This window comes from Ranitomeya imitator, chromosome 2, assembly GCF_032444005.1.
Source record: "Ranitomeya imitator isolate aRanImi1 chromosome 2, aRanImi1.pri, whole genome shotgun sequence".
Taxonomy (NCBI): domain Eukaryota; kingdom Metazoa; phylum Chordata; class Amphibia; order Anura; family Dendrobatidae; genus Ranitomeya; species Ranitomeya imitator.
The window spans coordinates 647,806,577-647,878,665 of NC_091283.1; the positions used below are offsets into that span (position 1 = coordinate 647,806,577).

Genomic DNA, 72,089 nt, shown 5'->3' on the forward strand with positions numbered 1-72,089 from the left:
GGGAGGATATCCCCGCACCCAAGGAGCCACCTTCCAAATCCTTGGTATGGGGAGGATATCCCCGCACCCAAGGAGCCACCTTCCAAATCCTTGGTATGGGGAGGATATCCCCGCACCCAAGGAGCCACCTTCCAAATCCTTGGTATGGGGAGGATATCCCCGCACCCAAGGAGCCACCTTCCAAATCCTTGGTATGGGGAGGATATCCCCGCACCCAAGGAGCCACCTTCCAAATCCTTGGTATGGGGAGGATATCCCCTCACCCAAGGAGCCACCTTCCAAATCCTTGGTATGGGGAGGATATCCCCAGGCTTTACCCGCTGAAGAAATACCAACAGTACGATGTATTGAAAATCACTTTTCCGCCCCCTAATGGCTGTTGTTTGTATTACGTCTCCCAGCTGATGTTTCTGAATAAGGCAACGTGTTGTTGCCATCATGTGGTTATTATTGGAACTGCAAGGGGAAAAAGGGTTTGGAGCGCTCAACCTGATGGCTGGAACGCACAGCACATTGCTCAACGGAAGTACGGGCAGGAAGGGTCAAAAACCTGGAACGCAAAACCGGAAGTGGTAAGGAATACAAAGAAGGCTTCTTCCTGCCTGTGGAGGGGCGCCCGGTCTCTGTGTTCGCTGCCTGTAGCGCTCTGGTGTACAGGTGAGGGCTGAGTGCAGACACCTTACAGAACCTTATGCGTGTGGTTGTCAGGAGCTCTGCAGCCGCAAGGCGTGCTGGGATATGTAGTCCGCCTGAGCTGTTCACCGTCTACAGTACGTAGCGTTGGCTTTACAGAGATCCTGCCGCTGCTTATCAGCTGTGGTCATTGTGAAGGCCACGGACACGTGACTGGCCCGTGCATGGTGTTAGCGGGGCCTTCACTATAACTGCAGAGTACTGCCTGTTTAGAGATTGCCTTTAACCCTTTATGGACATGGCCCAGTTTGCTACATTAAGGGGGTTTCTGCTACCAGATAACACATTCTTAAAGGGATTGTCTGGGGGCTTAGGTATTTGACCTATCTACAGGATGTCATTAAATGCAGATTAGTTGGGGGCCAACAACCAGCACCGAAATGCAGCACCCCACCAATCGGCTTTTGTTTTTTTCTCTCTGATGCATACAACGTGAATGAGAGTCGCTGAGCGCACTGCCGGCTGTTATTGGCTACTGCAGCACAGCTTCTATGCCGAAGAACGGGCGCTGTGCCGCCCTACCTGGCGGTGGCCATCCAGATGATACAGCTGATCGGGTAAGACCCCCACCGATCTGCTATCACTGACCTATCCTCTAGAAAGGTCATCAAATACCTGTGCCCGGACCGCCCCTTTAACTGCTACAGTGAAAGAAAAATAAAACCCCTCCCAGACCTCCGCTGCAGCTTCTCCCGCAAGTCACAGGACACTTATATCATGTGACCGCTGCCACCAGTCGGCTGACCGGTACAGTTGTGAAAAATCCAAAAGTGGCAAAAACACCTTGACCCTCTGGAGATACTAATAAAACAAATATTTTGTTGCTGTTGCTGCATTTGAGCACCATGACACTTTTCCTTTCCCATAGATAGGGCTATGGGAGGGCCGCTGTTAGTGGGATGAGTCCGGTGATGTGGATGCCCTGGTCTACATTGTCTGAGCAGGCATCCGAGCTTCACGCCTTTGGAGGAACATCACAGAAAAGGACGTAGGGAGAGCGCAGCAGGCATTGGTGGCCGCTGATTGGTTACTGGGCACACGTGGTATAACAATGTCACGTGACACCTGGCGCTGGAATGGTGGCGAGTATACGGGGGTTTTATTTTATAAGACGCACTACTTTTTTTTTTAAAAAAGGGGTTGCCAGGCTGTGGACAACCTCTTTATGAGAAGCTATGAGCTTATTATTATAATTTTATAGTGTGCCTAATTCCAGGGCTTTGCAGTTTAGTTTTTTTCCATCAGTGAAAAAAACACTGGTAGTAAGACCTGACACTTAGACCAATGATGACCGATCCAAAACACTGAAGAACAAAGGTCTGTTTTTCCATATGAGAAATCATGGACGTCTCATTTAGGACTAAAGCCAAAATTCTTGCCTAAATTAGAGCCATTAGAAACTGATATATCGGACACATTCTTGTCTACTGAAATGCTACACTGCCAAGATCCATGTAGCAGAGAAAGGCTTGTCCTTTTGGTGTGTGACAGGTGCCAGCAGCTGTTTTGGAGCTTAAAAGGTCCCCCAACCAATGGCTGCTTCAGACGTCTGAGCACGGACTGCAATTCACCAGCTGGCCATGGCTCTCCTGATCCAAGTGTCAGTCGTATAGACGTATATAAAGTAGAGACGCTCGGAGAACTACAGCCGGTCTGTGCTCCGACTGATCTTGCACAGACGTCTGTAACAACCATTGGTTGAGTTATAGATCATATTAGCTATTGTGTACAACCCAATAACTGAGAACTGCAGCCATTGTGCTCCAGTGCAGGTGTTCATGTACAAGGACACTATTATCAGTTTGGTTCCCTGTAATAGGAGGTCACAAGAGGATAGAAGTCACTACAACCCCTGGCAAAAATTATGGAATCGCCAGCCTTGGAGGATGTTCATTCAGTTGTTTAATTTTGTAGAAAAAAAGCAGATCACAGACATGGCACAAAACTTAAGTAATTTCAAATGGCAACTTTCTGGCTTTAAGAAACACTAAAAGAAATCAAGAACAAAAAATGTGGTAGTCAGTAATGGTTACTTTTTTTAACCAAGCATAGGGGGAAAATGGAATCCCTCAATTCTGAGGAAAAAAATATGGAATCACCCTGTAAATTTTCAAAACCAAAACTAACACCTGCATCAAATTAGATCTGCTCGTTAGTCTGCATCTAAAAAGGAGTGATCACACCTTGGAGAGCTGTTGCACCAAGTGGACTGACATGAATCATGGCTCCAACATGAGAGATGTCAATTGAAACAAAGGTGAGGATTATCAAACTCTTAAAAGAGGGTAAATCATCACACAATGTTGCAAAAGATGTTGGTTGTCCACAGTCAGCTGTGTCTAAAATCAACCAAATACAAACAACATGGGAAGGTTGTTAAAGGCAAACATGCTGGTAGACCAAGACATCAAAGCGTCAAGACCGGAAACTTAAATGCAATATGTTTCCAAAACCAGATATGCACAACAAAACAAGTGAGGAACGAATGGGTGGTGTGGTGAAATATGTGTATATATATCTATATGTGTGTCGTGACATATGTCTAGGGTTATATGTGTTACTAGTGATAATGTAACATCTGTCCTGAAGGCAAGTCGCACCTAGGTGTTAATAGGTACTTCCTTGGGACTAGTAGAAATTGTGTCTCCATATCTCACCAGGAGGTCTAGCTAGGGCCAAGAATAAAGGTAACATTTGGCACCTCCGAGGTCTTGGAGGGGAGATGTTAATTGTGGCCTGAGGGTATCTATTCCTGAGAACCTTTTCACAAGTGTCTCAAGAGAAAAATAATATATTCATTAGTAGCGCGGCTGTGGCCAATCAGAAAGCCAGCAATTATGATATTAACCTGAGGGGCCGGTCTAGAACCCTGACCTCCAGACCAAAGTTATAAATTTAGGCTGCAGACAGAGAATTGTGTTCACATGATGGGGGCAGCCTGAGAAGCTGGTGTGATCTAATCTACATTCGTCCTACCCTCAGGGAGCAGAAGCAATTACCAGTTAGATAATTTCTGTAAGTTTCTCCTCTTTATTTTATACTGTTTTGCATAAGTTGAATGTCTTTTTATCATTTTTATACCTTTTTCTTATTGTAAGCATTGAACCTTTTGTTATTAAAGTATAAAACTTTAACGAGTTGAACCTTGAATGTTCTAAAAGAATCCATAGCCTAAGGTGTGTGAGCCTTATGAGTGATAGATATTATTAGTATTATTAGTTCCGGGACTCATCACCCGTGTATTCTATGAGCGGTGGCAGCGTGTATGAGCGGGTGTGTGGCCTGGGTGGGTGTGTGATTTATGCTCCCATTACAGCATAGGACAGAGGTTGAATGCTGGACTGAGAGTGGGGAGATAGATTAACCCTTGCAGGCACAACCCCAAGTCACATGTGAGAGCAGGCACATGACGAATAAGTGACACCACGGAGAAGGGATCCATGACAGGTGGAAACTGGAGTCAACGTCTGTGACCGAACTGTAAGAAACCGCCTTAAAGAAATGGGATTTACATAGAGAAAAGCTAAACAAAAGCCATTATTAACACCTAAACAGAAAAAAACAAGGTTACAAGGGGCTAAGAAAAATCAATCGTGGACTGTGGATGACTGGATGAAAGTCATATTCAGTGATGAATCGCGAATCTGCATTGGGCTAAGTGATGATGCTGGAACTTTTGTTTGGTGCCGTTCCGATGAGATTTATAAAGATGACTGCCTGAAGAGAACATGCAAATTTCCACGGTCATTGATGATATGGGGCTGCATGTCAGGTAAAGGCACTGGGGAGATGGCTGTCATTACATCTTCAATAAATGCACAAGTTTATGTTGATATTTTGGACACTTTTCCCATCAATTGAAAGGATGTTTGGGGATGATGAAATCATTTTTCAAGATGATAATGCATCCTGCCATAGAGCCAAAACTGTGGAAACATTCCTTGAAAAAAGACACATAAGGTCAATGTCATGGCCTGCAAATAGTCCGGATCGCAATCCAATTGAAAATCTTTGGTGGAAGTTGAATAAAATGGTCCATGACAAGGCTCCAACCTGCAAAGCTGATCTGGCAACAGCAATCAGAGAAAGTTGGAGCCAGACTGATGAAGAGTCCTGTTTAACACTCATTAAGTCCATGCCTCAGAGACTGCAAGCTGTTATAAAAGCCAGAGGTGGTGCAACAAAATACTAGTGATGTTTTGGAGTGGTTTTTTTGTTTGTTTTTCATGATTCCATAATTTTTCCCTCATAATTGAGTGACTCCATAATTTTTACCCTATGCTTGGTTAAAAAAAAAGTAACCATTACGGACTACCACATTTTTTGTTCTTGATTTCTTTTAGTATTTCTTAAAGCCAGAAAGTTGCCATTTGAAATAACTTTAGTTTTGTGAAATGTCTGTGATCTGCTTTTTTTTCTACAAAATTAAACAACTGAATGAACATCCTCCAATGCCGGTGATTCCATAATTTTTGCCAGGGGTTGTACTATGCTGTCCACATGTCATGTTCTGACATGCAGCTGGATTCCAGGGAGCTGCTCTGGATGTCTATGCTTTCTGTTCGTCACCTCTGCACATTGGAAGGCTCTTGACTTTGTAGCACATTGTTGTTTATAGCACGTGGCTCTAAAGATCAATTTTTGTAGGGCTAAATCAAAGTGCCAAAAATGTTATGAGATTGGTATTGAATCATTTACAAAATTTGCATTGAAGAAATTGCAAGGCCATAAGAAGGAAGCACTTCAGTCTATCATATGTCATCCTCTACTGGAACGATTAGGAGATCTCAAATCTGGCCTATGAGCTGAACTGGTGATGACCAGTATGATGGGGCTGAACATCAGGGCTGTAGAGTCGGAAAGCCAAACCTCCGACTCCTCAAATTCCATGACACAGACTCCTCCTCTACCAAAATGGGCTCCGACTCAACAGCCCTGCTGACCATGGGAAGCATGTGTACACCATATACAGTCAGTGAACAGACACGTGGCAGCTATGTTCCTTTCATGACTTAACAACAAGGCTAATATAACATGCTTACATGTAAGATCTGAGGGTGGGAAGTCTTTTTACTGGCCAACAATCAGTATTGCCACTTGATGAATGTGTCCCCATTTTTGGTGCGTATTGTTATACTGAAGTTGTCTCTATGGAAAGTTTTCAAGTTGTTGAGACTGTAAAAAATAAAAAAAGCACATTATATAACAATACAATGGGGTAGTTGTATGAATGCAATAGTGAGCGTGAGATCAATGTAGATCTAGACGAACAAGATGAGCCACCCGATCCTTTAATTGACCCCTTCACTCTGCAGCCAGTTTTTACTTTTTCTGCTTTCATTTTTTCCTCGCCTTCTTTCATGAGCCATGACTTTATTTTTCCTTTATCAAAGCTGTATGAGGGCTTGCTTTTCGTAGTATGGAATGACTACAGTCATTTTCTCATTCAATGTACTGCAACCAGAAATAAAATTCCAAGTGCAAAGAAATTGCAAATTGTCTTTTGAGTTTAATTTTTCCAGAATTAGTTGCTTGGTAAACATGAAGGAGCGGTGATTCAAACTTTTTGTTTTTTGAATATTTTCAACAACTTTTTTTTTCTTTTCATTTTACTTTGTTTGTAGTCCCTTCTTTTGATCACTTGCTCTGTGTATACTGGAAAACATCTCCTTAAATGTTGCTGACAGAACTAAAAAAAAAACAACTTGAATTGCCACATTTCCCCCTTATTAATAAAAGAAACATATTCTGTATGATCAGATCTATCAAAATATTAAACTACCGTATTTAACCCATTCAGTAAATCTGTAAAGTTGAAATTTCTGTAACTGCCTTTTTTAGTCATCACATCTTCACAAAATGCAATGAAAAGTGATCAAATCATTATATGTACCCTAGCCACAGAAAAAACAACCCCCCCATACTGTTCAATCAACTGAGAAATAAATAGTTACGTTCTTGAAAAGTAGCAACACAATGCAAATGTTTCATTACTTTTTTTTTTACAAATATGTCTTTTGTTTTCACTACTAAAATAATAAAAATAACAATACAAGTTTTATATCACCATAATTGTACTAACCCGGAGAACCATGCTGTCATGACATTTTAACCAGCTATATGTAAAAATATTAACTCCCTCCCGCCCAAAAAAAATGAAAATGAAGGAAATGTGGGGGAGGTGTGGGAAGGGATCTGATTTCCCCACACTTGGAATTTTGTTCCCACTTTCCATCACATTGTGTGGTAAAGTTAATGGTGTTATTCAAAAGTACAATTCATCCCACAAAAAACAAGCCCTGATATGGCCATATTGACAAAGTATTAAAAAACGTATGGCTCTAGGAAAAGGGGAGGAAAACACAAAAACGAGAATTGGTTTCAGCAGAATGGGGTAAATAAAGGCTAAGTGGCTTGTATCCTGTTTGGCTCGCTCTATTCTGATTTTTCTCTCTTGAAAGCAAGCACTGCTGGAAAATGCAGTCCATGCCTGGGGACCCAGAAGCCGTCTATCTGATGAGCTGGCAAAACTCTTACATTGTTTCTCTAATAATGAGTGCTTGCCCTTTACTTATGTAGAATGCCATCCTGTATCGTAAAAGGATGTTCCTTCTGCTGGAAGAAGAAGAATCCGGACATCACGATCCATGCCTTCCCAAGGAGCAAGGAGATGATCAAGGCATGGCTAATGCAGACAGGCCAAGACTTTGGAGACATTGATGCTTTTACTGATAAAGTATTTGAAGGGAAAAAGACAGATGCATTTCGCATATGCTCTCAGCATTTTACGTCAGAATCCTATACTAACGAGGGAATGAGGAAGAGCCTCAAGAAGGGCGCTCTCCCAACAATCTTTAACTGTACTGTACAGGCAAACACAACTGTGAAGAAGATACAGAAAAAAAAAGGTATTTGCTGCTTGTCTCTGGGCCAGCGACTTAGTGACTGGATTGGGGTGCAGTGGGGTGGGTAGAACGAAGAATATTTTTCTAGTCTGGCTTGAGGTATTTCTTCATGTTTCTCAACCTCTTAAATTATGTGCAGCTTACATCAGAGGTTGTCCTGCAAATGGGCAAATATTCAGTTTGATGCCCCCGTCTTATGCACTTCTCAAGGGTAAGGCCAGGTGGTCTTGATGCAGCCACAGCATGTTTTAATTGACTGTTGGGCTGTTTTCACACCTGGTGGCTTTGTTGCAATTTTTCTGCATGGTAGGACAGCAATATTTTTGCAATATCTTTGGGAAAAAAATGGCAAAACAATATAACAAACACAATTTGGCTGCAATGTGTTAAAGGGAATCTGTCACCCCAAAATTCGCATATAAGCTGCGGCCACTGGCATCAGGGGCTTATCTACAGCATTCTGTAATGCTATAGATTAGCCCCCAATGTACTCTGAAAGATGAGAAAAACAGGTTATATTATACTCACCCAGGGGTGGTCCCGGTTCGGGTCCGATGGGTTTTGCGGTGCGGGTCCGCTGCCTCCCATCTTCATGTAATAACATTCTCTTCTTTTCTTCCTGCTGTGGCTCCTGTGCAGGCTTACTGATTTGCCCTGTTGAGGGCAGAGCAAAGTACTGCAGTGCGCAGGTGCCGGGAAAGGTCAGAGAGGCCCAGCACCTGTGCACTGCAGTACTTTTCTCTGCCCTCAACAGGGCAAATCAGTAAGCCTGCGCAGGAGCCGCAGCAGGAAGAAAAGAAGAGAATGTCATCGCATGAAGAAGGGAAGCCCCGGACCGGACCGCGAAGCCCATGGGACCCGAACCAGGACCGCCCCTGTGTGAGTATAATCTAGCCTCTTTTTCTCATCTTTCATGATACATCGGGGGCTTATCTACAGCATTACAGAATGCTGTAGATAAGCCCCTGATGCCGGTGGCCACAGCTTATATGCAAATTTTTGGGTGACAGATTCCCTTTAAGGATGAATATAGCCTTATACAGAGGCTTGATTTTGCAGGAAAACTACAGCAAAACCACACAGCCATTACAATCAATTGTTAGTAACATAGTTGTTCTCCTGTGTTAAAGGGAACCTGTCACCTGAATTTGGCAGGCCCTTTTTTTGGACCGATGGGCGGTGTTTTTGGGTCTTTTATTCACCCCTTCCTTTCCCGCTGGCCGCAATATTGTCTTGAAGTTGATTCGCTTTCCTCCGTAGAACATGCGTGCGCAAGGCAATCTTGCCTTGCACACACGCGGTATGCTTTGCCCAACTGCGGGCAAAGCCGAAAAGCATTAGTGCGCATGCGTCGGCGCACTATGTTCCGGAACACAGCGAATTACTTCCGGGACATAGTGCGCCGGCGCATGCACACTAATGCTTTTTGGCTTACTGCGCGTGCGCAAGGCAGGATTGCCTTGTGCACGTGTGTTCTACGGAGGAAAGCGAATCAACTTCAAGACAATATTGCAGCCAGCGTGCGGCCAGCGGGAAAGGAAGGGGTGAATAAAAGACCCGAAAACACCGCCCATCGGACCGAAAAAAGGGCCCGACAAATTCAGGTGACAGGTTCCCTTTAAGAAGTTGCTAGCCCACTCAGTAGTCAACTGGGTTACGGCTCCTCCATAGACATGATTCCACCTCTCCCTCTGATGTTTCCTTCATTCATGTAGTGTACCAGTCCCCTACCAAACATGGCCACCCTTGCCTGACACATATGAGTGGGTGTCTGCTGCAGAAATCAGTTGAGTTCTTGTCCCATACAGAGCTTCTGTGCCTTTTTTTTTTTCCTGCCACGGATAATGATGCAATTGGCCGCTGGTGATCTGTCTGATGATGGAGCACGAGAATCTCACACACAAGAAACCATCAGGAAGTATTGTAGGCTTTGACAAAGCTTTAAAGTAGAGATGAGCAGATCAAGCAAAATTTAATTTTGTGTACATTTTCATGGGAAATTCATTTATCATAGAAGCTAATTAGAAAATATCCATATTTTGGCAAATGCAGATTTTTTTTAGTCAAGTTAGAGTAAAATTGATTTTCATCTACAGTTGTGGCCAAAAGTATTGACACCCCTGCAATTCTGTCAGATAATACTCAGTTTCTTCCTGAAAATGATTGCTAACACAAATTCTTTGGTATTATTATCTTCATTTAATTTGTCTTAAATGAAAAAACACAAAAAGAATTGTCCTAAAGCCAAATTGGATATAATTCCACACCAAACATAAAAAAGGGGGTGGACAAAAGTATTGGCACTGTTCGAAAAATCATGTGATGCTTCTATAATTTGTGTAATTAACAGCACCTGTAACTTACCTGTGGCACCTAACAGGTGTTGGCAATAACTAAATCACACTTGCAGCCAGTTGACATGGATTAAAGTTGACTCAACCTCTGTCCTGTGTCCTTGTGTGTACCACATTGAGCATGGAGAAAATAAAGAAGACCAAAGAACTGTCTGAGGACTTGAGAAACCAAATTGTGAGGAAGCATGAGCAATCTCAAGGCTACAAGTCCATCTCCAAAGACCTGAATGTTCCTGTGTCTGCTGGGGCAACCAAGTATTAGGCTGAGGGTGCCAATACTTTTGTCTGGCCCATTTTTTGGAGTTTTGTGTGAAATGATCAATGTTTTGCTTTTTGCTTCATTCTCTTTTGTGTTTTATCATTAAAGACAAATTAAATGAAGATAATAATACCAAAGAATTTGTCATTGCAATCATTTTCAGGAAGAAACAGTATTATCTGATAGAATTGCAGAGGTGTCAATACTTTTGGCCACAACTGTATCTGTACTTAAACTTTTCAAGACGTCCTGGAGGTTTCCATTTTTTTCAGGAACCTGCAAAATCTTGGATATTTGGCATTTAAGATTGTACATAAATACACACGCATATGCACAATACACACTTATACTAATACATTTACCGATCATGTGTGCAGTTTTATGCACGTATACACATTACACCTTCACATATACACAAATAGTAGTGTACAGGCACGTGAAGGGTACTGCCGATCTTGGGAGAAATTGAGTAATCACCGGTTAAATTTTTTTTCTTATTATCTTTTGTAGGAAAAAAGTTTTCAGCTAAATCTATATAATATTTTAACAAACACTATTCTTCATTTGTACAGCCAAGTGATAAAGAAATCTGTGAAACATTTGTGGGGTAGAATGTCCACTATCTACATAGATGAACTCCATCAGACTGTAGTTTTCAAAATGCGGTCACTTCTGGGAGGTTTCTTGTATATTGGTACCTCAGGGGCTCTGCAAATTGTGATACTGTGAACGAATACCAGTCCAGCAAAATTTGCCCTCAAAGCCAGATGCCACTGCTTCATTTATGAGCCATGCCGTACTCCCAATCAGTAAGACAAGCTATAACCGAGGAGGGCAGCTAATTTTGCCAAGGGGGCACATGACAGATCGTGACTGTTGTGGAGGGTCAAACCAATAGACATAAATTAATTCTACTCAATCTGCTTTACCTTTGCTGGTCATGAAAAATAGGGGGACCTCGCATCATTTTTGTATTTATTAACTAAATAGAAGTACAGTAAACTTCACACGCAGTCCACCAATTATATATCTCACAGCTGTCCATCTATATTTTGCACATCTAACACTTAAACCTCTGTCATTTCTATTCCAGAAGGTGTCACATGGATGGTGTGCATGGATCTCACATTTTGTCATCCGTGTTCACTTGTGCGAGATGTATTGACATCTTGGCTGCCGGAAAAAAATGGACATGTCCACGTGTGGGTCACATGAACAGACAGATATGTACGCAGTCCCATAGATTATAATGGTCGTGAGTGCCTCCAATCGGTGTGAAAACTCACCACACCTAGTGGAAAACCTGACTTGTGAAGGGGGCCTAAGAGGCAGAATTATAATGTCAGGTAACAGCTAATGGCACAATATCCATAAATCACAATACGTGATGTCACAGCTGACCCTGCCCCCCTCTCCCTTCACAATGACCATTGTACATGTTTATTGCACATGTAAATAGAAAAGATAGGGTCAGGGTCCATGATATTGATGTGTTGTTCCTAGAAACAATAGGAAATTAGTCTAAAAATCATTTACATAAATATATACATTTAACACAAAAACCTGATTTAAATAGGTTATTTTCTTATAATAGCTGCTTTCTAATCCCTTACTGACATATAACACAATGATACATCATATGCTATTCTAAATGCCCTCTGACGTCTGTGATGGCAGCGGGCCAATGGGACGCTGTGACAGCCAGGGGTCTGCTGAAAATTGCCCTGGCTCCTAGAGGCGCAAAATGTAAAAAGAAAAAACCTACTGGCAACAAAAGGGTTACCATATTGAGTGTGACCTAACTACACCATTCATTTTGTAGAACGTCCTTCTCGCCCCAAGAGTACAAAGAAGATCCGAAGCCGAATGACCCAGAGGCTACTAAATATCACCCTGGAGATCATTTACCTGCTGACTGGAGAGGTGAGGGAAACTGGGAATGACATCACATTGTACTTTTATCGCTAATAATAATAAATCAGGAGGTCTTGCTTTCTCTGTATTTGGTTGGGTTCTTTTGAAATCCACTAGTAACCTCACCCACAATTGTATAGAATTAACTTTTCTAATTTTAACCCCCTTCATGACCGTGGGATTTTTCGTTTTTCCGTGTTCGTTTTTCACTCCCCTCCTTCCCAGAGCCATAACTTTTTTATTTTTCCGTCAATTTGGCCATGTGAGGGCTTATTTTTTGCGGGACGAGTTGTACTTTTGAACAACATCATTGGTTTTAGCATGTCGTGTACTAGAAAACGGGAAAAAAATTCCAAGTGCGGTGAAATTGCCAAAAAAGTGCAGTCCCACACTTGTTTTTTGTTTTGGCTTTTTTGCTAGGTTCACTAAATGCTAAAACTGACTTGACATTATGATTCTCCAGGTCATTACGAGTTCGTAGACACCTAACATGACTAGGTTATTTTTTATCTAAGTGGTGAAAAAAAGTTCCAAACTTTGCTAAAAAAAAAAAATTGCGCCATTTTCCGATACTCGTAGCGTCTCCATTTTTCGTGATCTGGGGTCGGTTGAGGGCTTATTTTTTGCGTGCCGAGATGACGTTGTTAATGATTGCATTTCGGTGCAGATATGTTTTTTGGTCGCCCGTTATTGCATTTTAATGCAATGTCACGGCGACCAAAATAAACGTAATTCTGGTGTTTCGAATTTTTTTCCCGCTACGCTGTTTAGCGATCAGGTTAATGCTTTTTTTTAGGTGATAGATCGGGCGATTCTGAGCGCGGCGATACCAAATATGTGTAGATTTGATATTTTTTTTATTGATTTATTTTGATTGGAGCGAAAGGGGGGTGATTTAAACTTTTATATTTTTTTTATTTTTTTAACATTTTTTTCAACTTTTTTTTTAACTTTTGCCATGCTTCAATAGCCTCCATGGGAGGCTAGAAGCAGGCACAACTCGATCGCCTCTGCTACATAGCAGTGATCTGCTGATCGCTGCTATGTAGCAGAAATGCAGGTGTGCAGGGTGGCGCTCACAGCCACCGGCGATCAGTAACCATAGAGGTCTCAAGGACCTCTATGGTTACAATGGAGACGCATCGCCGACCCCCGATCATGTGACGGGGGTCGGCGATGACGTCATTTCCGGCTGCCCGGCCGGAAGCGGTAGTTAAATGCCGCTGTCTGCATTTGACAGCGGCATTTAACTAGTTAATGGGTGCGGGCAGATCGCGATTCTGCCCGCGCCTATTATGGGCACATGTCAGCTGTTAATAAATAATAAATAATAATCTTTATTTTTATATAGCGCATTTTATATTCCGCAGCGCTTTACAGTTTGGCACACATTATCATCACTGTCCCTGATGGGGCTCACAATCTAGAATCCCTATCAGTATGTCTTTGGAATGTGGGAGGAAACCAGAGTGCCCGGAGGAAACCCACGCAAACACGGAGAGAACATACAAACTCTTTGCAGATGTTGTCCTGGGTGGGATTAGAACCCAGGACCCCAGCGCTGCAAGGCTGCTGTGCTAACCACTGCGCCACCGTGCTGTTCAAAACAGCTGAGATGTCCCGGCTTTGGTGTGGGCTCACCGCAGAGCCCTGCATCAAAGCAGGGGATCTGACCTTGGACGTACTATCCCGTCCAAGGTCAGAAAGGGGTTAAGGTTTACTGTTATTTTCTGAATACATTTACAATGTAAGGTGGGCTGGCCCAGTGTGAAAAATGTTGGACTTAGTTGGTGATAATGTTTTCATTCTTCCTACCAAGGATTACAAAGTGGTGAAGTCTCGTAAACGGACAAAAATGATGGAATTGGGAGAATTAGATAGGCCCCAAACCCCAACAGCAATGACACCACCTCCTCCCTGCCAGAGCAATGATGAAACCAATGATCGACAGATTCTAGAACTCGCCTACAAGATCATCCAGCTGCTGAATGGAGAGGTAACACAACAGGGAATGCTGGGGCATTATACCTTGGCATCATTGGCAATGTCTGAACGATGGCTGGTTCATAGGTTCTGGTAACATTGTACCATCCTTGTTTTTCTAGGAGGGAGACTATTTAGAAGGACACCATGACTTTTATGCGGACATGTTGAGTAATGAGCAGTCATTTAGATCACACGGTAAGAATTATTGCATATAACCTCTGACGTGTGAGAAGCCTTGCCCATTATATATTATTAGTAGCATTGGGCGGATCGATCTGCAGGTCTCTGGCCCAGGTCAGTGCTCTGTGACCGCTGGACGGACGCTCAGCAAATCTCTTACATTCCAGAATCCCCAATGTGGCTTTTTGATTAGCCTGGCTGGTGTGACATCATCTGTCCATCACGCCGCAATGATGATGCCACACCACCCTGGCTAATCATAAGCTGCAATGGGAATCCCACAAGGTAAGATATTCTTGAGCCTTCTGTTCAGCAGCCAGAGATTACTCGCCTCTCTGATGGACAAGATTCCCCTGAAAAATTCCATCCATAGCTACACTGTGTGCAGAATTATTAGGCAAGTTGTATTTTAGACGATTATTTTTATTATTGATCAACAACTATGTTCTCAATCAACCCAAAAGACTCAAATATCAAAGCTTAATATTTTAGGAAGTTGGAGTGTTTTTTTTTTTTTAGATTTGGCTATCTTAGGAGGATATCTGTTTGTGCAGGTAAATATTACTGTGTAGAATTATTAGGCAACTTAATAAAAACCAAATACAATCCCATCTCACTTGGTTTTTTTTCGCCAGGTAAACCAATATCACTGCACAAAATTTAGAAATACACATTTCTGACATGCAAAAACCCCAAAAAATTGGTGACCAATACAGTATAGCGACCTTTCTTTATGATTAAATAAATAAGGCAGCACACTGCAGCGCTAGAACATGCAAACTTGAAATGCGAAATTTGAATTGCATTACTGCACTAGAAATATGAAAAATGAGAGCGTTTAGCGCATAAAAATGGCCAATTTTATGTGTACCTGGTAGCCCCTTTACGGCATCTCTCTTATACCAGGTCCTACACTTGCCTTTCCTCGCTGAGAATAAACGTCTCCATCTGAATGGGTACATGTGAAACCTCTTCCTAGACTAAAATTCTCTCTCTCTGTGGAGGGGTATTGGACCTGCTGTAATTAAAACACCTGTGGCTAGGAGGCGGAGTGCACGATCAGAAGGCTAAAGAATACATTTCAAAAACCTGACCGGCACATCCAAACATAGACTAAGTGTGAACAGGTGCTGAACCTAGAGTCGCCAACTCGTATATAGTTAAATAAATAAGGCAGCACACTGCAGCGCTAGAACATGCAAACTTGAAATGCGAAATTTGAACTGCATTACTGCACTAGAAATATGAAAAATGAGAGCGTTTAGCGCATAAAAATGGCCAATTTTATGTGTACCTGGTAGCCCCTTTACGGCATCTCTCTTATACCAGGTCCTACACTTGCCTTTCCTCGCTGAGAATAAACGTCTCCATCTGAATGGGTACATGTGAAACCTCTTCCTAGACTAAAATTCTCTCTTTGATAACACTCAACAGCCTTCCATCCATAGATTCTGTTAGTTGCTTGATCTGTTTACGATCAACATTGCTTGCAGCAGCCACCACAGCCTCCCAGACACTGTTCCGAGAGGTGTACTGTTTTCCCTCCCTGTAGATCTCACATTTTATGAGGGACCACAGGTTCTCTATGGCAGGGGTCCCCAACTCCAGTCCTCAAGGCCCACCAACATGTCATGTTTTCAGGATTTCCTTAGTCTTGCCCAGGTAATAATTGCATCACCTGTGCAATGCAAAGGAAATCCTGAAAACATGACCTGTTGGTGGGCCTTGAGGACTGGAGTTGGGGACCCCTGCTCTATGGGGTTCAGATCAGGTGAACAAGGGGGCCATGTCATTATTTTTTCTTCTTTGAGACCTTTACTTGCCAGCCACGCTGTGGAGTAGTTGGAGGCATGTGATGGAGCCTTGTCCTGCATGAAAATCATGTTTTTCTTGAAGAATACCGACTTCTTCCTGTACCACTGCTTGAAGGAGTAGTCTTCCAGAAACTGGCAGTAGGTCTGGGAGTTGAGCTTCACTCCATCCTCAACCCGAAAAGGTCCCACAAGTTCATCTTTGATTATACTAGCCCATACCAGTACCCCACCTCCACCTTGTTGGCGCCTGAGTCGGAGTGGAGCTCTCTGCCCTTTACTTACCAGCCTCTGTCCCATCCATCTGGCCCATTAAGAGTCACTCTCATTTCATCAGTCCATAAAACCTTTGAAAAGTCAGTCTTAAGATATTTCTTGGCCCAGTCTTGACGTTTTATCTTATGTTTCTTGTTCAAAGGTGGTTGTTTTCAGCCTTCCTTACCTTGGCCATGTCCCTGAGTATCACACACCTTGTGCTTTTTGTTACTCCAGTAACGTTGCAGCTCTAAAATATGGCAAAACTGGTGGCAACTGGCATCTTGACTCTTGATTTTCCTCAATTCATGGGCAGTTATTTTGCGCCTTTTTTGCCCAACATGCTTCTTGCGACCCTGTTGGCTATTTGCCATGAAACGCTTGATTGTTCGGTGATCACGCTTCAAAAGTTTGGCAATTTCAAGACTGCTGCATCCCTCTGCAAGACATCTCACAATTTTGGACTTTTCAGAGCCCGTCAAATCTCTCTTCTGACCCATTTTGCCAAAGGAAAGGAAGTTACCTAATAATTAAGCACATCTTATATAGGGTTTTGATGTCATTAGACAATATCCCTCCTCATTACAGAGATGCACATCACCTGATTTACTTAATTGGTAGTTGGCGCTCAAGCCTGTACAGCTTGGAGTAGGACAACATGTATAAAAAGTATCATGTGATCAAAATACAACTTGCCTAATAATTCTGCACACAGTGTACATGCCTTTTAATTCATATTTATAGGTGTGTAGTGTATGTCACTTGTTGAATACATGGTTCCATGCAATATTTATCATAAAGTGGCCGACAGACTAATTGAAGGTTTCCATTTGCTTTAATTTTATGAATCATTGCACCACATTTAAAAATAAGTTTGAATCTTGGCCTTTACAAGAGGACATACTTGTGACTTTTTACTGTGTTTTTTATGTCCTGTCTTAAAGTGTGTCCTCCTTTATGCCATGGTGCGCACCCAGACTGATATTACAATTGTGAACACCTCGGTAGACTACAGTCAGATTTTCCATATTATAGTTTATTCCCCATCCTTTGACATTATTTTCCCAAGGAAATATATTTTTAGAAAGTATAAATCAACATAATTTCCTTGATGTAGCTGATAAATCATTTCTTTTGGACTGTATTGTGTGCCCTAGATAAGCTTAAGCCCTCCGTGAACCTAAGCTAGCCATGAAAACCTACCTATATCTGTTCAGGTGTATGTGGGAGTGACGGCTGTTGGCTTAATGCTCATGTGATGGCTATTGCGCATGAATGGCTAACTTTATATCTGTGCTACAGCTGCTTACATTATGCTTTGTTATTGGGGGATGGTGGCCCAAAGCAGTGGATGTGTTTCATGTACACACCACCGCATGTAAAGGCATTCAAAAATAAATCACAATAGCAATATTGATTTTCACATTCCCATTGAAGGTTAAAGAGAATTGAACTTTTGCAATTTACTTAAAAGTAATACTCTACGGTCAAGTATGCCAAGTATACTTTTTATGTGAACACAGGACCCTGCATCAAAGCCTTTTTATGTGGCAGATTCAGAGCCTTTACATATGCTTCTGCTTCTAACACTCGTGTAGCCCAAGTTCTTGACTCAATAGCAGGTTTCCTTCATTGTTATCATAACTTTAGAAAAAGACATGGACTGCAATATTATACACAGATATAATATTAAAATTTTGATCAAAATGTATAAAGCCCACTGCAACCTCATGGCGAGCCTCAGTCCCTAACAAGACAGGCGTAGCAAAGCCATCATCACCATGACACTGCATAAAGAGGGGGAGCAACCCAGGTGCACAGTGGATGTCTCCTTGCACAAGTCCACCGATTTTGCTCTTGGCTTTTTCTTTTTGAGACCACATAAAAGGTTGTATGTTTGTTTTGTTTTTTCTTAGGGTACCGTTACACTATACGATTTACCAATGATCACGACCAGCGATACGACCTGGCCGTGATCGTTGGTAAGTCGTTGTGTGGTCGCTGGAGAGCTGTCACACAGACAGCTCTCCAGCGACCAACGATGCCGAGTCCCCGGGTAACCAGGGTAAACATCGGGTTACTAAGCGCAGGGCCGCGCTTAGTAACCCAATGTTTACCCTGGTTACCAGCGTAAAAAAAAACAAACACTACATACTTACATTCCGGTGTCTGTCCCTTGCCGTCTGCTTCCCGCACTGACTGACTGCCGGCCGTAAAGTGAAAGCACAGCACAGCGGTGACGTCACCGTTGTGCTCTGCTTTCACTTTACGGCCGTCAGTCAGTGCGGCAAGCAGACGGCAAGGGACCTGACGGACACCGTAATGTAAGTATGTACTGTTTGGTTTTTTTTTACATTTACTATGGTAACCAGGATAAACATCGGGTTTCTAAGCGCGGCCCTGCGCTTAGTAACCCGATGTTTACCCTGGTTACAAGCGAACGCATCGCTGGATCGGTGTCACACACACCGATCCAGCGATGACAGCGGGAGATCCAGCGACGAAAGAAAGTTCCAAACGATCTGCTACGACGTACGATTCTCAGCAGGATCCCTGATCGCTGCTGCGTGTCAGACACAGCGATATCGTATGGATATCGCTGGAACGTCACGGATCGTACCGTCGTAGCGACAAAAGTGCCACTGTGAGACGGTACCCTTAGATCTGTTCACTTGGTGTTGGTGCTGAATGGTGCCTATTGTTGCTGTAGTATCTGTGGGGTTGTCTTTGCCTGTCGACATGGGTGCTGTGGGGAACCTGGATTACTACCTGTCTTGGTGCAGTGTCATGGTGGCAGTGGTCGCCATGCGACGGTACTCCTGTCAGGTTGGGGACCCACCGAGCATTTTCCTGTAACAAGGCAGTGAACTTTATTCATTCTAATCAATATGTTAACTTAAGGTACCTTCACACTAAACGATATCGCTAGCGATCCGTGACGTTGCAGCGTCCTGGCTAGCGATATCGTTCAGTTTGACAAGCAGCAGCGATCAGGATCCTGCTGTGAGATCGCTGGTCGGAGCTAGAAGGCCAGAACTTTATTTGGTCGCTGGCTCTCCCGCTGACATCGCTGAATCGGCGTGTGTGACGCCGATTCAGCGATGTCTTCGCTGGTAATCAAGGTAAACATCGGGTTACTAAGCGCAGGGCCGCGCTTAGTAACCCGATGTTTACCCTGGTTACCATCCTAAAAGTAAAAAAAACAAACGCTTCATACTTACCTTCCGCTGTCTGTCCTCGGCGCTGTGCTTTCCTGCACTCACTGTGAGCACAGCGGCCGGAAAGCAGAGCGGTGACGTCACCGCTCTGCTTTCCGGCCGCTGTGCTCACAGCCAGTACAGAGAAGCAGAGCGCCGGGGACAGACAGCGGAAAGTAAGTATGAAGCATTTGTTTTTTTTACTTTTAGGATGGTAACCAGGGTAAACATCGGGTTACTAAGCGCGGCCCTGCGTTTAGTAACCCGATGTTTACCCTGGTTACCGGCATCGTTGGTCGCTGGAGAGCTGTCTGTGTGACAGCTTTCCAGCGACCAAACAGCGACGCTGCAGCGATCCGGATCGTTGTCTGGATCGCTGCAGCGTCGTTTAGTGTGAAGGTACCTTAAGGACCTCATGTTTGCTCTTGCAAAATTTGTTTAGCCACAGTGGATCAATGTATAATTTTTGGATGTACAGTCCTCGTCTTTGTCTACAGTTATATTATTTTCATTACTTTATGCCTTCTTGAGTTAAGGTACCTTCACACATAACGATATTGTTAACGATATCGTTGCTATTTGTGACGTAGCAACGATATCGTTAATGAAATCGTTATGTGTGACAGCGACCAACGATCAGGCCCCTGCTGGGAGATCGTTGGTCGCTGAATAAAGTCCAGAACTTTATTTCGTCGCTGGACTCCCTGGAGACATCGCTGGATCGGCGTGTGTGACACCGATCCAGCGATGTCTTCACTGGTAACCAGGGTAAACATCGGGTAACTAAGCGCAGGGCCGCGCTTAGTAACCCGATGTTTACCCTGGTTACCATCCTAAAAGTAAAAAAAAACAAACAGTACATACTTACCTACAGCTGTCTGTCCTCCAGCGCTGCGCTCTGCTCTCCTCCTGTACTGGCTGTGAGCCGGAAAGCAGAGCGGTGACGTCACCGCTCTGCTTTCCGGCTCCCAGACAGTACAGGAGGAGAGCAGAGAAGCAGAGCGCAGCGCTGGAGGACAGACGGCTGTAGGTAAGTATGTACTGTTTGTTTTTTTTTTACTTTTAGCATGGTAACCAGGGTAAACATCGGGTTACTAAGCGCGGTCCTGCGCTTAGTAACCCGATGTTTACCCTGGTTACCGGCATCGTTGGTCGCTGGAGAGCGGTCTGTGTGACAGCTCTCCAGCGACCAAACAGCGACGCTGCAGCGATCCGGATCGTTGTCGGTATCGCTGCAGCGTCGCTAAATGTGAAGGGGCCTTTAGGTTACCCAAGTATGTAAAAAACAGTCTGATTTTCAGCTTCAAGAAATATCACTCTGGTTAATGGACTTACATGTTCTTGCAGTTGTCCTCCTTTGAATTGATTGGCGTGAAGCTTCAATATCAAGCACACCCCATAAATGAGAGTCAACATGAGGGCAATTCAGGGTCTCCATCAAGAGACCGGCTAAGTATGGAGTCTCGCAGTCTTTGCTCCATGGGAAAAAGGGATACAATTTTGCTCTTTTACAGAGCGAAAGAAACCATGACCATGATGCCAAGGCTCATTTAAAGGTTTGGGCATTGACTTATTGGGTAGCGATCTCTCTTAGATAGTACTTCTTAGTTAGTGTCTTCCTTCTGTGAGAGAGCTAGTTTACATATATAGACAAGAGTGGCACTTTTTCTATAAGAAGAAAAATCGGCTCTTTTCTCTGATCTTAACTACCGTACTAAATAACTGTTGCAGTAACTTCTAAAAAAAAAAAAAAACTTGTTTCAATCATTTGATGGTTATGATTACAGTATTTTCCTTTCTGCAGATATAAAAGAGCATGGCCTTGTTATATATACGTCTGACAGCAAAGAAGAATCCATGCTATATGAAGAAGGAACTCTCATGAACACCTCAATTTATACTTCTGATGGCCATCATTCATATATATCAACACATGATAAGGATGAATTCATCTCACAAGAAGAAGAGGAGGAAGAAGAACTTACAAACACTGATATTACATGTACTCTAGTTAAGGAGGAACCACCATCATGTGATGAGGAAACGCCCATAAACAAGGATGACTGTGAATTTACTGATCATAGGCAACAAGATTCATCCGCTCCTGTTCAGGAAGAAGCCTTGCGTGACAAAAGCAACAAATCGAATAACGGTGCTTTTGCACCTATTTGTCATAGACAAGCAGTAGATGAATCTTATGTTGAGAAGCGACCATCAAATCCGCTACTACCAAAACCAAATAAATCAATCTCATGTAAATATGGACATCATAAGGCTCTTTCAAAGGAAAAAGTTCATGACCCAGATGGTGAGATTGAATACAGACTGGTTCGTATTAAAGATGACAATACTTCCACTGAAGAGTTTCTCAAGGATGATGTTGACATGCAAGAAGATAATATCGTTACTGTAAATCCCACCCAGCAACATAAAACCATAAATCCTGTGACCTGCTCTCCTAATGATGCAATAAAGATCTATCAATGTGTTGGATGTCAGAAACACTTCACCACCAAGATAGATCTTCAGACACATCAGACAATCCATAAAACATTTCAGAAGAGCATTTGTCCTGAATGTGGGAAATGTTTTCTGTGCACTTCAGCTCTTATCACACACCGGCGGAGTCACACTGGAGAAAATCCTTTCTCGTGTACTGTTTGTGGCAAATCGTTTAGACAGTTGTCACAACTTAAAACACATGAGCGCATACATACAGATGAGAGGCCCTTCTCTTGTTCAGTCTGCGGAAAATCCTTTAGGTGCCGGTCCCACGTGATATCACATGCAAGGATTCACAAGGAAGACACTAAATCTGTAGTGTGAAAAGTTATCTGGTGTCCGCCCCCCTTTTTAACGTCAAGGCTGTAAAGTTAAACTTCATCCTTTATTTTGTGTACTGGTGGACTGGTTAAGGTCCTGCCAATATTACTTTATCATTGGCCATTACTTGCGGACAAAAACCTAGTCCTCCGGTGGTTGTCGTTTCTTATCCTACACATAGCTGAGAAAGAGAGGGGAGAGAATACAGTATAATCTGCTGAAGCCAAAAATGTAAGTGATGCTTGTTGGAATTATTCGTTAAATACACATTTGTTTTATTTCAGTACCTATCAAATAAGCTTGTGCTAGCCGAATATTTGCCAAGTGAAATATTACTAAAGATAACACAGGTCTACAAAAAAAACTTTTTTTTTCAGGGGCCAAGTTTTTTTTTATGTTTTAGGGTATTTTGAGGGTGCTGAATTCAATATTCCCATTACGTTTGATGAATTGATTCTAGTTTTTGAGACGATGGACATGTATCAACATAATGCAGTGTCTTAGGTAATGAAATATACCATAGAATTATTTTGTATTCCAATTAGTAGGCTTACAGTGCTATAAAAGCGACTTTTTGATGCCAGAATTCTACCTTAATTAACTATTGAAAATCTCTCAGAAACTGGAGCCAATCTGGCACAACATAAGTCATATCCTTAATCCGCACCATAAAACCATTCAGACATCATTGGCCCCAAAATCACTGTATTCCAGTGTAATAATACTGTTCTCTGGATAACACCATATTGCTTCTCTTATTCCCGCAGGCACTCCTCTATTATTAAAGAGTGCCTTCAACTAAGACTGAAAATTCTCTTTATTCACAGCCTCCCACTTTGTAAATTATAATTCCTTGGGGTCTGTTGTGGGGGTAACAGTAAGATAAAGGTGTCCTCTATTGTTCTACCATCTAAGAGCAAACTATTCATCTATTGTTTCGTACAGATTCATCTCTATTATGTCAGAGTATTGCCTTATCATAAAGGAGCTATGACGACACTGATGTCTTCAGAGAAAACTTCAGAAAGAGAAATGAGATGCAAATTACATTTGAGTAAACGCTGTATGCATCTGGAGTCATGGATTAACCCCTTTACCCCCGAGGGTGGTTTGCGACCGGGCCAATTTTTACAATTCTGACCACTGTCCCTTTATGAGGTTATAACTCTGGAACACTTCAACGGATCCTGGTGATTCTGAGATTGTTTTCTCATGACATATTGTACTTCATGATAGTGGTAAAATTTCTTTGATATTACCTGCGTTTATTTGTGAAAAAAAACGGAAATTTGACAAACATTTCGCATATTTCCAACTTTGAATTTTCATGCCCTTAAATCACAGAGATACTGTACGTCACACAAAATACTTATTAGGTAACATTTTGCACATGTCTACTTTGCATCAGCACAATTTTGGAACCCATTTTTTTTGTTAGGGAGTTATAAGGATTAAAAGTTGACCAGCAATTTCTCATTTTTACAACACCATTTTTTTTAGGGACCACATCACATTTGAAGTCACTTTGAGGGGTCTATATGATAGAAAATATCAAAAAGTGACACAATTCTAAAAACTGCACACCTCAAGGTGCTCAAAACCACATTTAAGAAGTTTATTAACCCTTCAGGTGCTTCACAGGAATTTTTGGAATGTAAAAAAAAAAAAAAAATGAACATTTATCTTTTTTCACAAAAAATTTTACTTCAGATCCAATTTGTTTTGCTTTACCAAGGGTAACAGAAAGTTGTTGTACAATTTATCCTGAGTACTCCGATACCCCATATGTGGGGGTAAACCACTGTTTGGGCACATGGCAGAGCTCGGAGGAGAAGGAGTGCCGTTTGACTTTTCAATGCAAAATTGGCTGGAATTGAGATAGGATGCCATGTCGCGTCTGGAGAACCCCTGATGTGCCTAAACAGTGGAAACCCCCCACAAGTGACACCATTTTGGAAAGTAGACCACCTAAGGAACTTATCTAGATGTGTGGTGTGCACTTTGAACCCCCAATTGTTTCACTAAAGTTTATAACACAGAGCCGTGAAAATAAAAAATCTTTTTTTTACAAAAAAATGATTTTTAGCCCCCAGTTTTCTATTTTCCCAAGGGTAACAGGAGAAATTGGACCCCAAAAGTTGTTGTCCAATTTGTCCTGAGTATGCGGATACCCCATATGTGGGAGAAAACTACTGTTTGGGCACACGTCGGGGCTCAAAAGGGAAGAAGTGGTGATATGGAATGCAGACTTTGATGGAATGGTCTGCGGGCGTCATGTTGCGTTTGCAGAGCCACAGATGTGCCTAAACAGTAGAAACCCCCCACAAGTGACCCCATATTGGAAACTAGACCACCCAAGGAACTTATCTAGATGTGATGTGAGAACTTTGTTTGTTTCACTAAAGTTTATAATGCAGAGCCGTGAAAATAAAAAATAATTTTTTTCCCACAAAAATGATTTTTAGCCCCCAAATTTTTATTTTCCCAAGGGTAGCAGGACAATTGGACCGCAAAAGTTGTTGTCCAATTTGTCCTGAGTACGCTGATACCCCATACAGTACAGACCAAAAGTTTGGACACACCTTCTCATTTAAAAATTTTTCTGTATTTTCATGACTATGAAAATTGTACATTCACACTGAAGGCATCAAAACTATGAATTAACACATGTGGAATTATATACTTAACAAAAAAGTGTGAAACTGAAAATATGTGTTATATTCTAGGTTCTTCAAGGTAGCCACCTTTTGCTTTGATGACTGCTTTGCACACTCTTGGCATTCTCTTGATGAGCTTCAAGCGGTAGTCACCGGGAATGGTTTTCACTTCACAGGTGTGCCCTGTCAGGTTTAATAAGTAGGATTTCTTGCCTTATAAATGGGGTCGGGACCATCAGTTGTGTTGTGCAGAAGTCTGCTGGATACACAGCTGATAGTCCTACTGAATAGACTGTTAGCTGTTTTTTTCTTGCCATAATACAAATTCTAAGTAAAGAAAAACAAGTGGCCATCATTACTTTAAGAAATGAAGGTCAGTCAGTCCAAAAAATTGGGAAAACTTTGAAAGTGTCCCCAAGTGCAGTTGCAAAAACCATCAAGCTCTACAAAGAAACTGGCTCACATGAGGACCGCCCCAGGAAAGGAAGACCAATAGTCACCTCTGCTTCTGAGGATACGTTTATCCGAGTCACCATCCTCAGAAATCGCAGGTTAACAGCAGCTCAGATTAGAGACCAGGTCAATGCCACACAGAGTTCTAGCAGCAGACACATCTCTACAACAATTGTTAAGAGGAGACTGTGCAGCAGGCCTTCATGGTAAAATAGCTGCTATGAAACCACTGCTAAGGACAGGCAACAAGCAGAGGAGACTTTTTGGGCTAAAGAACACAAGGAATGGACATTAGACCAGTGGAAATCTGTGCTTTGGTCTGATGAGTCCAAATTTGAGATCTTTGGTTCCAACCACCATGTCTTTGTGCGACACAGAAAAGGTGAACGGATGGACTCTACATGCCTGGTTCCCACCGTGAAGCATGGAGGAGGAGGTGTGATGGTGTGGGGGTGCTTTGCTGGTGACACTGTTGGAAATTTATTCAAAATTGAAGACATACTGAACCAGCATGGCTACCACAGCATCTTGCAGCAGCATGCTATTCCATCCGCTTTGCGTTTAGTTGGACCATTATTTATTTTTCAACAGGACAATGACCCCAAACACACCTCCAGGCTGTGTAAGGGCTAGTTGACCAAGAAGGAAAATGATGGGGTGCTATGCCAGATGAGATGGTTTGGGGTGAGCTGTACTGCAAAGTGAAGGCAAAAGGGCCTACAAGTGCTAAGCATCTCTGGGAACTCCTTCAAGATTGTTGGAAGACCATTCCCGGTGACTACCTCTTGAAGCTCATCAAGAGAATGCCAAGAGTGTGCAAAGCAGTCATCAAAGCAAAAGGTGGCTACTTTGACGAACCTAGAATATGACACATTTTCAGTTGTTTCACACTTTTTTGTTAAGTATATAATTCCACATGTGTTAATTCATAGTTTTGATGCCTTCAGTGTGAATGTACAATTTTCATAGTCATGAAAATGCAGAAAAATCTTTAAATGAGAAGGTGTGTCCAAACTTTTGGTCTGTACTGTATGGGGGTAAACCACTGTTTAGGCGCACGGCAGAGCTCGGAAGGGAAGAGGAACACCGTTTTACTTTTTCAACGCAGAATTGGATGGAATAGAGATCGGATATCATGTTGCGTTTGCAGAGCCTCTGATGTGCCTAAACAGTGGAAAACCCCCAATTCTAACTTCAACCCTAACCACACCCGTAACCCCAACCCTAACCACACCCCTAACCTTGACACACCACTAACTGAAACTTAAACTTAATCCAAACCATAGCCCCAACCCTAACTTGAGCCCCAACTCTAACCCTAACTTTAGCCCCAACCCTAAAGGGAACATGGAAATACATTTTTTTAATTTTATTATTTTTCCCTAAGGGGGTGATAAAGGGGGTTTGATTTACTATTTATAGCTGGTTTTTATAGTAGCTGGTTTTTGTTTGGCAGCTGTCACACACTAAAAGACGCTTTTTATTGCAAAAAATAGGTTTTGAGTCACCACATTTTGAGAGGTATAATTTTTCCATATTTTGGTCAAACAGAGTTGTTTGAGGTCTTGTTTTTTGCGGGATGAGTTGACGTTTTTATTGGTACCATTTTCGGGCACATGACATTTTTTGATCGTTTTTTATTCCGGTTTTTGTTAGGCAGAATAAACAAAAACCAGCAATTCATGAATTTTTTTTTTTTTTTTTTGGGGGGGGGGGGGGGGGGGTTTATACCGTTTCGCGTTTGGTAAAATTGATAAAGCAGTTTTATTCTTCGGGTCAGTATGATTACAATGATACCTCATTTATATCTTTTTTTTATGTTTTGGCGCTTTTATACAATAAAAACTTTTATATAAAAAATAATTGTTTTTGCATCACTTTATTCTGAGAGCTATAACTTTTTTATTTTTTCGCTGATGGTGCTGTATGGCGGCTCGTTTTTTGTGGGACAAGATGATGTTTTCAGTGATGCCATGTTTATTCATATCCGTCTTATTGGAACAATATTTTTTTTCTTCATTTAGGAATTTAAAAAAAAATATTTTTACACGTTATTTATTTTTTTTTACTTTGTCCCAGGGTGGGACATCACTACATTGTGTCAGATAGCTGATCTGACACTTTGCAGAGCACTGTCAATCAGCAATCTGACAGGCAGTGCAGGAGACTTGCCAGTGCCTGCTCTCAGCAGGCGCTGGCAAGCCACCTCCCTGCAGGACCCGGAAGGACCCCATGGCCATCTTGGATCTCGGGGCCTGCAGGGAGGAGGATGGAGGAGATGGATCACATCGCTTTGTTCTGAGGGTCTCAGGGAAGCATGCAGGGAGCCCCCTCCTTGCGCGATGGTTCCTTATGCCACCGGAACACTGCGATCTTGTTTGATCGCAGTGTTCCGGAGGTTAAAGTGCCGGGAGCAGTCCGTGACTGCTCCTGTCACATAGTGCTGGATGTCAGCTGTGATAATCAGCTGACACCCGGCCGCAATCTGCTGCGCTCCCCCCGTGAGCGTGGCCGGTCACATGTGACGTACTATCCCATCGATGGTCATACGGGCCCAGGTCACCTCGACGGGATAGTATGTCTAATGTCAGAAAGGGGTTAAAGCTGTGCTAGAATGGAGCCAAAAACCTGAATAATAAAAGTAACTAGTGTGCATTATCCCAAGTTTAATTTTCCTGGAACCCATGTTTCACTTCCTTCCAGTCCCCCCCCCCCCCCCCCCATGTATGACAATTGCAGGTCACATTATTAGCAGAGTTTAGTGTTTAAAATGACACTATAGACCAGTGGTTCCCAACCTTTCTGACCTTGAGAGCCATATTCAGCTTAGAGAGAGGGTCGCGAGCCACATTCAGCACTGAGAGATGGTCACGAGCCACATCCAGCTCCCACCCCCTTCAAAGTAGTGTCAACCAAAGCCCCCATTACAGGTATAATGATAGCCAAAGCTTTTGCACTCCAAAACAGTAAACTGAGATCCCGTGGTTCCCACAATACCCCCATTCAGTATTCTCCCATCAGTCTCTCAACACACTGTCACATCCAGCTTTGAGCACCTCCTCTAACAGGTAGTACCATCTTCTTGCGTACCATACCTAAAACATCTTTAAACCCCTAAGACCAGTAAATGTGCATCCAGATCTGCACTAATGTGCAGGGCTACTCACAAAATTCACCATTTTGAGATGTCTTCTTCATATCAGTTTGCTAGACATGGAGGGAATGCTGCACCAAGCTGACAGATAGTGGCGAGCAACAATTCATGGGACCGCGAGCCACATGTGGCTCCCGAGCTACAGGTTGGGGACCCCTGCTATAGACCCATGCTTGTTCTGGTGTTTGCATAACCATTATTTTTTACTTTTTTTATTGTCACATTCTAAGATTCACAACATTATTTTTGTTTTACTTCATTGGCAACAGCCGTATCAGGGCTTGTTTTTTGCGGGATGAGTTGTATTTGTCAGCGGCGGTATATAGGGTTACATATAACTTATGAAGAAAATGTAATTAACTCTTTTTGAAGTATAACTGTATTTTACTTTTTGAAGTTCCACTGTATTTTACTTAATTTATCGTGCTCCACAAATGAGGTGTTAACCTTATTCTGTGGGGTCAGTACTATTGTGACAGTTACATTTATATAGATATATAAGTGTGTGTATATATAAATGTATTTAGATATAGTTATTTAAGTTTTATTATTTTTGTACAATAAATACTCTTTGAAAAAAAAAAATGTGTAGCTATATGTCATTTTTTCGACAACAGGTCTGTGTTATATCTTATTGTTTTGCCTGTAGTTTTCATTGGAACAATTTAGTGGTACTTGTAATTTTTTTTAGCACAATTACAATTTTTGACAGGCAAAATGAAAACAAACAAACAGCAATTCTATCTTTTATTTTCTCCAAGGGCGTTTGTTACCCCCAAAATACAAATTAAACTAAGCACATACATGGGGACTAGGCTCCTATAAAAATCTGACCTTTACTGTTTTAAGCCTGTCCCACCGTTGTGCAAAAAGCTTTTATTCCCACATGCTAATTGGCGTGCTCGGGGCATCTTTGGCTGACTGACATCAATTATTGAATTTGGATATGCCTGCCTCCCACTGGGTGACTCGGGAGAAAACTGGTGCCTGTGCTTAGTCACTAGTGGAGTTTCTAGATTGGCGCTCTGTCTGCTGTAGCCACTACAATACAATGTGTAGCGTGCGGGCGCAGCAAAGGAGAGTGCTTCATGTGCAAGCTGACACCAGCTTTCCCCTGACATTACTGGCTCTGGATAAGCAAGGACTGTCAGTCAACATAGAGGCAGACACCAGTTTTCTCCTGAAACATTGCTGACTCTGGACAAACAAGCACTGTTCATCAGTAGAGATGGAGGAGGGGTTCAACAAATTCTAGGGACGGAACGGTGCGTTGAAGCTGCTTGGCCACGCAGGTACTAAGTACACTCAGCCCCTTGTAAACACTATGCTCTATTACGTATTCGTTTATATAGGTTATTCTTTATATTTTTCTACTTTTTGAAAAAACAAATGAACTTTTTTGTTTTCTTTGCAATATTTTAATACGATTAACTTTTATTTTTCTCTACACAAGCCACTGAAAGTTGTCTTTTGCAGGATTAGCCGTATTTTTTGAATTGTTTCAGTTTTTCGGCACATGTGACTTTATCACTTCTTATTTCCTTTTTTTTGGCTAGAAGGCATGAACAAAAACAAATTTAAAAATGTCTGTCGTTCTGTCCCACACCATAATCCATGTCTGGGGGATAAATAGTTTTCATACTGGACGGTGCCAAGATGCGACCGTCCAGGCTGAGATCCTCGGAGGAATGAGCTGCTGTGAGCGCAGCATCAGTGACCAGCGGTTACATCATCGAAGTTATGTCCGGTCACTAAGGCTGCATTCCTAGTCGGGCTAAACTGCGGTGACCTCAGCACCGTGGGAAAAAGCCAGAGATGAGGTCACCGCAGTTCAAGCTCAGTGTCTTCACAGTAGATCACGGACATGTGAAAGAGCCCTTAAAGGGAACCTGTCACCTGAATTTGGCGGGACCGGTTTTCGGTCATATGGGCGGAGTTTTCGGGTGTTTGATTCACCCTTTCCTTACCTGCTGGCTGCATGCTGGCCGCAATATTGGATTGAAGTTCATTCTATGTCCTCCGTAGTACACGCCTGCGCAAGGCAAGATTGCGCCTTGCGCAGGCGTGTACTGCGGAGGACATAAAATGAACTTCAATCCAATATTGCGGCCAGCGGGTAAGGAAAGGGTGAATCAAACACCCGAAAACTCCGCCCATATGACCGAAAACCAGGTCCCGCCAAATTCAGGTGACAGGTTCCCTTTAAATAGATCAATTTTAAAGTCCACAATATCAAACTTCTCTGATAACGAAAAACCCAAACCTTTTAACAATACTGACAAGGAATCTGCGTCCAAAACATGATCAGTCAAATTAACTACATTATTGCACTGGGCTTTATCAATTAGTAACTCCTCCACAAAACCTGCTTTTGTTTCACTCCCGGATTGCCGCTTGTGCTTCCTACTGCCCCTCTTGATGTGTCTTGTAAAGGGAGGAGACATAAGGAGGAGTAACGGTTGGGAAAGAGAGGGGGTCATGGGATCTTAAATTCCCTGTGTCCTCTGAAGCGCTGGAATCTGTGTCCATTGTCCAGAATTCATGGTGGGATTATCTTGTTCTCCTAAATTCCTGCGGTTTGGAGAGGGTGAATGTACCTGAACAAGGAGGGAACCATCAAAAAATACTGCTAAGAAGAGAAGCCAAATGGATTATTCAATCAAAAGCACAAGGTCCACTGGGTTTTATTGACAACACTGATATGTAAGTGTTTTTGTAATCTTGATATGTAGGTTTTTGACTAAAAACTTTTTTATATGTAAAGTTTTCTGTGATGTGTAAGACTGGCGTGTCCTCTATAAAGTGGAGGTATTCATATCTTTCCATACCTGAACTTGTTGAAGCCTTAAGCAGTGAAATGACAGCGCTCCATCCAGGTGTATAGTCCAAACGAATAAGTTTATTTAAGCCATAAAACAGCAACGTTTCGACCCTGAGGGTCTTTGTCAAGAATAAACTTATTCGTTTGGACTATACACCTGGATGGAGTGCTGTCATTTCACTGCTTAAGTCTTCGATGGTCCTAGTGGGTTCCCTGGACCGAGACGGGCGTTCCAGTCTGCGAGTGCTGTCAGCCATCTTTTCGTTTTCTGAACTTGTTGAAGCGTCAGCCCGACGCAGAACAGCCGACGTCCCCTGTGTGACCCGCTTGCCTGCATCCATGTTTTTAGAATGTTTGAATAAAGACTGGTGATGAGCAAGCACACTCTAATGTTATCAGAGTATCTCAGGTGTGCTCGAGTAATATGTTAGTCCCCACAGCTGCATGTTTCGTGGCTATCAGACAGCCACAGCACATGTAGGGATTGCCTAACAAACAGGCAATCCCCGCATGTGTTGCGGCTAACAGCCACAAATCATACAGCCTCGTGGGACTTATTACATATTACTCGAGCACGCCTGAGATACTCTGATAACACCCGAGCATGCTCGCTCATCACTAATAAAGATCATTTTATGGGACAGAGAATGCCACCTTTCATCTTGTGTGCTATTACGTGAAGTGAAGCAAATGGATATCCCGACAGTTGCAATGTGACTGAACACAATCCCATAACAGAGGTATGTTATTTGGAATAGTGCTGGATTACCTCTTCACGTCTGCTATGGTAACCACATCTTAATAGCAAAATATTTGACTTTGTCTTGTGAGAAAGCGGAAATTCCTTACTGCCGTCAAACTCAAAAAGCCCTCCATAAAACTACATTAAGATAGCAGCAACAATTGTGCTCTTGCATTACCTATTGAGGGTATATCAGTAAACGACAAAGTCAAAAATGCCAACTCAAGAATGAAATTTGTCAAATGATCCCACTCACTACAAATGATGGACAATCACCAATTTGGACATAAATTGCACTACATTGGTAAGGCCAGTCTCACACGTCCAGATAATTCCGGTACCGGAATTATCCGTGTCCGTGTGCCCCTGCGTTTCTGTGGCACACGTGTGCCGCCCGTGTGCCCACTGGGTACCACACGGAGCGTGCAGGAGACAGCGCTGTCCCCTGCATCGTGCTGAAGCCGCGATTCATATCTTCTGTGCAGCAGCGTTTGCTGCAGAGAAGATATGAATAATCCTTTTTTTTGTGGTTTTTCATGTATAAAATAAAGGTCCATGTCCCCACCCCCTGTGCGCACCCACCCCCTGTGCGGCCAGGACAGGAAGCAGCGACAGCCAACGAGGGAGCTGGGTGAGTATTTTCAGAACAGCGGGGGGGGGTTTACGCACAGGGGGTGGGGTCATGGACCTTTATTTTGTACACGATAAACTTAAAAAAAAAAGGATTATTCATATCTTCTCTGCAGCAAACACTGCTGCACAGAAGATATGAATCGCGGTTTCAGCACCAGTGGGGGGGACAGCGCTTACTGTAGAGCTGTCTCCTGCACGGAACACGGACTGCACACGGACAACGTCCGTGTGCGGTACGTGTTTTACAGGGACCCATTGACTTTAATGGGTCCGTGTAATACGTGCGCTCCCACGAACACTGACATGTCTCCGTGTTTGATGAAATTTAGATTCACCGCACTCTCTAAGGATTATCCTTAGAGAGTGCGGTGAATCTAAATTTCATTATATAGGGGCCTTTGGTCCATTACACCGGCACCTCGCTTCATCCAGGCTGAGTGCACGCCAAAACCCTCCTTCTATGTCTCCGTGTTTGGCACACGGAGACACGGTCCGCAAAAAATCAATGACATCTGCACAGATGCATTGATTTTAATGCGTCTACATGTGTCAGTGGCTCCGGTACGTGAGGAAACTCACCTCACGTATCGGAGCCACTGACGTGTGAAACCGGCTTAAGAGTAATTTGTGTGTCAATTTGGGTCAGTTGGAACCATGTCACAAGCAGCATTGCAACCTAGCTCTTGTAGGAACATTTTAATGAAAACACCTTACAAAGTTACTACATTTTGAAGCAAATTACTGTATATATTTGAGTATAAGCCGACCCGAGTATAAGCCGAGACCCCTAATTTTGCCACAAAAAACTGGGAAAACATAATGACTTGAGTATAAGCCTAGGGTGGAAAATGCAGCAGCTACCGGTAAATGTCAAAAATAAAAATAGATACCAATAAAAGTAAAATTAATTGAGACATCAGTAGGTTAAGTGTTTTTGAATATCCATATTGAATCAGGAGCCCCATATAATGCTCCATACAGTTTATGATGGGCCCCATAAGACAGGGGTGTCAAACTGCATTCCTCGAGGGCTGCAAACAGGTCATGTTTTCAGGATTTCCTTGTACTGCACAGGTGATAATTTAATCACCTACACACACAATGATTGCAGCACCTTGTGCAATGCTAAGGAAATCTTGAAAACACGCATGGTTTGTGGCACTCGAGGAATGCAGTTTGACACCCCTGCCATAAGATGCTCCATATTAAAATATGCCCCATATAATGCTGCACAAATGTTGATTATGGCCCCATAAGATGCTCCATGTAGACATTTGCCCCATACAATGCTGCACAAATGCTGATTATGGCCCCATAAGATGCTCCAGAGACATTTGCCCCATATAATGCTGCACAAATGCTGATTATGTCAACCAAAGAAAAAACACGTCAAAGAAAATCCCAAAATATTGAGAATAATACATATAAATTTATTCAAAAAATCAGATAAAAGATGACAAACAACTGGAATGGGAGGGGGAGTACAACCACATAACACATGTCGAAATAAGGACACACACAGGACTCAAAAGTAATAATGGGGTTGTATAAAGGTAGCTCAGGACATACCTACTGCTATAAAGTGTAGTACTATATATCTATTGCACGGCGCCCATGCTGCCTAATTATAATACAACTTGGTGCTAGAGTATAAACCATAGATCTGAACAATAAAAGCGGCCACGGCAAAGCCGCATAGGGTAATCGATATATTTACCTGTCTTAGCACCAAGAAGAGAGTCCAGGAGTCATCTTTTATCTGATTTTTTGAATAAATGTATATGTATTATTCTCAATATTTTGGGATTTTCTTTGTCGTGTGTTTTTTCTTTGGTTGATATAAGTTTTGCGACTTTATCCCATTGCTATGTCTATAGAAGATACATAGGTCACAGTATCTGGATATTTATTATTTGTTTATTTGTGGTTACTGTGACCTATTGCTTTCATGAGGTGTGTTAAATGCTGATTATGGCCCCATAAGATGCTCCATAGACACATTTGCCCCATATAATGCTGCACAAATGCTGATTATCGCCCCATATAATGCTGCACAAATGCTGATTATCGCCCCATAAGATGCTCCATAGAGATATTTGCCCCCATATAATGCTGCACAAATGCTGATTATGGTCCCATAAGATGCTCCATAGAGATATTTGCCCCCATAATATGCTGCACATGGCCCCATAAGATGCTCCATAGAAATATTTGCCCCATATAACGCTGCACATGGCCGCATAAGATGCTCCATAGAGATATTTGCCCCATATAATGCTGCACATGGCCCCATAAGATGCTCCATAGAGATATTTGCCCCCACATAACGCTGCACATGGCCGCATAAGATGCTCCATAGAGATATTTGCCCCATATAATGCTGCACATATCCCCATAAGATGCTCTATAGAGATATTTGCCCCCACATAACGCTGCACATGGCCCCATAAGATGCTCCATAGAGATATTTGCCCCATATGCTGTTGCTACAATAAAAAAATAAATCACATACCTCTCGTTGCTCAGGCCCCCAGCACTTGCTATACTCACCTTTCCCGTTCCACCGCTGAGCGCCGCTGTGTCTTCCGCGGCCTTTGCACTGACTGTTCAGGCAGAGGGCGGCGCGCACACTAATCGCGTCATCGCGCCCTCTGACCTGAGCGTCACTGCAGAGGACGCAGACGACACAGCGGCGTTGACGGTGGAACGGGGAACAGGTGAATATAGCGCACTGCCCCCGTTATACTCACCTGCTGCTGGTGTGGTCCCTGGTTCTCCGTTCGCTGACAGCTTCTTCCTGTATTGAGCGGTCACATGGTACCACTCATTACAGTAATGAATATGCGGTTCCACCCCTATGGGAGTGGGGTCGGGTCCATATTATTGCAATGAGCGGTACCATGTGACAGCTCACTACAGGAAGAAGCTGTCAGCGCCCGGAGAACCAGGGACCTGCAGGGACCGTGCCAGGAGCAGGTGAGTGTGATTAGACAGCTGCCGCTCCCCCTCCCCTGCCGACCCCTGGGAATGACTCGAGTATAAGCCGAGAGGGGCAATTTCATCCTAAAAAATGGGCTGAAATTCTCGAGTATATATGATACTTGATATACAGTGGTGCTTGAAAATTTGTGAATACTTCCAATTTTTCCATATTTCTGTATAAATTTGACCTAAAGCTATATCTGAAATTTGCACAAGTCCTAAAGATCAAGAGAACCAAATCAAACAAATTTGTAAAAAATGGCACTTTTTTATTGAGGAAAATGATCCAATATCACATCTGTGAGTGACAAACCTTGTGTGAACTTTCACTTTCAGTATCTGGTGTGATCCCTCTGTGCAACAATAACTGCATCTGAATGTTTTCAATAATTGTTGCCTAGTCTGCACATCACTATGAAGGAATTTTAGCATATTCATCCCTACAAACAGCTTCACCTCTATTAGGCTGGTTTCACATTTGCTTTTGTGTCCGCAGCGTTTCTGATGCATACATCCGCGTGGGTCTTAATTTCCTATCTTTAACATTTGTAGACGCAGGTGCATGCATTCGCCCACGTTTGCTTACGCATGAGTATTTTGGCAGTTTGCGGCTTATGCACCATGTTAAAAAATTTTTGGCGTGAAGTTTACGCCGCCATACGCATGCGGATGCTTGCAGAAGGAGTGCGTCAAAACAACGTATTACAGTCTATGGGAACGCATAGGAACGCAAGCACATGCGTTCACTTGCGTTTGCACAAGGGTCTAAATACAGAAATCCCATTGGGCGTGGCTTGTGTCAATGAAATTCTCCTTGAAAAAATTTTTTCATAACAAACGCATGCGCATAAACAACGCGAACGCGTGCAAACGTTGCGTATTTTTATCTGTCGTGCGTAAGTTGTTGCGGATAAAAAACAGCGTTATCATGCGTTTGCATTCGTTTTGCCATGCGTTTGTGTAGGAAATGCGGACTCAACCGCAAATGTGAACCTATCCTTATTTTGTTGCTTTTTTCCCAATGAACTACTCACTTCAGGTTCTTCCATGATATTTTATATACTATTAAAGTCAGGATTGTGACTTGGTTATTCCAAAACTTTAATTTAACTCTTCTGTAACCATTCTTTTGTAGAGTGACTTGTGTGATTTGGGTCGTTATCTTGTTGCGTGGCCCATATTCTCAAGATTTACATCATGGACAGATGACCTGGCATTATCCTATTCTGTATAATTTGCTGGTATAATTTAGAATTCATGGTTCCATCAATGATGGCAGCCGTCCTGGCCCAGATGCAGCAAAACAGGACCACACCATGATACTACTATCCCTGTGTTACACAGATGGTATGACGTTTTTATGTTGTAGTGCAGTTTTTTCTTTAGAAATTTTTCTAGTTCGTGCCATGATACATTTCCACAAACATGTTGTCAAGATCAGACTATACTATTTCTCTATTCTTTACATAAAACAGGTTGCCCCCTCAAACTTGATTGTCATCTTATTGATTGAAAACACCAGACTTCTTCACCTTCAAAATATCTGTAAGGGCTCATTCAGACACTCGTGCCAATCGGTCCGGGCATGGGCTGCTAATGCATGAACTGGCTGCGGCTCTCCCGACCCTAGCGTGACACATTCATTTATTTCCATGAAGTTTTCACACTTGGGTTGGGAGACCCGCACCCAATCTGTGCATTGAACTCCGATAGACTGAAGTCCACAGATTTCTGCATGACCCCTTAATCCTAAAGGTTCACAAACTTTTGCCACTTACAGAAGTGATAATGGATTTAATTCCTCAATAACAAAAATGAGTGTCTTAATATATTTCCTCTTTTGTTTGATTTAGTACAATACTACTATTATGACATGTGTGAAAATCTGACACCGTTTTAGGGCAAATTCATGCAGATATATAAAAAAAAGTGAAGGGTTCCCAAACGTTCACATATCACTATATACTGCAGTGCCATAAAAGGGAAGGTGCCATAAAAAAAATTCGAGCAATTGAAAAAATGTAAAGAATTAATGTTTAAATTTTCTTAAAAAATATCATTTGTTTATAATTTAGTAAAATATGAAAAATAATTGTAAATGGTTTGGTATTTCCACTTCTAAGCACTAGAGGGAGCAGCTACTGAAATTGAACAAAAACCTAGTGTACAACTAGCTCACATTACTGCACTGCAGTAATTATGGGCAGAGTCTGCTGCCATGGCTGAGAACACAGTGAGAAGCCATTTTGTTGGTGACTGCAAAGTTATACTGACAAGTAGACCGTCACCGAGGATGGCAGGCAGCAAGGATTCTGGGAGATATATGGTGGAGGGAGCAGGGTGACAGCAGCACAGAGTATTTCAGGAGAGCAGTGTGCTGGTCTACGGGGGGCCCCCTGTTCAGTGTGCGGAGCAGCCAGGGATTGTACATAGAGCGCTGTCTTTTATACACATGGATGGACCGTCTGCTCCACAGAAATCCAGGAAACATTTCTGAGGATTGATGGCCTGTTCTGATCCAGACTTTGCATGCAGACCCCATTCCCCTCCTCAGATCCTGTCTTCTCCATCCTGTCCTGGCAATGTGTGAAAGCCAGATGACAGGCGCAGTCTAGGGTGACGCTGGGAAGCAGGCTAGGGGGAAATGTAGCCATATAGTAACGATAAAAATGAGACCCCTCTCTTCAGCTGCCTCACCTGACCGCACCTAACTGGAGGTCACGCATCCCCCTCTATTACCCCAGACCCGTGTGCAGGTGCTCAGCCAGAATCACCCTAGAATGGGTCCCCTTTCTGAAGATAATACCGCCATATAGTTAGGAAGCAAGGCCAAAAAAACACATTTGTCCATTCAGTTCAGCCTATATTCCGTCAGAATAAATCCCCAGATCTGCGTCCTTCTAAAGAACCTAACAACTGTAAGATACAATATTGTTCTGCTCCAGGAAGACATCCAGGCCTCTCTTGAACCCCTCGACTGAGTTCGCCATCACCACCTCCTCAGGCAAGCAACTCCAGATTCTCACTGCCCTAACAGTAAAGAATCCTCTTCTATGTTGGTGGAAAAACCTTCTCTCCTCCAGACGCAGAGAATGCTCCCTTGTGACCAGGGCCGCCATCAGGGCACTACAGCCGTGACTGGCGTATGGGGCCCGGTGAGCAGAGGGGGCCCGCATCGGGCCCCCTCTTACCTGCTCACTGGGCCCCTACCGGCAGCCGCAGGCTGAACCGGGCCCTTAGCGGCGGCCGGCGCTACAGCTGTACGCTATTGACGTGCGGGCCCGCGCCCGCACGTCAATAGTTAACAGCCGCCAGCCGCAGCGTGCAGGTCGCCGGCGTCTGACGTCATTGTCAGTCGCCGGCGAGTGCACGGTGCAGCTGCGTGGAGAGAGGAGCGCGGCAGGTAAGCAGAACTTTTTTGTTTTTTTGAGAGCGGCGATGCGGGGGGGGGGGGGCCCAGGGCAGTAAAGCTGGACACAGGGTGGGGGCCGGGATGCAGTAAAGCTGGACACAGGGTGGGGGCCGGGGGGCAGTAAAGCTGGACACAGGGTGGGGGCCGGGGGGCAGTAAAGCTGGACACAGGGTGGGGGCCGGGGGGCAGTAAAGCTGGACACAGCGTGGGGGCCGGGGGGCAGTAAAGCTGGACACAGGGTGGGGGCCCGGGGGCAGTAAAGCTGGACACAGGGTGGGGGCCGGGGGGCAGTCAAGCTGGACACAGGGTGGCGGCCGGGGGGCAGTAAAGCTGGACACAGGGTGGGGGCCGGGGGGCAGTAAAGCTGGACACAGGGTGGGGGCCGGGATGCAGTAAAGCTGGACACAGGGTGGCAGCCGGGGGGCAGTAAAGCTGGACACAGGGTGGGGGCCGGAGGGCAGTAAAGCTGGACACAGGGTGGGGGCCGGGATGCAGTAAAGCTGGACACAGGGTGGGGGCCGGGGGGCAGTAAAGCTGGACACAGGGTGGGGGCCGGGGGGCAGTAAAGCTGGACACAGGGTGGGGGCCGGGGGGCAGTAAAGCTGGACACAGCGTGGGGGCCGGGGGGCAGTAAAGCTGGACACAGGGTGGGGGCCCGGGGGCAGTAAAGCTGGACACAGGGTGGGGGCCGGGGGGCAGTCAAGCTGGACACAGGGTGGCAGCCGGGGGGCAGTAAAGCTGGACACAGGGTGGGGGCCGGGGGGCAGTAAAGCTGGACACAGGGTGGGGGCCGGGGGGCAGTAAAGCTGGACACGGGGGGGGGGGCAGAGTGCTGGACAGAGATGGGGCAGAGTGCTGGACAGAGATGGGGCAGAGTGCTGGACAGAGATGGGGCAGAGTGCTGAACAGAGATGGGGCAGAGTGCTGGACAGAGATGGGGCAGAGTGCTGAACAGAGATGGGGCAGAGTGCTGGACAGAGATGGGGCAGAGTGCTGGACAGAGATGGGGCAGAGTGCTGAACAGAGATGGGGCAGAGTGCTGGACAGAGATGGGACAGAGTGCTGAACAGAGATGGGGCAGAGTGCTGAACAGAGATGGGGCAGAGTGCTGGACAGAGATGGGGCAGAGTGCTGGACAGAGATGGGGCAGAGTGCTGGACAGAGATGGGGCAGAGTGCTGGACAGAGATGGGGCAGAGTGCTGGACAGAGATGGGGCAGAGTGCTGGACAGAGATGGGGCAGAGTGCTGGACAGAGATGGGGCAGAGATGGGGCAGAGTGCTGGACAGAGATGGGGCAGAGTGCTGGACAGAGATGGGGCAGAGTGCTGGACAGAGATGGGGCAGAGTGCTGGACAGAGATGGGGCAGGATTGCACACAGACTGGGCAGAGTGCTGGACACAGATGGGGCAGGATGGATACGATGGAGACAGATGGGGCAGGATGGGGAGATCATATGGGGCAGAATGGATACCCATGAGGGCAGGATGGGAGAACATATGGCTGGAGCCTGGAATGAGACACACGGGGGCTAGGATGGCGAATATTACCATAGGGGCTAATTAAGGGATATTATTATTGCAGTGATGTATTTATTTTATTTTTTGAGTATACTGTTTTAAATGGGGGGGAGGTCCTGTTACTGTGTAGAGTGATACTATGTTGCCTTCTTCATGTGGTGTAATGTAGAAGTTGGGAAAATTAAGTAATGTGTTCTACAAGCGGAAATCGAGATAACTGTTTTATTTCCTGCAGAGACGAGTCCTGGCTGGATGAAGTGATGGCGGTCTGTGCTGGATGAAAGATGAAGGACTTCACCTAGAGACGTCACTGGTGAGTCAGTGTTACCTATACACTGACACTATACACTGTATACTATATACAGAGGTCCTGTGTACAATGTCACCAGTGATCACTGTATTACCTATACATTATATACAGAGCTCCTGTGTATAATGTCACCGGTGATCACTGTATTATCTGTACACAGACACTGCTTACTAATTACAGATCTCCTGTGTATAATGGCACTGATGGTGATAGTATTGTGGGTTTTTTTTTTATTACTGATCAGTATTGTAGTATTCAGTCATTTGTGGTTATATGCGGTCTGGTCATGGTGTAGCGGTATTTGTTCCTTGTATTTTATATTATTCGATCACTGTGGTGGTAATATGTCATCTGGTCATAGTGCGGTGGTATTTGTTCCTTGTATGTAGTATTATAGGTCATTTTAAAAATTGAAAAATAAATAAAAATATACCTAAATTGTATTGCATATTTTAACAAATATTTAGTAGGTTACAGCAGAGTAGGGCCCGGCCAAAAGTGTCTACCGTGTTATGGTGGCGGCTTAAAAAATCTTTTGGTCAAAACAAAAGCTGCAAAATATGTGTGATCTGGTGATGGGAACTGTCAATGTGTGATAGGTGAGAAGTGGAGATTTTCCAAGAGATAGCGGTGGGACTGTGGACAGTTCGTGGGGTGGAGCCTGGAGGCGGGGCTGGGGTGGAGCCTGGGCGGAGTTTCAAGGGGGCCCCGAAAATTTTGCCAGTATGGGGCCCCGAAATTTCTAGTGGCAGCCCTGCTTGTGACCGTCACCTTCCTTGGTATAAACAGATCATCGCAGAGATATTTGTATGGTCCCCTTATATATTTATACATGGTAATTAGATTGCCACTCGGCCATATAGTTCTCACATAATCCCGGCGTATAGATCGCACATAATACCAGCATATACTTCTCACATAATACCGCCATATACTTCTCACATAATACCGCCACATAGATCTCACACAATACCATCACATAGATCACACACAATACCGTCATATAGATCACACATAATACCAACATGTAGATCACATATAATACTGCCACATAGATCACACATTGTGACGCCATATAGATCTCACATAATACCGCCATATAGATCTCACATAATACTATCATATAGATCACATAATACCGTCATATAGATCACACAATACCATCAAATAGATCACACATAAAACCACCATTAGAAATATGCCTTGTAGGAAAGAAGAAGCGCAGATAGTGTCTGATCTCACAATTTAAGAGAAGATTCACCAGTAATGTAACTGCTCACCTGATGTAAAGTATTCATGAGCATATAGTGCCGGCTGCCGCAGATCCACCGGTCGACATGCAACTGTAGCTAAAACGCTGAAAAGGAGGATTTGTGGGTTAGGATCCGCGCTGCCAGCTCATTATTCAAATAAACCACTGTTCAATTGTACACTTTGTCTGTTATGGATGAGCTGGTAGCGTGGATCATAACCCACAAATCCTCCTATTCAGCGTTTTATAAAACCACCATATAATTCTCACATAATACTGCCACATAGATCATACATAATCCCACAATATAGCTTTCATATAATACCGTCATGTAGTTCTTACATTATTGCTGTATCTAGTACAAGCGATTAAATGATCGCAGGTTCAATTCCCCTAGCAGGTCTAAATATTTCAAGAAAAAGTTACTGCAATTGCATTATGTGAACATGAGAAGCCCTGGAAATGGATATAAAATATAACTTAATGTAAACAATTAAAACAAACACCACTAAGGCCTCTTTCACACTTCAGTCTTTCGGCGTCAGTCAAAAACCGCCATTTTCGTGAAATGGCGGATCCGTCATTTTTTTTGGCGGATCCGCTATTTTCCCATTGACTTGCATTAGAGACGGATTGTGGCGGATGGTCGTCCGTTCCATCCGCCATGCGACAGATCCGTCGATATTTGGCGGACGTTGTCTAGACATTGACGGACTTTGTAACGTTTTTTGGTGCCGCCGAAAAGGCGGACCGCGGCGGATCCGTCGTGTCCGCCTTTTTTTAGAATGGGCGCCTATGGGCGACGGATCCGTCGCGATCCGCTTTTTGGCGGATCCGTAGCCTCAATCCGCTTTTTTTGATTGAGCATGCTCCAAAAAGTGGATACTTTGCCCAGACAACCCAAAAACTATATAAAGAGGACAGGTCATTCCCAAATGTACCAGCCAGCAAGAGAGACCCTTCAATGCAAGAGAGACCCAGCCAGACCCTGCCAGCAAGACCTTGCCAGCCAGGCCCTGCCAGCCAGCCAGAGAGGCCCTGCCAGCCAGAGAGGCCCTGCCAGCCAGAGACACACTGCCAGACCCTGCAAGCAAGACCTTGCCAGCCAGGCCCTGCCAGCCAGCCAGAGAGGCCCTGCCAGCCAGAGAGGCCCTGCCAGCCAGAGAGGCCCTGCCAGCCAGAGACACACTGCCAGACCCTGCAAGCAAGACCTTGCCAGCCAGGCCCTGCCAGCCAGCCAGAGAGGCCGTGCCAGCCAGACCCTGCCTGAGACAGCCATGTGAGTACTGCCATCCAGCGTGCGTGCGTGCGTGTGTGTGCATTTGTGTATGACGTACTGACTATAGCAAGAGCTTTTAAAACCTGAATCCAACCTGAGGCCTGCCGTCGTCCTGCAACAGCCAGTGCCCTGCTACAGTCCAGATCCACCCCGAGGCCTGCCACTGTGAATATATCAAGCTCCAGCTGGAGGACTGATGGCTGTGTGTGTGTGTGTGTATTTTTGTACTGCTGTGTGCTTTTGTATGTATGTGTTCACGTGCCTGCACCTTATTATGCCTTCGTCAATATTATGCCTTTTCATGTGTTATGCTTGCGTTATGACTCTGCTAGCAGGTATGTTTGTGTGCGTCTTGTTGGTTGCATGTGCATTTGTCAATGCCATATTGGTTAATGTTGATTTTTTATGTATTTACTAAAGGTACCGTCACACTGAGCGACGCTGCAGCGATACCGACAACGATCCTGATCACTGCAGCGTCGCTGTTTGTCGCGTGCGTGCGTGCGTGTGCCTGCCTGCCCTGTTTATATGTTTTTCATACTATGCTGGTATTTTGAATAGCTGAGGTGTAAAATGTGTTTTGTGTGTGTGTATAAATGATGTGTGATGTGTTCTGCATCTTTGTTGTTTTCCATAATGTACTTGTATTTCAAATAAAGAGCAGTGTAGCTCCTACTGTACCCTAAAAAAAAGAATATTTTAAAAAATATAGTAATAAAAATTTCACAAAACTGTCAGTAGTCTCATTTCAAGATAAATGTAATATTGGGTAAACATGCCGTAAAGGTTATATATACAAATGTGTAATGCAAATCTTTGCTATAGAATATGTTATCTGGTTTTAGAAAATACAAACTGTAGGGTAATCATAATTAACAATTTTGGGGATTGGTATTTTAATTTTGAATGAGGAACATTTTTTATAAGGTTAAACTTTGTTTAGGTGGGTTTTACCAGCATGCGCATATCAAGTTCTAAGTAGTTTTGGTGTTGTTTTAAAGGGATTTTTTTGGGGTTTTTTTTGTGGGGAAACAGGAGGTAGAGGGTTTGGCAGCTTGTGCATCAAGCATATATAGCATATCAAGTTTGACGGTTAAGAATTTTTTTTTTCTTTTGTGGTGGGGGAAATCAAAAATAAGTTGGCACTGTAGGTACTGTAGTAGGTACTGACCCAAGACGTACACAAGCAGGCTCCCCAATTTTTTAAAAAAGTTGTAAGTGTAAAGTCCCTACAGCTGCATCTATCCTTTTGTATAGTAGCTTAGAACTCTCTTTATGCTTGCAGATTCTAGGGACCAAGAGGACCCAAGCAGGGGACCGACCGACCCAAGCTATACGCAAGCCCCAAGTTTTGGAAACAGATGTAAGTGTAAAGTCCTGAAAGCTGCATCTATCTATCTATCCTTTTGTATAGTGGCTTAGAACTCCCTTTATGCTTACAGATTCTAGGGACCAAGAGGACCCAAGCAAGGGACCGACCAACCCAAGATAGACGCAAGATCATAATGTCTTCTTCTGAGAGCCCCCCAGCACATCATCAGCAAACTGAGGTGTTAATTTTTTTTCTTCATAAATTTTTTATTTTGGTGCAACAATGGCAATTGTATTTTAACCCCTTAATGACCGCCAATACGTCTTTTAACTGACATGAGATATAAGAGAATAGCCTCCCCATACAGATGACAATCCAGCATCTGTCGGTTGTACACTATAGCTGACAACTTGCTGTACCAGCCACGATCAGTATTTGCACCATCTAAATCTGTTTAACCCCTTAGATGCTGCTGTCAATAGTGACTACTTCATTATAAATGGTTAACAGAGTGTGGGGGCTTCTTCTTTGTCACAATTTGTGCCCTCAGATCATGATTTTGTTGTCCTGATGTTTGCCATGGCAATTCATGACCAATTAGCGGCCTTAGTCTGACGGCTGTAGTAATCTGTTTAGAAGTTAGCAACATTTAGGTGGTAAAAATACACATTTTCATTTCTGTCATACCACTTTGCATTAATTCCTGTAAAGCACCTGAAGGGTTAATAAACTACCTGACAGCAGTTTTCAATATGTTTAGGGGTGCTGTTTTTAAAATGGTATCACGTTTGTGGGTTTCCCAATATATGGGACCCCTAAAGTCACTTCAAACATGGATAAGTCCCTAAAAAAATTAATTTTGTAAATTTCTTTGAAAAAATGAAAAATTGCTGCTACATTTTTAAACCTCCTAAAATGCTAACAAAATAAAATAACATTTTACAAATGGTGCTGATGTAAAGCAGACATGTGGGAAATGTTATTTATTAATGGTTTGCTGTTGTATGACTATCTGGATTAAAGGGATAATCATTCAAATTTAGAAAATTGCTAATTTTTTAACATTTTTCTCAAATTTTTGATATTTTTTATAAATAAACACAAAAAATGTTGAACAAAATTTACCATTATCATAAAGTATAATGTGTCACGAAAAAACAATCTCAAAATCACTGGGATTTGTTGAAGCGTTGCAGAGTTATTACCACATAAAGTGACACTGGTCAGATTTCAAAAATTTGGCTCGGTCACTAAGGAGTTAAGCCTTTATGTGTTTATTCTGTATTCACAGGAATATGAAGCAGAGGGGCTAACAGAAGGAGACGGACAGGGTGGAGAAATACAAGGAGCGGGAGCGCATAGTGTAAGTTTTGAACAGACCGATCCTCACATACAATGCACTACACCCAACACAAACATTCAGCACAGCACACAATACATATGCCTCGATCAAAGAACATTATTAATTTATTTTATTTTTTTAAATTAGTCTTCACAATCCGGGGCTCGACGTAGAGTTCCTCAAAGCACCTCCCATAGTCGTCGGAATGATAATCGCGGCGGTCGTCGAAGAGTAAGTTCCTTTTTGGTTTGGTGTTTAGTAAAATGTAAAATTCATGTGTTGTAATCTTTCCCTTTTTATTCTTATCTTTTTGTTAGGCTTCACAGCGTGCTCCCGAACAAGATGATGAAGAGGAGGGCATCGATGTGAACACCCTCATCGAAGCAGTACAAAGTCGGGAGCCGCTGTGGAACATGTCGGACCGCCGCCATGCTGACCAGTTAATCACCCGACGGCTATGGGAGGAAGTGTGCAGTGCTGTTATGGATAACTGGGAGGAACTCGATGCTGGGGCCCAGGATCTAGCGCGTAAGTATTCACACTTCATAACCTTATGTTAGCATGATTTAATGTGGTGTATAGTAACCAATTTTTGCTTTCTCTTTCCAGGTAACAGGATTATCGTGCGGTGGCGGTCACTCAGGGATCGCTTCAAGAGGGAGTTTAATAAGGAGATGCAGGCCCCGAGTGGATCTAGAGGACGCAGGAGCAGATACAAACATGCCAGAGCCCTGTCGTTCCTCCGGTCGACGCTGCTGAGCAGAAGGTAAATATTCAACACCACATATTTTTAGTCAAACTGTAAAAATGTGTAACCTTCAATTTTTTTGGCAGCAAGGGCAATTGTAATATCCAGATACTAATTTTTTTTTCTCTTCTTTAACAGCACTTTCTGCAGCACTCGGGAGCCTGCATCAGAGTTGCACCCCTCTGGAGCGATCCCTCAAGAGTCCGCCACCGGGGACCACGTCGACCCCTCTGTTTCTGCACCTTCCCTTTCGTTTGATCCCTCAGCCTCATCCACCAGCGCTGGAGCAGCAGGGCGGACTTCGTCACTTGAAGCTGCAGGTGATGAGTTAGAGTTCCCTTTACCCCACCCCTCTGCCACTGCCGCAACATCTAGACCAACTTTGTGGTCAGGACGGCAGCGCCAGAGAGGTCAGGAAAGGAGCTATGCGCCTGATTTTTTGCAGCTGAATGCATCCTTTCACAGTGCCATCAAGCTTTTGAGTGAGCAAACGTCTGCTGGGTACAATATGCTTAACAAAAGCATACTTGAACTCAGCAGTCGTCTTGATAGGATGCAATCAGATGCAAACCAGTCACCAAGGCACTGTTTTTTTCAGTCGGTCCTCAGGCACATGGAAAATCTAACTCCTGACCTGCAGATGCATGTGATGCAAGGCTGCCACACTGCTCTAGCGCAGGCGATGTCCCATGCCCCTCCACCTACCCTTCATGTGTCAACACCTTTCCCCTCTCAATCCACCGTCTATCCTCCCGTCCGTCCTCCTCCTGTCCGTCCTCCTCCCGTCCATTCTACTCCTTCGTCATTTGTTCCTTCCCCCCTTAGTCTTTCCCAGTTTTTACCGTCCCCCTTCCATTCTTCCCCTTTAACTTCTCCGTTCCCAATCCCACCAACACCTTCATACCTCACACACACCACATCTGCACCTCAACTCTCTACACAACCTCATGTTTTCACCACCCATTCAACTTCTGTTCCTCCCCGTGATGTCCTGTCCCCCACTCTCGACGTGGTCCGCCCTGTCAGCCCCTCCGCTACTATCTCCACCCCAAACTATGAGAATCTGTAAATAAATAAACAGTTTTTTGGTTTAAAAACAATTTTATTGTCTTTCTCTTTTTTTTTTAAAGTTTTTAAGTCACCAAGGTTATGGCAATAGTAACAATAACAGTGTTTAAAGGGTACCGTTGCAAAACATACAATGCTGCATTAAAGTACAAAGATTTTGTAAGCAAACAAAAAATGGTATTTTTACAAGTGTAAAAAGAAAAAATTTTTTACACCATTTCATACTGCCAGTCAACTGATCCTGCAGGAGACATGAAGTAGTCTGCAAAACTGTCCCGCATTCTGGAGACTGCTACTGGACTGCGAAAAGTTGTGTTGTGGTAATCCCGTAAGGTGCTTTCTGAAACATTATCCTCCAGGGAAACTTGTTCTTTTGATAAAACAAAATTGTGCAGGACAACGCACGCTTTGACCACATCATCGACAGTTTCAGTCTGCAGTTTAATTGCAGTTAGCAAGACTCTCCATTTGGCAGTTAAGATGCCAAAAGCACATTCCACTACTCTTCGTGCTCTGGTTAAGCGGTAATTGTAAATTTTTTTCCTCTGGGTCAGTCCACTACTTCCAAAGGGTTTCAGCAAGTGTGGGGAAAGCTGGAAGGCATCATCTCCAACACAAACAAATGGTAATGGTGGACCAGTGGTTCCAGGGAGAGGTCTAGGGGGCGGAAAATCAAATGTCTCTCCATATAAACGGCGCCCCATTGGTGAATTTTTAAAGATTTGTGAATCATTTGCGCGTCCATACGCACCGATATCAATAGCGATGAACTTGCATTGTGCATCGGCTATGGCCATCAACACAATAGAGAAGTACTTCTTATAGTTATAAAACTGTGATCCAGAGCCTGAAGGTTTGACGATCCGTATGTGCTTTCCATCAACTGCTCCAACACAATTTGGAAACTGGCAAATTTGATGAAAATTTTGGGCGATCTCCAGCCACCTCTCCTGTGATGGCTCTGGGATGTATTCCACTTGTAGGCACTCCCACAATGCACGGCAGGTATCTCTGATGATCCCCGAGATGGTGGATATCCCAAGTCGAAACTGAAAATGGAGGGATGAGAACGACTCTCCAGTTGCAAGGAATCTGTTAACAAAACGAAAAGACAATAATTAATAAAAAAATTCAAAAAACAATACAGTTATAAGTCTGATGAATGAGAATCATTTAAAAAAAAAATTACTTACCGAATAGTCACCATGAGACGCTCTGCTGGTGATATTGAGAATCGCATCTGGGTGTCTCGTCTCCGTATACAGTCTTCCACATAGCCCAATAAAAACTCGAAATTTTCAGCTCTCATCCTCACATAATTGAAGAACTTTTGAGGGTTTTCCCTTAGTTCCATGTAAAGCGTGGAATAAACACCACGGGTCATACGTTGTGCTGTGATGGGATGGATCCACAGCCTTCTCTTCCGCCGCTGCCGTAGGATGCGCAGTCTTTGTTCCTCCCTCTCTCGAACGCTGACTGCCAACTGATTTGCCTCAAAAGTAAAATCCGCATAGATCTTTGCAATGTTCGCCAGGACTCCTTCCATTTCTGCCACTTTCTCTACAACCTTTCAAAGATGTGGTGTAAATACACGCTATATATAGTTTTCCAGTAGTTTCCAGTAGCCAATCACATTGAAATCCTCCCCTTTTAAAAAACGGATCCGTCAAAAAACGGTTACAACGGATGTAAAAACGGTAGCAACGGTTCTAACGGATCCGTTTTTTTAACGGATCAGGGCAGCTGATCCGTCAAAAAAACGGATCCGTTAGAACCGTTTTTCCACCAAATTTGACGGATCCGTCGATCCGCCACGATGTCGGACCTAACTGACGCCACACAACTGAAGTGTGAAAGAAGCCTAATTAAAGTGCACACTAAATTCACCCTACATTCAAGACCCTGTCTTGACACCTGCCTGCCAGCGGAGGTTGGCACCCTAATCTTGTGTGCGCGAAAATGAGGCCCCAGATCCTCGGTGGTTGACCCTGACTGCCCTGAAAATCCCTTAGGCCGGGATCACATATGCGAGAAACACGGCCGAGTCTCGCATGTTAATACCCGGCACTCAGGAGCGGAACATGTGGCTGCATGTATTGATATGCGGCTGTATGCTCCGCTCCTGAGAACCGGCGACAGTGCCGGGTATTAACATGTGAGACTCGGCCGTGTTTCTCGCATGTGTAACATAGTAACATAGTAACATAGTTAGTAAGGCCGAAAAAAGACATTTGTCCATCCAGTTCAGCCTATATTCCATCATAATAAATACCCAGATCTACGTCCTTCTACAGAACCTAATAATTGTATGATACAATATTGTTCTGCTCCAGGAAGACATCCAGGCCTCTCTTGAACCCCTCGACTGAGTTCGCCATCACCACCTCCTCAGGCAAGCAATTCCAGATTCTCACTGCCCTAACAGTAAAGAATCCTCTTCTATGTTGGTGGAAAAACCTTCTCTCCTCCAGACGCAAAGAATGCCCCCTTGTGCCCGTCACCTTCCTTGGTATAAACAGATCCTCAGCGAGATATTTGTATTGTCCCCTTATATACTTATACATGGTTATTAGATCGCCCCTCAGTCGTCTTTTTTCTAGACTAAATAATCCTAATTTCGCTAATCTATCTGGGTATTGTAGTTCTCCCATCCCCTTTATTAATTTTGTTGCCCTCCTTTGTACTCTCTCTAGTTCCATTATATCCTTCCTGAGCACCGGTGCCCAAAACTGGACACAGTACTCCATGTGCGGTCTAACTAGGGATTTGTACAGAGGCAGTATAATGCTCTCATCATGTGTATCCAGACCTCTTTTAATGCACCCCATGATCCTGTTTGCCTTGGCAGCTGCTGCCTGGCACTGGCTGCTCCAGGTAAGTTTATCATTAACTAGGATCCCCAAGTCCTTCTCCCTGTCAGATTTACCCAGTGGTTTCCCGTTCAGTGTGTAATGGTGATATTGATTCCCTCTTCCCATGTGTATAACCTTACATTTATCATTGTTAAACCTCATCTGCCACCTTTCAGCCCAAGTTTCCAACTTATCCAGATCCATCTGTAGCAGAATACTATCTTCTCTTGTATTAACTGCTTTACATAGTTTTGTATCATCTGCAAATATCGATATTTTACTGTGTAAACCTTCTACCAGATCATTAATGAATATGTTGAAGAGAACAGGTCCCAATACTGACCCCTGCAGTACCCCACTGGTCACAGCGACCCAGTTAGAGACTATACCATTTATAACCACCCTCTGCTTTCTATCACTAAGCCAGTTACTAACCCATTTACACACATTTTCCCCCAGACCAAGCATTCTCATTTTGTGTACCAACCTCTTGTGCAGCACGGTATCAAACGCTTTGGAAAAATCGAGATATACCACGTCCAATGACTCACCGTGGTCCAGTCTATAGCTTATAGACTGTGTGACTTATATATGTGTGATCCCAGCCTTAGGATAAGTGAAGTCAATCACCCAATATTGGGGAAAACGGAGAAAAGGCAAGGTGGGCGGGCAGCCAAAGCTCACTCGCAATCAGAAATTAGCAATGTGAGGACATCATGTGTGCAATACATAGAAAAAATTAGGGTGCCAACCTCTGCTGGCATAAATAGCAAAAATTCACCGCACACTCTAAAGGAATGATTTGTAACCATCTGTGGAATTTTATTTTAGACAAAGAAAAAAAAAAAGTGCCAAGTTACAAAAATTGGTCCAAAACCCAGTAAAGTAGAGACACGCGACGTTTTGACCCTCCTGGGTCTTAATCATGGGGTTTACTTGGGTTCAAAAGGAATGGGAGCCAGGGTTAGGGAATAGCCGTATATAAGCTTCCATGCGGATAGTGGTAGGCTGTAAATAAATGGTAACCTTTGGAGAATATGAAATGTACCAGGTAATGATAGTAGGTCAGAGGTAACCTTAAGAGGCTTTGAATGGAGGCCCGGTAGAGTCCTGTGCAGTAGAAAGCGTTGTTTTTTGTATATGATATATTTTCCGTGTCTGGTAAGATATACGTATTGTTTCGTACTTATAGTCAGAATAGTGCCAATCATTGGTGGCCAATGGTGGTAACGGTGTCCTGAGGCTGTAGAACCGTCCTGGATAGGCTTGCGCCCTGCTCCCCTGACTGGGGTTACCATTTATTTACAGCCTACCACTATCCGCATGGAAGCTTATATATGGCTTATTCCCTAACCCTGGCTCCCATTCCTTTTGAACCCAAGTAAACCCCATGATTAAGACCCGGGAGGGTCGAAGCGTCGGGTGTCTCTACTTTACTGGGTTTTGGACCAATTTTTGTAACTTGGCACTTTTTTTTTTCTTTGTCTAAAATAAAATTCCACAGATGGTTGCAAATCATTCCATTAGAGTGTGCGGTGAATTTTTGCTATTTACTTCAGGGACCACCGCGGTCCGTTCTACCAGCACCTCGCTTCTACAATGACCTCGAGTGCACACCAATACCTACTCAACCTCTGCTGCAAGGCAGGTGTCAAGACAAGGGTCTTATAGTAGGGTGAATTTAGTGTGCACTTTTTATCTATGGTGTTTGTGTTGTTTTAATTGTTCACATTAAAAGTTATATTTTTTTTTATCCATTTCCGGGGTTTCTTATGTAGGTCACTTGTTAATCTGAACCCTCAACCTGCTAATTTTTCAATTTCCACATTATGTGAACATGGCCATACACACAGTCACATTATAAGTTGCCATGATGAAATTCACACAAATTGGATTTCATTGATTTTTTTTTTTGGGGGGGGGGATTTTGTAATCTGCCCTCAATTGGTTAATGATCTTGTATCCATTGACGCTTCATTTTGTTCTCCACAATTGTCATCGTGTTAGGTGAACTGATATTGCTATTGTATTCTAAAGAGCATTGACTCAACAAAATGGCAAAACAGGCAAACCGATGAGTCCACCTCGAATCCAATAAGGTCTGAGTACAATGCCTCTTCACTAGTGATGAGTGAGTATACTCGTTGCTTGGGTCATCTCCAAGTATTTGTTGGTACTCGGAGATTTAGTTTTTTTGTTAAATGAACACAGGTAGAATCACCGCACATGCAAAAGGGGGCAGCGCTTTGGGCGGGACAGGGTATCCTGTAGACTGTGGACACATACCCTTAGGCTGCCGTCACACTAGCAGTATTTGGCCAGTATTTTACATCAGTATTTGTAAGCCAAAACCAGGAGTGGAACAATTAGAGGAAAAGTACAGTACAGACCAAAAGTTTGGACACACCTTCTCATTTAAAGATTTTTCTGTATTTTCATGACTATGAAAATTGTACATTCACACTGAAGACATCAAAACTATGAATTAACACATGTGGAATTATATACTTAACAAAAAAGTGTGAAACAACTGAAATTATGTCTTATATTCTAGGTTCTTCAAAGTAGCCACCTTTTGCTTTGATGACTGCTTTGCACACTCTTGGCATTCTCTTGATGAGCTTCAAGAGGTAGTCATCGGGAATGGTTTTCACTTCACAGGTGTGCCTTGTCAGGTTTAATAAGAGGGATTTCTTTCCTTATAAATGGGGTTGGGACCATCAGTTGTGTTGTGCAGAAGTCTGGTGGATGCACAGCTGATAGTCCTACTGAATAGACTGTTAGGATTTGTATTATGGCAAAAAAAAGCAGCTAAGTAAAGAAAAACGAGTGGCCATCATTACTTTAACAAAATGAAGGTCAGTCAGTCCGAAAAATTGGGCAAACTTTGAAAGTATCCCAAAGTGCAATGACAAAAACCATCAAGCGCTACAAAGAAACTGGATCACATGAGGACCGCCCCAGGAAAGGAAGACCAAGAGTCACCTCTGCTTCTGAGGATACGTTTATCCGAGTCACTATCCTTAGAAATCGCAGGTTAACAGCAGCTCAGATTAGAGACCAGGTCAATGCCACACAGAGTTCTAGCAGCAGACACATCTCTACAACAACTGTTAAGAGGAGACTGTGCAGCAGGCCTTCATGGTAAAATAGCTGCTAGGAAACCACTGCTAAGGACAGGCAAAAAGCAGAAGAGACTTGTTTGGGCTACATAACACAAGGAATGGATATTAGACCAGTGGAAATCTCTGCTTTGGTCTGATGAGTCCAAATTTGAGATCTTTGGTTCCAACCACCGTGTCTTTGTGCGACGCAGAAAAGGTAAACGGATGAACTCTACATGCCTGGTTCCCACCATGAAGCATGGAGGAGGAGGTGTGGGGGTGCTTTGCTGTTGACACTGTTGGGGATTTATTCAAAATTGAAGGCATACTGAACCAGCATGGCTACCACAGCATCTTGCAGCGGCATGTTATTCCATCCGCTTTGCGTTTAGTTGGACCATCATTTATTTTTCAACAGGACAATGACCCCAAACACACTTCCAGGCTGTGTAAGGGCTATTTGACCAAGAAGGAGAGTGATGGGGTGCTATGCCAGATGAGATGGTTTTGGGTGAGCTGGGCTGCAAAGTGAAGGCAAAAGGGCCAACAAGTGCTAAGCATCTCTGGGAACTCCTTCAAGATTGTTGGAAGACCATTCCCAGTGACTACCTTTTGAAGCTCATCAAATGAATGCCAAGAGTGTGCAAAGCAGTCATGAAAGCAAAAGGTGGCTACTTTGAAGAACCTAGAATATAAGACATAATTTCAGTTGTTTTAAACTTTATTGTTAAGTATATAATTCCACATGTGTTTATTCACAGTTTTGATGCCTTCAGTGTGAATGTACAATTTTCAGTCATGAAAATACAGAAAAATCTTTAAATGAGAAGGTGTGTCCAAACTTTTGGTCTGTACTGTATAATAGAAACATATGCACCACTTCTGGATTTATCACCCATTCCTGGTTTTGGCTTACAAATACTGATGTAAAATACTGAGCAAATACTGCTAGTGTGACGGCAGCCTGAGGGTATGTGTACACGCTGCGGATCCACAGCTGCGGGTCCGCAGCGGTTTCCCATGCATTTACAGTATAATGTAAACCTACAGTTAGGTCCATATATATTTGGACAGAGACAAAATTTTTCTAATTTTGGTTATAGACATTACCACAATGAATTTTAAACAAAACAATTCAGATGCAGTTGAAGATCAGACTTTCAGCTTTCATTTGAGGGTATCCACATTAAAATTGGATGAAGGGTTTAGGAATTTCAGCTCCTTAACATGTGCCACCCTGTTTTTAAAGGGACCAAAAGTAATTGGACAATTGACTCCAAGGCTATTTCATGGACAGGTGTGGGCAATCCCTTCGCTATGTCATTCTCAATTAATCAGATAAAAGGCCTGGAGTTGATTTGAGGTGTGGTGCTTGCATTTGGAAGGTTTTGCTGTGAAGTAAACATGCGGTCAAAGAAGCTCTCCATGCAGGTGAAACAAGCCATCCTTACGCTGCAAAAACAGAAAAAACCCTTCCAAGAAATTGCTACAATATTAGGAGTGGCAAAATCTACAGTTTGGTACATCCCGAGAAAGAAAGAAAGCACTGGTGAACTCATCAATGCAAAAAGACCTGGGCGCCCACGGAAGACAACAGTGGTGGATGATCGCAGAATTATCTCCATGGTGAAGAGAAACCCCTTCACAACAGCCAACCAAGTGAACAACACTCTCCAGGAGGTAGGCGTATCAATATCCAAATCTACCATAAAGAGAAGACTGCATGAAAGTAAATACAGAGGGTTCACTGCACGGTGCAAGCCACTCATAAGCATCAAGAATAAAAAGGCTAGACTGGACTCTGCTAAAAAAAAAAACTAAAAAAGCTAGCACCGTTCTGGAAGAACATTCTTTGGACAGATGAAACCAAGATCAACTTCTACCAGAAAGATGGAAAGAGAAAAGTATGGCGAACGCATGGTACAGCTCATGATCCAAAGCATACCACATCATCTGTAAAACACGGCAGAGGCAGTGTGATGGCTTGGGCATGCATGGCTGCCAGTGGCCCTGGGTCACTAGTGTTTATTGATGATGTGACACAGGACAGAAGCAGCCGAATGAATTCTGAGGTATTCAGAGCCATACTGTGTGCTCAGATCCAGCCAAATGCAGCCAAACTGATTGGTCATCGTTTCATACTACAGATGGACAATGACCCAAAACATAAAGCCAAAGCAACCCAGGAGTTTATCAAAGCAAAGAAGTGGAATATTTTTGAATGGCCAAGTCAGTCATCTGATCTCAACCCAATTGAGCATGCAATTCACTTGTTAAAGACTCAACTTCAGACAGGAACGCCCAAAAACAAACAGCAGCTGAAAACCACTGTAGTGTAGGCCTGGCAGAGCATCAAAAAGGAGGAAACACAGCGTCTGGTGATGTCCATGAGTTCAAGACTTCAGGCAGTCATTGCCAACAAAGGGTTTTCAACCAAGTACTAAAAATGAACATTTTATTTAAAAATTATTGAATCTGTCCAATTACTTTTGGTCCTTTTAAAAACAGGGTGGCACATGCTAAGGAGCTGAAACTCCTAAACCCTTCATCCAATTTTAATGTGGATACCCTCAAATGAAAGCTGAAAGTCTGAACTTCAACTGCATTGGAATTGTTTTGCTTAAAATTCATTGTGGTAATGTCTATAACCAAAATTAGAAAAATGTTGTCTCTGTCCAAATATATATGGACCTAACTGTATGTGAAACTAAATCCGCAGTGCACATGCTGCGGAAAAAAAACATGCGGAAACGCAGTGGTTTACATTCCGCAGCATGTCAATTCTTTGTGCGGATTCCGCAGCGGTTTTACACCTTCTCCAATAGAAAACTGCAGGTGTAAACCCGCAGCGGAATCCACAGTAGAAACCGCGATAAATCCGCAGGAAAAACCGCAGCCCTCACAGATACGTGTGCACATACCCTAATAGTTTTGCAACTGTTTGAAAGAGAGGCACATGTTGGTGAACACTGCAGTCTATACTGGTACCTCCTTAGTGAAGAAATTAAAATTCACCAGCTTTTGAATGCACTCTACAAAAATTATTATTTATTATCATAGCGCCATTTATTCCATGGCACTTTACATGTGAGGAGGGGTATACATAATAAAAACAAGTACAGTAATCTTAAACAATACAAGTCACAACTGGTACAGAAGGAGAGGACCCTGCCCGCGAGGGCTCACAATCTACAAGGGATGGGTGAGGATACAGTAGGCGAGGGTAGAGCTGGTCATGCAGCGGTATGGTGGTTACTGCAAAAGGGGTTGTCCACTACTAGGACAATCCCATTTCAATGTGAATATTTGTCCCCATGAAAATAAAAACTTGTATATTCACCTCCCATGTCAGCGCCGATCCAGCAGTGTCACCGCTTGCATTTCTTGAGGCTCACATGCACCCAATCACCACTGGTGTCACTGTCCTCGCCTTTGGACATATACTGTATATAACTAAGAGGAAGAGAGAGCTGTGGCTCCCTTTAATCCCCTATAATTACTAATAAGCCCCCAACAATCATTAAAAAAGTGAAAATAGAATAAGAAAAAATTTGTTCTCATTCACACACAAAAAAACACGGACATACATATTTTAATCCTAGTACTAAAGTGGTAGTCTAGGTTTGACTATGTGATTGCAGACTGAATCCTGACAGCATGTGAACCACACTCTGTAAGGATTCTCTGATGTTGCCAGTGACAGCGGGTGGTCACATGATCGCAAGTATGTGATTTGCTGGTTATTAAAAATAAGGGGGACCTCATATTTTTTGGGGGTCCCCCAGTGAAGGCTAAGCAGACAACTGTGAGCTGATATTTAAACATACCTTAACACACCACTCCAAGAGAGAAGGTAAAAAGATAACAAATTTTATTGAATGACATATAATACAAATACTACATATAGATAAAATAAGAGTTTGAGAGGAAGGATTTTTACTCGAGCAAAGTGCACCAACAGGATGGAGAAAGTGAGTATACTCAGGCTCTGGGATAGTGTGTAAGGCATGATTATTTTAGTAAGCATAGAGAGCCATAACAAAGTTAGCCTTAAAGTGCATAGTGCAAAATTCATGCAGGAGTAAATCAAAGTAGTAACCAACACGTACCCATATTGTCCGCCTGTCCTCAATCACTGAAACCCCGACACGCGTTTCGCTGATCGCTTTATCAAGGGGAAAGAAAAGTGTGCCTGTCATGTCTCCAAAGGTCCGGGTTTATAAAGGCATCCGCACTAACATGTCTTCCAATGACGCGTCGAACATAGCACCGCCGCCCCCGGTTCCAGACGCATCTGTTTTCCGGCATTCCTAATCAACGTGCGGGGAGGAAATCCTCCATGACGTAACATCTGCACTGTCGATTGTATCAGAAGCCTTCAACAAAATGCCGCATCCCGAGCGCAGTGCGCATGCACGTCGCCATATTCTGGGAGCCTAACAATAACGAGGAATACCACTGCATCTAAATAGCGGCGCACACCAAAATGGTGGATCGCCATATATCTCAACCGCAGGGCACATAGATCTTCGTCACAAAGGTGATAACATACAAATAGTGGTGATAATACACCCAATATACTTAAACGATACTCAATTCTGACATATAATGTATGCAGACAATATTAACATATTAAGCCAAAAGAGAGTCCATTTCATATGGTCTTAATCTCCAGGCGACGTCAGTAAAGGATTTCAAAATTGGCATCACCAGTCTTCAGTAAGATGAAGTCCTTGCAAGATTCCCATGAGGTGCCAATGAGCTAGGAGATGTCAATCAATGCGGATGAGTGACAGGGGTGATATCACAAACCAGGACAAATATTGAAGATAGTTCTTTCATGATCATTACTAAAGTAAAGACCACTATCTTAAACCTTTGGTCGAAACGCTGCCCTCCTATGTCAGGAACTCTGTGGACGTCCTGGTACGGGTCGACGGTCTCTGCCTGGACTCCAATATGCTCTTTGTCACCGCGGACGTCGAGTCTGTGCACGTGCATTGACCACACACATGGTCTACAAGCTGTACGTTTTTTTCTCGAGATGAGCAGTCTGGATGGACCCCTTGGTGATCTTCTACTTGAACTGTTACAGTTCGTTCTGTATCACAATTTTTTTACATTCAGTGACCGGTTTTACCTGCAGAAACGCGGCACTGCCATGAGGGCGGCGTGTGCGCACGCCTACGCGAACCTCTTCCTCGGTTTTTGGGAGAGGGAGGTGTTTCGCGGGGATGAGGCATGCACCGCTGACCATGTGCACCTATGGGAGGTGGAGCCGCATATTCATCACTGTAATGAGCGGTACCACGTGACCGCTCACACAGGACAAGCTGCTGGCGCTGAGAGAAGCCATCGCGGGAGCTGGGTGAGTATTTCTCTGCAAGCGGGCGGGCGCACAGGGGGGTGAGAGGCGGGAGGTGATCCCAAACTTTATTTTTTAACAAAAAAACTTGATTTTTCATCCCTTCTCTCCTGCAAGCGCTGCTTTCAGCCGAGCAGAACAGAAGGGATGAATGCCGACTTCAGCACCACACACAGGGGACAGCACTTACTGTAGCGCTGTTCCGTGTGGTCCTCAGATGGCACACGGACAGCATCCATGTGCGGTACGTGTTTACATGGACCCATTGATATCAGTACAACAGCTGATGTGAGTTTCAGGGCAGCGCGCACGGTACATGCCCAAGAAATAATTGCAGAGCGCAGGCGCCGGCTCAAGACAGAGAGGAGGCGGTGCCCGGTGGGATGATGGACGGCTGCGAGGCGCTTGAGTCAGGGAGAAATCATACCTCCCTGGTGCAACAGAGGTATGGCAGGAAATTTATAAAAGTGATTTCAGCATTCTTAGGGACACTAAACATAAGAGCCACCTTCATAGAATGCAGCCTTAGTGCTGCTGAAGGCGGCTATTTTACCTTAAAGGGAACCTGTCATCTCTAAAATGGAAGGTGAGCTAAGCCCACCGGCATCAGGGGCTTATCTACAGCATACTGGAATGCGATTCGATTACGTCCTCTTCGTGCCTTCACGCTGCGGCTCCGGCGCAGGAGTACTTTGTCTGCCTTGTTGAGGGCAGAGCAAAGTACTGCAATGCGCAGGCACCGGGACAGGTCAGAGAAGCCCGGCCCCTGCGCACTGCAGTACTTTGCTCTGCCCTCAACAAGGCAAAGTACGCCTGAAGTACGGCGTGAAGAGAAGAGGACGTCATCGAATGAAGATAGGAGGCCGCGGACCGGACCGCAGCGGGAACCACCCCTGGATGAGTATAATATAACCTCTTTTTCTGATCTTTCAGGATACATCGGAGGTTTATCTACAGCATTAGAGAATGCTGTAGATAAGCCCCTGATGCCAGTGGGCTTAGCTCACCTTCCATTTTGGGGGTGAAAGGTTCCCTTTAATAGGCCCTGGGGGGGTGACAGGTTCCCTTTAAGATTGATTTATTAGTTTGTAAACTGGCTTTAAATGACAGATAATTAAAGTATGTAAAAGAGGATGTTAAAAAGCATTGCATACAGATTGAATGCGCATGTCATACGGATACTGGGTGAGGAAAAAAACACATGAAACTTGCCAACTTTTCAGTTTATATACGCAGATGTGAGTGAACCCTGTGGTAATATTACCTTTGATAGTCCATTTTTACATTGTGGAGGGCTGCGTTATAGTAGTGGTATGGCTGTCCCTGGCTGATTTCACACATCAGTTTTTTGCCATCAGTCACAATCCGTCAAATTGTGAAAAAAAACGGATCCGTCGCAGATTGTGAAAACCTGAAGTGACGGATCTGTTTTTTTGCCGGAACAGACTAGTTGATCCAGCTAATCGGATCCTAAAAAAATCAGAGCATGCTCTGTAAAAAAAAAAACACGGAATCCGTTGCCAGATTTCGTCATTTGACAGATTCGGCGCCATAGGCTTCCATTCTAGCAAACGATGGATGCAACGTATCCGTCGCTGTCCGTTTTCTCGACGGACACAAACGTTCCTATGTCCGTTTTCTTCAGCCGCCAGATGAACAATTTTCGACGGATCCGGCAAAAAACGGATGAAACGTGAGGCCATAATTGATAATACAAGTCTATGAGAAAAAAAAAAGGATCTGGGACCAACTTTTGCTGTATCCGTTTTTTTCCCAATTCGACGGATTGTGACTGATGGCAAAGACCGATGTGTGAAAGCAGCCTGAGGGTATGTGCACACGTTGCGAATTTTTCCGAGCAGAATCAGAATTACCTGTTTTGACACCTGCAGGTTCCTATTAAGGAATTGGTGTAAAACGCTGCGGAATCCGCACAAAGAATTGACATGCTGCGGAAAATAAACCGCTTTGTTTCCGTGTGGAATTTTTCGCAGCATGTGCACAGCGGATTTGGTTTTCCATAGGTTTACATGGTGCTGTAAAACGCATGGAAAACTGCTGCAGATCCGAAGCGCCAAATCCGCAACGTGTGCACATACCCTTAGGCTAGGGCTGCACAGTAACTGTGGCTGTGGCAGCCATTAGCGCGGCTGAAGTTCGCTCAGTGCTGCTGCTACATTGGTGTGCTATTGAAGTGAATGGGGTCTGATTTTATGCAACTTGCTTGGCACAGTTGTCTACGTGTAGCAATGCTATCCAATTCACAAGTGTATTTCTGTTGTGGCCAAAATGGCGGTGCAGACCTAGCCTCATGCGGATGACAAGAATGCCACCATAACGGTGGGAGACAGTGCTTCACAGGAGAAGTGTTTTTCTCCCCTCAGGCTGGGTTCACCATAGATGTGGTAGTGTGTTGCACCTTTTTCATCTCGTCTTACCTTACCAGATACTGTAAACCTACAACAGCGACATTAATAATGTCCTTATAACACGGTTAGATGCAGTGCTGCCATAAGGCCGGCGACTTTGGCCACAACACTGGTCCTGTGGCCTAGGATTGCTCTAGGCTGCTGTTACATACAATTGTAAATGGGCTCACATTGTGATCCGCACGGTACTAGCCATGCAGGTCCACATGTGGGATGTCTGAGACTGGCTTGTTGAGATCGTCGTGCAGCATGGTGGCGCAGTGGTTAGCACTGCAGCCTAGCAGCGCTGGGGTCCTGGGTTCTAATTCCACCCAGGACAACATCTGCAAAGAGTTTGTATGTTCTCTCCGTGTTTGCGTGGGTTTCCTCTGGGTACTCCGGTTTCCTCCCACATTCCAAAGACATACTGATAGGGAATCTAGATTGTGAGCCCCATCGGGGACTGTGATGATGATGTGTGCAAAATGTAAAGCGCTGAGGAATATGTTAGCGCTATATAAAAATAAAGATTATTATTATCGTCGTACCCTGCAAGTCACAGTTTGGCCCGCTGTACCTTCATTATGCTGAGATGTATTAGTGGAACCACATGACCTGTATCGCAGCCAAAGTCGCCATGTTACCGCAATCCAATAGTGACGGCCACAGCTACATGAGATAAGGGATAGAAAAAGTGGCCATATAACTATGGTGGCCAGAAGCTTCCACAGCACAGGGTACATGGAGCCCCATCACAGAGCAGGCACCGGAGGCACATGCCCAATTCTTCACTCACCCAGCCCCCGCTTGTTCCTACTTTCAGCACTATGCACCCAAAATGGCCAGAAAAGCGCCAGTCTCTGGGCATAATGACTGGCCGAGCTGCAGTCTGACTAGTTCCAATATCTTACACTGTCAGTCGCTCCCTCCGCACACTGCATTGTATGCACACCGTCCACTTCACCTTTAGCTAATAATGGAAGCTGAGGGGGAATTGTAGTCCAGAACTCCTTCAACAACTCTGTAATCACCAGCGTTCCTGGACTACATCTCCCAGCATTCCATCTGCCAAGCAGGGGAAGAGCCGCTGACACGCAGAAATAGCACATTGGAACGCACAGGCCGGAAGCCAGCGCCGCTGGAACGCACAGGCAGGAAAAGCTTTATTGACAACTTCCGGTTTGGCAGCCTTCACAGACACAGACAGAGGATGCGTTGATGCAGGTATATTTGGGGCTAGCAGCAGCCTCCGAGCTTTGCATGCGCTGGTGTATATGGCGGGGCCTCCTTTTCCTGCTGCTCGGAGCCGTAAATGAGAGCGCAGCAGTTACCACCATGTTTCACTACTGCATGGTAGTGAACAAAGCCCGGGGAATCAGACGTCGCTCCATGGGAACAGTCTCCCAAGAGGTGAACCAAGGAGGTTTCATGACTAGAGAAGGTTTTCCAAAGGGCTCATACTGGTTAGAAATAATAAAAGTCGTTCCCTCTCTGCCCCCTGCACCCTAAATCCACCGCTCACGACCCGGCTTGTCTCCATTTGCCGATTTCAGCCCAATACATTGGAAATGGCCAGTTACTGGCACAGCGGCCACCCACCGGGGCGGGTAAGCCAGTCAGAGCCCTTCTAGAAGTAATTGCTGTCCTGAGAGACCCTTCAAAAACATTTTGGCGACATTCAGTCTTCGCGTCGTCTGTGATTGTTTTTCAGTCATTGTGGTGTCGTCGTCTTTGCTTCCAACTTTTTCCATTCAACATGTTAAATAGCATCCTGGAGAAAATGAACTTTATTTCTCCAGGGAACCTCCGGCTTTCAGTCAGAGAGGCACCGCAGGATCTGATAGTGTGTGCTGAGCAATGACTGACAGACACTGCACGCACACCGCTTCACTTTGATTGACAGCTGGCTTTGCAATGCATTTGTGCAGAGAAAGCAGTCCGTCACCTCTGAGTGTAAGGGTATGTGCCCACGATCTGGAACTACATGTTCACTGCAGCCCCACGCTGCAATCTATTGAAAACATGTGTTCCCTGGACCGTGCGGATTCACCGCCTCCAATACATTGTATGGGTGACATTTCTCTTTCGGACTCTAGCGTATCCAAGAGAAATTGACATACTGCGGTCTGGAGAGAGGCTCCACATGTCCGTCTCCGCAGGTGTGTGCACGCATAGTGGGCATGGGATTTTTTTAAAAATCCCATCCACGATGCTGTAACAGCCCAACCCACAACATTTACTGATCGTGTGCACATAAGTGGTGAATTTAGCAGCTCTGAGCATACGTCTATAACTGAAAGCCGGCGACTCCCGGGAGGAATAAAGTTAATGTTCCTCGCTTTCAGTGTTGTGGTGTAGTGCTTGTCTACCCTTCACACTGAAATTCGTTGCAAAGGGAGACCTGCTCAGTTTTCAGCAGGAGTGGCATCCTGGGAATATTAGTGTACTCCATGGGTGGGCAATTAATTTTCCCCTAGGGGCCATATGAGAGACTGTGACTATTGTGGAGGCCAAACCAATAGGCTGTAATTAATTCTACTCAATACTAATCATAACATTAATTATTGTTTTGTATTAAATTGTATCACTTAATATTGAGCAAAACTGAGTATGCCAATATCCCCCTATATACCGTAAGAGCTCACACTCAGCCCCCCCTATATACCGTAAGAGCCAGCACCCAACCCCCCCATATACCGTAAGAGTCGGCACACAGCCACCCTCCCACCTCCCGTATACAGTGATAGGCCGCACACAGCCTCCTCCTGTATACAGCATGAGCCCCGCACACAGTCTCCTGTATACATACAAATATCCCATGCACATGAAAATAAAAATCACAACACATACTCGCCTTGCTCCCGTTCCCCAATGCTCCGTTCCTGTGCACTGAGTCTCAGTAGCAGCGTGATGAAATGACGTTGTCGCATCTGCTATCTCACGTGCTGATTGGTGGAAGATAGAGCCGGCAGCCCTGTCCTTCACCCTTCACCAATGTAGTCACCACTGTCTGAATCCTCAGTGACAGTGGGCAGGAGAGGGTATGGTGCGGCCCCTTGGGCCACTGGTTCGGTCCGCGTGCCAGACGGCTGGATGTGGACCGAGGTTTGCCCAGGTCTGGTGTACCCTATACTAGGCAATTCTGCATGTCCTGCAGAGCGGCGATTGTGGCAGCCATAGTTCAGTTCTGTCTCAAACAGATACTTTGCCTGCCTGAGTCACAGCCAGAGTTACCTGCATCCTGAGTGAACCATCAATGAGATCTACTGTGGCTGCTGAATGGTCACAATGATACATTTACATTGTGGTCAGACTGCTGTTACCAGAACATTACGACGTTACAATTAATGAGAAATCAGGACAAAAGCTTGCTGCTTTACCGTAATTTGGTATTAATCATGGCAGAAAAAACACAATTTAAAGGGAACCTGTCACCCTCCCCGGCGTTTTTAACTAAAAGAGCCAGCTTGTGCAGCACTAATGCTGCATTCTGTGAAGGTGGCTCTTTTTTGGGGGTCCCATCCTACGTTGCAATATTACTTTTTATAATTTGCCCGCCTGCGCTGTAAGTTCCTTTTTCGGGCATGCTGCCCTTCGACTCGCGTCACATGATGGGAACTTACAGCGCATGCGCCGGGGACGTTAATGAAGGCAGAGGAGGCGGCGCACGGAGGAGCTGAGTGATGGGAGGCGTTTGTGTCTGGGGGAAAAAGACGTGCCCCCTGGACAGACTAAAGGTATGGCGGGCAAATTATAAAAAGTGATATTGCAGCGTTGGAAGGGACCCCCACCAAAAAAGCCACCTTCACAGAATGCAGCATTAGTGCTGCACAAGGTGGCTCTTTTAGTTAAAAACGCCTGGAGGGGTGACAGGTTCCCTTTAACCTCAGCATATGTCTTTTGATACATTTCATGCTTTATTCATTATTGCATTTGTGCCTATTTTTTGTCTTATTTATATTTCCTGTTTTAAAGAGTAACCGTCATTTTTAATTTTTGCCTCATAAATTTAATATTACGCATGAAGATAATAAACTTTGCAATAGATCTACTTTCAAGGAGAAAAAAAGAAGGAATGCCAGTACTCACCCGATCAGGTGAAAGGGACTTAAAAAGAAAACGATAAACAGTCCGTCATAGCTATCGTTTTATTTTCAAATCCCTGCACCTGCATTGTTAGGACTACCGCACTTTATTGTCAGGATGAAAATAAAATAAAAATAGACTGATTTACCTTCAGCTATACATAGCAGTACTGATGCACCATGTATAGCACAACCGATTGGATGATCGTAACTTCAGGTCCCCTAAAGGGACTATTAAAAGGGTAATGGAGATGAGAGTGGGAGATGCGGCTGGCCGCTTACTTCCTCTTAATTATTAATACGTCTGAAGGCGGGAATAGTGACAACAGCGGTGATTGGGCTGACATCACTGGATCGGCACCAGCGATTGAGGTGTGTGTGTAGGGGTTTTTTATTTTATGGGGGCCAAACATGGGGAATGAGAAAGAGCTATCCAAGTTGTTGACCATTACTTTAAATACAGTCAAAAGCAAGAGAAAAAGGTTTAAAAAATATGAAACAAAAAAAAGTTCAAATCACCCCCATTAAAAAAAAAAATACATATTTGGTATCTCTGCATTTGTAAAAGTCTGATCTATCAAAATATAAAAATAATTAATCCAATTGGTAAACGGCATAATGAGAAAAAGTATCCAAATGCTAGAATTAGAGGTGAGCAAAATGTCGTATCTACCCCAAAATGGTATCAATAAAAATGTTTGCTCAGGGCTCAAAAATAAACCCTCACCCAGCCCCATACTCCAAAAAATGAAAACATTACAGGTCTCGGAAAATACTGATACAAGCAAAACATTTTTTTCGTACAAATTTCCAAAAATTTTCACCACTTAAATAGAAAAAGCTGTTCATGTTTGGTATCTGTGTACTCATACTGACCTGGAGATTCATATTCCCAGGTCAGTTTTACCATGTAGTGAACACAGTAAATAAAAAAAGAAAAAAAAACAACTATAAATTGTAGAATTGCATTTTTTTGGCAATTTCAATGCATTTGTGTTTTTTGCCCCGCTTTCTAGTGCATCACATCATAAAATATATTGTCACTCACAAGTACTTGTACTACTGTACGAGGGCTTGTTTTTTTAGGACGAGTTGTCGTCCTGAAAAAAACAAGCCCTCGTACAGTTATGTGGACGGCAGCATTAAAAAAGTCAGGAAGTGGTTAAGGCAGGTTTTTTTGTTTTTGTTTTTTTTTTTGCTTTCCACCAAAATTCTTCTTTTATGTTGTACCTGTTTTGAAGTCTATTTTCTACTTGTTCATCTGTTTTGTTTTTTTCTCTATTGTGAGTGTGGTTTTTGTAATCCATGGTTTCAGATAATATATTGTTTGGGGCTCTTTAACCCCTTCGCGACATGCGCCGTACTAGTACTGCGCTGCCGGCACTGCATTAGTGCCAGCAGCAGTACTAGTACGGCGCACCGATCACCGCGGTCTCGCGCTGAGCGCCGCGGTGATCGGGTGCGGGGGTCAGCTGTATATGACAGCTGACACCCCGCAGCAATGCCCACGATCGGCGCTATCGCCGATCGCGGGCATTTAACCCCTCTGATGCCGCTGTCAGTAGTGACAGCGGCATAGAGGGGGATCGCGCAGGGACGGGGGCTCCCTGCGCTCTCCCACCGGAGCAACGCAATGAGATCGCGTTGCTCCGGTGACCCGGAAGGAGTCCCCGGATCCAAGATGGCCGCCGGACTCCTTCCGGGTCATGAAGTGACCTGGCTAGCCGGCGCCTGCTGAGAGCAGGCGCTGGAAAGCCAGCTAAACTGCATGTCAGATCGTTGATCTGACAGTGTGCTATGCACAGTGTCAGATCAACGATCTGATCTAATACAGAGATGTCCCACCCTGGGACAATGTTAGAAAGTTAAAAAAAAAAAAAAATAGAATGTGTAAAAAAAAATAAAAAAAAATCCCCCCCCAAAAAAAAAAACATTTCCCAATAAATCCATTTATTTATGTAAAAAAAAACAAAAAACAATAAATGTACACATATTTGGTATCGCCGCGTCCGTAACGACCCGCTCTATAAAACTGTCCCACTAGTTAACCCCTTCAGTGAACACCGCAAAAAAAAAAAAAAAAAAAAAACAACGCTTTATTATCATACAGGCGAACAAAAAGTGGAATAACACGCGATCAAAACGACGGATATAAATAACCATGGTACCGCTGAAAACGTCATCTTGTCCCGCAAAAAAAAAGCCGCCATACAGCATCATCAGCAGAAAAATAAAAAAGTTATAGCTCTCAGAATAATGCGATGCAAAAACAATTATTTTTTTATATAAAATAGTTTTTATTGTGTAAAAGCGCCAAAACATAAAAAAAATTACATAAATGAGGTATCGCTGTAATCGTACTGACCCGAAGAATAAAACTGCTTTATCCATTTTACCACACGTGGAACGGTATAAACGCCCCCCCTAAAAGAAATTCAGGAATTGCTGGTTTTTGTTCATTCCGCCTCCCAAAAATCGGAATAAAAAGCGATCAAAAAATGTCATCTGCCCGAAAATGTTACCAATAAAAACGTCAACTCGTCCCGCAAAAAACAAGACCTCATATGACTCTGTGGGCCAAAATATGGATAAATTATAGCTCTCAAAATGTGGTGATGCAAAAACTATTTTTTGCAATAAAAAGCGTCTTTTAGTGTGTGACAGCTGCCAATCATAAAAATCCACCAAAAAAACGCTATAAAAGTAAATCAAACCCCCCTTCATCACCCCCTTAGTTAGGGAAAAATAATAAAATGTAAAAAAATGTATTTATTTCCATTTTCCCATTAGTGTTAGGGCTAGGGTTAGGGCTAGGGTTAGGGTTGGGGTTAGGGTTTCAGTTATAATTGGGGGTTTCCACTGTTTAGGCACATCAGGGGCTCTCCAAACGCGACATGGCGTCCGATCTCAATTCCAGCCAATTCTGCTTTGAAAAAGTAAAACAGGGCTCCTTCCCTTTCGAGTTCTCCTGTGTGCCCAAACAGTGGTTCCCCCCAACATATGGGGTATCAGCGTTCTCAGGACAAGTTGGACAACAACTTTTGGGGTCCAATTTGTCCTGTTACCCTTGGGAAAATAAAAACATAGGGGATAAAATATCATTTTCGTGGAAAAAAAAATATTTTTTATTTTCACAGCTCTGCGTTATAAACTGTAGTGAAACACTTGTTGGTTCAAAGCTCTCACAACACATCTAGATAAGTTCCTTGGGGGGTCTAGTTTCCAATATGGGGTCACTTGTGGTGGGTTTCTACTGTTTAGGTACATCAGGGGCTCTGCAAATGCAACATGACACCTGCAGTCCATTCCATCTAAGTCTGCATTTCAAACGGTGCTCCTTCCCTTCCGAGCTCTGCCATGCACTCAAACGGTGGTTCCCGTATCAGCGTACTCAGGACAAATTGGACAATAACATTTGTGGTCCAATTTCTCCTGTTACCCTTGGGAAAAAAAAATTGCGGGCTAAAACATCATTTTGTGGAAAGAAATAATGATTTTTTAATTTTCACAATGCTACATTCTAAACTTTAGTGAAACAATTGGGGGTTAAAAGTGCTTACCACACATCTAGATAAGTTCCTTAGGGGGTCTTCTTTCCAAAATGGGGTCACTTGTGGGGGGTTTCCACTGTTAAGGCACGTCAGGGGCTCTCCAAATGCGACATGGCGTCCGATCTCAATTCCAGCCAATTTTGCATTGAAAAGTCAAATGGCACTCCTTCCCTTCCGAGCTCTGCCATGCGCTCAAACAGTGGTTTATCCCCATATATGAAGTATCGACGTACTCAGGACAAATTGCACAACAACTTTTGGGGTCCAATTTATCCTTTTACCCTTGGGAAAATAAAACATTTGGGGCAAAAAGATCATTTTTTGTGAAAATTAATAAAAAAAAATTTTTTACGGCTCTACATTATAAACTTCTGTGAAGCACTTGGAGGTTCAAAGTGCTCACCACACATCTAGATTAGTTCCTTAGGGGGTCTACTTTCCAAAATGGTGTCACTTGTGGGGGTTTCCACTGTTTAGGCACATCAGGGGCTCTCCAATCGTGACATGGGCTCCGATCTCAATTCCAGCAAATCTTGCATTGAAAAGTCAAATGGCGCTCCTTCCCTTCCGAGCTCTGCCATGTGCCGAAACAGTGGTTTACCCCCACATATGGGGTATCGGCGTACTCAGGACAAATTGTACAACGAATTTTGTGGTCCAATTTCTCCTGTTACCCTTGGTAAAATGAAACAAATTGGACCTGAAGTAAAAATTTTGTGAAAAAAAAGTTAAATGTTCAATTTTTTTAAACATTCAAAAAATTCCTGTGAAGCACCTGAAGGGTTAATAAACTTTTTGAATGTGATTTTGAGTACCTTGAGGGGTGCAGTTTTTAGAATGGTGTCACTTTTGGGCATTTTCTGTCATATAGACCCCTCAAAGTCACTTCAAGTGTGAGGTGGTCCGTAAAAAAATGGTTTTGCAAATTTTGTTGCAAAAATGAGAAATCGCTGGTCAACTTTTAACCCTTATAACGTCCTAACAAAAAAAAGTTATGTTTCCAAAATTGTGCTGATGTAAAGCAGACATGTGGGAAATGTTGTTTATGAACTATATTATGTGATATAACTCTCTAATTTAAGGGCATAAAAACTAAGAGTTTGAAAATTGCTAAATTTTCATAATTTCCGACAAATTTTTGTTTTTTTCACAAATAAATGCAAGTCATATCGAAGAAGTTTTACCACTATCATGAAGTACAATATGTCACGAGAAAACAGTGTCAGAATCACCAGGATCCGTTGAAGCGTTTCAGAGTTCTGACCTCATAAAGTGACAGTGGTCAGAATTGTAAAAATTGGCCCTGTCACTTAGGTGAAAACAGGCTTTGGGGTGAAGGGGTTAAAAAGTCTCCATTTCTTTGTGAATGTACATATGAGTGGTTTGGTTTTAACATTTTTTATACTCCATAAATTTTGGTATAAATAGTTGCATGCAACATTTTTAATGGATCACGCATCTTTTTTGTTTTAAAAGGCATAAACATGTAAGACAAAAAGAAGCATTTTTTTTTATTTTGCGCAAAATTATGTTGAAGAATTTGGCGCTAAAACAGACAACTGAAACCACATGTCAGAAAGAAGAAGTGACTCATAAGAACCTGACAGAACTGATATATGCTGCCAGACCGACGTACAGCATGTATCAGACTCTGAAACACTGCTGCTTTACAAAGCAAAACATACTTTGAAAACCGCTGGAGACCAAACTGCAAGGGAGACTAGTAGAAAGCGCGGGTCCCAAGCGGTTTCTTCGCAGTTACTCCCCTTTAATGATACGTCTCTTCTTGCATGCCTGTATAGCGAAAGACCGGTCAGTCATTGGCAGCGAGTGGGGAGAAGCCTTGAGGGACGCTACTTGAGGGAAAATGTTATAGAATAGGAAACAATATAGAAAATGACATACAACTAACATTATTGTGTATGCATTGTATATTAGAATAGAAACTTAAATGCTAATGTAGTGGCAGTGAGATACTGTACTCACCAATCACCATTTCCTGTGGTGTCCAAGAGATAGCGGCTCTTTAGAGCATAGAGTGATCTGGAGAGTCTGTGTTTGAGCCAGATGTCTTTTAGGCCACCTTCAGTATTTGCTCAGTGTCAAAGATCGCAGCAAGGGTGGTCACCTTGACCCCACTACGCTGTTCGCTTTTTTGTCACAAACAGCCCTCTGCTGCCCCCTAAGATCAGGACAATTACACAATTGACAGAGGATTAACGGATGAGGTTGCGGCTATTACCACTATTAGGCTGGTTATTGGAGAACTAACAGTGAGCGTATGGTATATACACGTTTCCGATTCCAACTCATGGAATATACAGTGGGTACGGAAAGTATTCAGACCCCCTTAAATTTTTCACTCTTTCACCCTTTCATTGCAGCCATTTGGTAAATTCAAAAAGTTCATTTTTTTCACATTAATGTACACTCTGCACCCCATCTTGATTGAAAAAAAACAGAAATGTAGACATTTTTGCAAATTTAATAAAAAGAAAAACCTGAAATATCACATGGTCATAAGTATTCAGACCCTTGGCTCAGACACTCATATTTAAGTCACATGCTATCCATTCCCTTGTGATCTCCTTGAGATAGTTCTACTCTTTCATTGGAGTTCAGCTGTGTTTAATTAAACTGATAGGGCTTGATTTGGAAAGGCA

The 72,089-nt window shown here is 43.6% G+C and overlaps 3 protein-coding genes across 4 annotated transcripts in view; 2 read left to right on the forward strand and 1 right to left on the reverse strand.

Annotated features, from left to right (window-relative positions):
- The first annotated feature begins 577 nt into the window (after positions 1–577).
- LOC138665415 (oocyte zinc finger protein XlCOF29-like) lies at positions 578–24,994 on the forward strand. Its single transcript, XM_069752873.1, has 6 exons — positions 578–657; positions 7,273–7,601; positions 12,034–12,134; positions 13,945–14,121; positions 14,231–14,306; positions 21,359–24,994. Exons 2-6 carry the CDS (start codon positions 7,274–7,276, stop codon positions 22,378–22,380), a joined length of 1,704 nt encoding a protein of 567 aa, XP_069608974.1. The 5' UTR covers positions 578–657; position 7,273; the 3' UTR covers positions 22,381–24,994.
- Positions 24,995–48,094: 23,100 nt separating this feature from the next.
- On the reverse strand, positions 48,095–49,747 carry LOC138665424 (uncharacterized). The gene is made up of 2 exons (XM_069752896.1): positions 49,255–49,747; positions 48,095–49,153 (listed from the first exon to the last, which is right to left on the reverse strand). The coding sequence occupies exons 1-2, from the start codon at positions 49,605–49,607 to the stop codon at positions 48,271–48,273; spliced, it is 1,236 nt and encodes a 411-aa protein (XP_069608997.1). The 5' UTR covers positions 49,608–49,747; the 3' UTR covers positions 48,095–48,270.
- Positions 49,748–62,973: 13,226 nt separating this feature from the next.
- LOC138665414 (zinc finger protein 660-like) overlaps positions 62,974–72,089 on the forward strand; it is a 15,797-nt gene continuing 6,681 nt past the window's right edge. Inside the window, exon 1 of one of the 2 annotated variants that reach the window (XM_069752871.1) lies at positions 62,974–63,014. The gene's annotated coding sequence lies outside the window, so the exon portion shown is untranslated. Of the gene's footprint in view, positions 63,201–72,089 lie in introns of both variants that reach the window. The other variant, XM_069752872.1, reaches the window with a different exon arrangement.

Coding starts and splice junctions, on each gene's coding strand:
- LOC138665424 (XM_069752896.1), bottom strand. CDS start 49,607: ATGGAAGGAGTCCTGGCGAACATTGCAAAGATCTATGCGGATTTTACT. Junction 49,154..49,254: donor CGTCTCATGGTGACTATTCG/GTAAGTAATTTT, acceptor TTTTGTTAACAG/ATTCCTTGCAACTGGAGAGT.
- LOC138665415 (XM_069752873.1), top strand. CDS start 7,274: ATGCCATCCTGTATCGTAAAAGGATGTTCCTTCTGCTGGAAGAAGAAG. Junction 12,135..13,944: donor TTTACCTGCTGACTGGAGAG/GTGAGGGAAACT, acceptor CTTCCTACCAAG/GATTACAAAGTGGTGAAGTC. Junction 14,307..21,358: donor GCAGTCATTTAGATCACACG/GTAAGAATTATT, acceptor TCCTTTCTGCAG/ATATAAAAGAGCATGGCCTT.